This window comes from Juglans microcarpa x Juglans regia, chromosome 5S, assembly GCF_004785595.1.
Source record: "Juglans microcarpa x Juglans regia isolate MS1-56 chromosome 5S, Jm3101_v1.0, whole genome shotgun sequence".
Classification (NCBI taxonomy): Eukaryota; Viridiplantae; Streptophyta; class Magnoliopsida; order Fagales; family Juglandaceae; genus Juglans; species Juglans microcarpa x Juglans regia.
The window spans coordinates 9639198-9711286 of record NC_054603.1 but is presented as its reverse complement, the minus strand read 5'-3'; the positions used below and the strand labels follow the sequence as shown (position 1 = coordinate 9711286).

General features: G+C 34.8%; 3 protein-coding genes and 1 long non-coding RNA gene across 7 annotated transcripts; 2 read left to right on the top strand and 2 right to left on the bottom strand.

Moving 5' to 3' along the window:
* Nucleotides 1-30705: 30705 nt before the first annotated feature.
* LOC121267646 (endoplasmic reticulum oxidoreductin-2-like) lies at nucleotides 30706-39665 on the top strand. 4 transcript variants are annotated; one of them, XM_041171607.1, is made up of 11 exons: nucleotides 30706-30919; nucleotides 32468-32704; nucleotides 33154-33273; nucleotides 35274-35529; nucleotides 36024-36134; nucleotides 36962-37080; nucleotides 37454-37558; nucleotides 37783-37985; nucleotides 38747-38870; nucleotides 39167-39349; nucleotides 39444-39665. In XM_041171607.1, the coding sequence occupies exons 2-10, from the start codon at nucleotides 32543-32545 to the stop codon at nucleotides 39326-39328; spliced, it is 1362 nt and encodes a 453-aa protein (XP_041027541.1). In that variant the 5' UTR covers nucleotides 30706-30919; nucleotides 32468-32542; the 3' UTR covers nucleotides 39329-39349; nucleotides 39444-39665. The 4 variants fall into 4 exon arrangements, with proteins under 4 accessions (XP_041027541.1, XP_041027540.1, XP_041027542.1 ...); XM_041171606.1 differs by having other exon boundaries at nucleotides 30708-30919; nucleotides 32475-32704; XM_041171608.1 differs by lacking the exon at nucleotides 30706-30919 and adding an exon at nucleotides 31359-31449.
* A 1360-nt stretch (nucleotides 39666-41025) lies between these two features.
* Nucleotides 41026-44362, bottom strand: LOC121267648. Its single transcript, XR_005941055.1, has 4 exons — nucleotides 44040-44362; nucleotides 42816-42928; nucleotides 41577-41671; nucleotides 41026-41423 (listed from the first exon to the last, which is right to left on the bottom strand). It is a non-coding gene; the product is annotated as an uncharacterized LOC121267648 (long non-coding RNA).
* Nucleotides 44363-46090: 1728 nt separating this feature from the next.
* On the top strand, nucleotides 46091-51129 carry LOC121267647 (p21-activated protein kinase-interacting protein 1-like). Its single transcript, XM_041171610.1, has 3 exons — nucleotides 46091-46887; nucleotides 50420-50717; nucleotides 50795-51129. Exons 1-3 carry the CDS (start codon nucleotides 46237-46239, stop codon nucleotides 50866-50868), a joined length of 1023 nt encoding a protein of 340 aa, XP_041027544.1. The 5' UTR covers nucleotides 46091-46236; the 3' UTR covers nucleotides 50869-51129.
* A 5849-nt stretch (nucleotides 51130-56978) lies between these two features.
* LOC121267645 (pentatricopeptide repeat-containing protein At1g11290, chloroplastic-like) lies at nucleotides 56979-61028 on the bottom strand. The gene is made up of 2 exons (XM_041171605.1): nucleotides 58452-61028; nucleotides 56979-57139 (listed from the first exon to the last, which is right to left on the bottom strand). Exon 1 carries the CDS (start codon nucleotides 60954-60956, stop codon nucleotides 58797-58799), a length of 2160 nt encoding a protein of 719 aa, XP_041027539.1. The 5' UTR covers nucleotides 60957-61028; the 3' UTR covers nucleotides 56979-57139; nucleotides 58452-58796.
* Nucleotides 61029-72089: the final 11061 nt, after the last annotated feature.

Here is a 72089-nt window from a genome sequence, read left to right as displayed (position 1 = left end):
AATTTCAAATCGGGTCTAATCATACAAAAAACCTATCATTTTTGAAGTATACAAAAAAGCTCACAATGTATATTTTAGGCCCATTAATATAAAATAAGCCTACAATGTTTATAGTTTTGAATAATACAACTATTTAACTTTATTTGCACATTTTTTTTCTTAAAAATAGACTAAAAAATGTTATTTAGATGATCAAAATTGATAATTATATATTAGTTAATTGATATTAGTTAATTAATAATTATATATTTAACATTTTATATTGTCAAGAGTCAAATGCTAGATAAAAATTACATAATTAATTTATATATCTACTATATAAAATAATATATATAATTTATAAGAATATATTTAAAACTATATATTTGTAGTTTGGTCAGTCTGGTCAAGTCCGGGGCTAAAAAAACCCCACCTTGGGATCGGACCGAATCCCAGTTGGTCCCACAAATGGAGGACTAAAACTGATAAAACAAGTTTTTGGTTTCGTCCGGTCCAGCCGGTTTTTCCAGTCCGGACCGAAATTTTAAACCCCTAGTTGAAACAGGGCCTCAGTGATAGTGTTTTGCGATGGCTCCACTTGTGGGTTAAGGTTGGGCTACGGTGGTGGCATTAAGAGGCGTAGTGGCTCAACTGTGGCTGTTTAACCTTAAGGGGTCAAGGGGTTACTGGTTTCCCATTGGATGTGGGAGGTGGTTTCTACGGTTTCTACTTCCATCAAAAGGTGGTGGTGGCGGCAGCTTGCTGGTGTGGAGTGGAGGGCTACAGTGGTTGGCAACAAGTGGTGTTGTAGGGATGGTGGCAGTGAGATTTTACGCTAGAGAGGGGATGCTACATGTTGTGGTTAATGGCTGCAGTGCAGTGTTTGTTGTGCTTGTCTTCAAGTTTCAGCTTTGTCTAAGGGAGGCCTCGGCAGCATGAGGTGGTGTCGAGCATGACCACAGCAAGAGTCCTCCATGGCCTGACCATGCGAGGGCTGGGTGGTGCGAGGCCTTGAGAAAAAAAAAAAAAAAACTTGTCGTATGTGGGACTTCAACGTGATTGAATTGTGAGGAGGTGGAAACTTATGGCAAAATAGAGAAAGAGAGTTTGTGAGGAAGTGAGGCACGACAAAGGCAGAAACAGTTGTGGAGAGGAGAACTGTACTGAAGTGGAATGACATGTATGGGGATTAAAAGGGGAGAGGAAAAATAGGGAGAAGAGAACAGAAAAGGAGGAGAATATCTTACCAAACGACGACGTTGGGCTGGCCTCTATGTGGGCCTCTGTCAAGATTGGGCCTCAATATTATACTGTTTACATAGCCTTAAATTATGTCCATTTGGCATTTGCTAATGGCTGTTCGAGAAGCACAAAACTCGAAGTATCATGCCACCAAAGCGCATGTATCAAAGCGCATATATATTTATATGTACTGAGTTGACTGTATCAAAGCGCATATATATATATATATATGTGTGTATATATATAGACAATGACAGTCTCACGTTATATAATGATGAAATAGTTTAATCCAACAGCCAAGAAAAATAATGAGAAAGGGAGAGAAGCATGTACTTAAATTCTAAAAAAAAAAAGAATAGAAAAAAAAAAGGAGAATTTGTAGTTGTACTAGTACACATGATTCTCATTCCAAATCCTAGTGATATATGTCTCCCTCCCCAATTACCAGCCAACATATGTCACCGAGAGAGGCGTGTGCTCGCGCGCGCGCCATCCCATGCATGCTCAAATCACTTGCCGGTTAAAAAGAAGCCAACATTAAACTAATCCCCATCCCCCCACAAAAAGAACCACTTTGTTTACTCCATCAGAGGTTCAAAAAATGAATAAATAAATAAGAGCCCATGGATGTACTACATGTGCAGATCTAGCTAGCTAGCATTCTATACATGAGGACTGTCGTCACGAGGAAACCAACCAAAAGAAGTTAAAGATGGGAGTTTGAAAAATAAAAGTAGTTCTGTTTGAGCTGTTCAATGCAGGCCAGAGAGAGACAGAGAAAGGGCAAGTTGCTGGGTGGCAGTGTTTGCGACACGCTCGAGAGAGAGAGAAAAGAGAGGCAAGGGCACGTGTCGTGGTCTAAAAGAGAAGAGGGGGCGTGTACTATGTAGTGCATCAATGAGTTGGGTGAGTTCTCGATGAGTACTAGATGATGTCGATGACCCCAGAAGACCAGACCACGTGTTGCGCTCTTCCTTATGCTGCTCCATCCTACTCCTCTTCTTTGCTGTCTGTACCTCTCCCTTCTTTATAAGCTACCTTTACATCCTCGGCATCTTTTGGGTTTTTACTTTTGAGCACTGTGCATGAATACTTGATCTGGTTTATAATTACTCCCTCCATCCAAAGTCAAACTTCCAGCTTGTTTCTTAATATTCAGTACTGTCCTCTTACCGCTGGGCATACATACTGTTTAGTAATTTTTTTTAATATTTTTTAAATATATTTAAATATTTTTAAAAAATATAAAAAAATACATCAATATACTTAAAATTACTTCCTTAATTACTAAGTAAAAAAAAAAAAAATTTGACCAGCAGTTAAATGGAGCAATCAAAATGGAGAGACAAAATAGTTTTATTCCTTAATATTTAGTGATCAAATGGGTGTTTTACATAACTTTAGTGTTTGCTTCAATTTCTTACATACTTCTGTTATTTATGACTGATTTGAATAGTGAGTTGAGATTAGTTAAAAATTTAAAATTGAATAAAATATTATTTTTATTTTAAAATTTGAAAAAAAATTGAATTATTTATTATATTTTATATAAAAGTTTAAAAAAATTATAATAATTAGATGAAATATGTTGAGATAGTTTCACTATCCAAACCATGCTTGAGGGACAAGCTGCAATGATCTTTTATCCAATGATATTGTAGAAAATAATTAGTATTGAATGCTATATAAGACTTTAATAATGTCTCGTTTGTTTTCACAACTATTCTTATCTCATTTAATCTAATATAATTATTACAACTTTTTAAAATTTTCACACAATAAAATAATAAAAAATTCAACTTTTTCAAATGAATCTCCAAACAAAAATAATATTAAAAAATATATTCTATTAATATTTTACACAACTTTCAACTTTTATTTTAACTTATCTCATCTCATTTGTAAAAACAAACTAGGCTAAGTGGTACGTTTCTTCAATTAAGCATGATGGATTGAACAAGGCTAAGTGACACGTTTCTTAACACGAATTAGTTTTGTGTAGACTGGCAATATATACTAATTTTAACAAATAATATTAAAGTCGGAGATCTAATTTTTTTTATGTGGATTGGCAACTCATGGTCCGGCAAATTAGATAGTAGCTGGAAACAAAGTATTCGTGCAATTAACAGCTGCTTAGTAAGAAACTAGACAATACACGGAAATATTTCTCCACCTTTTGGAATAAAGTACGTGTAAGATAAAGTTTTTTTTCTTTTTTTTAACAAGTTAAAGTGTAAGATGTTTTCAAAGTTTATGGTAAAAAATTGTATATTTACCATGGCATGACCCGATCGAAAATCAGTAATTCTTTGCTCCAGGTTGTCTCTAGTTGGCATGCATGCATGCATCCACCATCAATAAAGATGTCTGACTGACTTGCTAAAAGCCATGCCTAGCTCGTGTTGAATTGAGGGTAGGGGGGGCTCATCATCCAATTCAAAGCCTCATGAAGACGCTTTTCTCGGACATCATGCATGTGGTGTGCACCTTTGATAGATCTGGCAAATATGATAGCAGATGATCTGGCACCTATTCTCAATGATCTTATCCCATATTATTGATAACTTTTATAATTGCTGGAGGATTGTAGATGATAATGTGTGGGAAAACTGCATGCATTCATGTCTAATTCTCAGATATAATTTATTTTTTTAACATTGTAAGCTTGATTCAAGGAGCCTAAAGCCATGCACCAATGGGCTCTAAGCATGTAGGGACTGTTGGGCTAGTTATTAAATAAGGGTTCCCTAAATAAAATGAGAGAGAGAGAGAGAGAGAGTATTGAAAGTGTGTTCAATTTCTTGATGGAGCATTGATATTTTATATATGTCACAGTTGTGAGCATTAACATCAGTACCAAGCATCAGCTTCTTGTTGAAAGATGAAGTTCAAGTTAATTTATCTTCTCAGCGTGTGCTTGATCAAACCCTGCAATCACCAAACAGTATTAATAATAAAACACATAAGTATTAACAGAAAAGAAAAAGAGGTTTCTAGTTCGAGACAGATGGCCGCCAGGAACAAGACAAACAAGAAGCTATGTCTGATCTCTTTCTCCCCCGCCATTACCAGATTTAGTATCAGTTTTGTCTGTTTGGTAAAGATCCGTCATTGTTTCACTCCAATACGTAAATTAAAAGTGGGTATAAGTTGACTCTCCCATAAATTATCAGGTTTGGCCGTGTATTGTCGAAATTGCATTAATATCATGCATGCAAGGTGACCTTTCAAAATTTCATTAATTATATTGACAGGTCAATGAAAGTAGTAGAGGCGAAAACCATCACAAATTGCGCATTCCATCCATAGATAACTAGCGTGAAGGTTAAACATTCCCTGAGGGTCCAAACTCAGTTGTGCAAAGCAATTCTGCTGGGGGCAGTCGGCCCCTGCAAGCGGTGTGCAGTCGGCCCGACGTGGCAATGCCACGTCAATTAAAAAAAAAAAAAGAAAGAAAAACCAGAACAAGAAATGCGGGAAAATGTTACTGGCTTCTTTTTCAAGTTTCATTTTCTTCCGTTCTTCCGAGAAGCTCTGGGTTATGTTGGAAAAAATTTCGTTGTTGTTGCTTGGATTGTTGAAAGAAAGTGGAAAAAAAAAAACTAGGAAAAAGGCTGAGTAGTCACGTGGGGGGTAAGCGTCATCTGCGTTTGGTCTTCGGCGTCATCATCTGTAAACAAACTGGTAAGAAATCACGGTGGGTCTTCGTCTTCTTCTTTACAGTGCTCTACCGTGTGGGTCTTCGTCTACTTCTTCACCGTGTGGTAAGAAATCACAGTTTGGGTTGTGCTTTGAATGTATTGGATGAATTTGCTATGTTTTGAATCTATTGTCTAAAGCTCTGTTTTGAAGCTTTTTTTTTTTTCAATTGAAAGTGAGGCTTTTTTTTTTCAATGGTTAAAGAAATTCTCTAAAAATGGGTTTCGGTTTCTCACAATTGTTTGGTGATGAATGTGGGTGTTGTTCTTATGTTGTAAGATTAGGAAATAAGTCGACAACCCACGAGTTTCTTTTCCCATTCACAGACCCCTTGCAACTGTGGACTTTATGTTCATCCCTCTCACATTGTTGGCTTATTGTAGCAGTGCACCCTAGAAAGTATGTTGGCTTGACCGGAAACCATTCCTATTGCAGCTGAAAAAATGATGCATTCATTTTTTTTATAGCTATCAATATAATTTTTTAGAGAAAATTACACTTTTTATAACCTCGATTTTTCAAGTTGAAAATTACACTTTTTATAACCTCGATTTTAATGTTCAAAGGGTTACACTTGAAGATGAAAGCTTTTGGCCTTGTAAGGAATAAGTGCACAAAGAGTTGAATTCCTTTAGTTCTGCTGCTGCAAGTTCAGCTAATTTAGATATAGATCTTGAAATAGAATTCAAGGAAATGCAAAGAATTCTAGGGGATGATGTTTTTCTAGTTCTGAAACAGACCTTGATTTAGAATGCTTGGTGTTAACTAGGAAATTCTTTTGTAACTGATTCTTTCGGAAGCTAGAATTTGCAATTCACAAGTTGAAAATTATTATTACTATTCTATCATGTTCTTGCTCAGATGAAATTGAAAGGGTACGGTCTCATAAATGCCAAAAAAAAAAAGAAGAAGAGTACAGATGCTACAACAAACTTCGAACTCCAAGCTTTTCATTTCCAGGTTTTTTAAATTCACACTTTGAAATTGTAGCCCATTGACAATTTCCCTTATCATGCAGTCTTGGATGATGTCTTGTGTGTATATTTATATCGGCTGAAGAATGTTAATTGCTGACAGCATTTTGTGTTGGATGCAGTTTGTCAGCATGGGAAAAGGGGAAGCTGCAATGATATGGTTGAATTTTAATTTCTGCAAATTGTTTTTGAAACTTTATGGATTTAGATGAATTTTAATAACTGTAGGAGTATTGTCTGTGGAGGCTGTGCTGCTTAGGGCATGTTGAATCTACAATGGAGAGTAGCTGCAATGGAGAATAGCCACACTTTGAGCAAATGCATTTATGTTAAATTGTATAATGTAATTTAGCTTCATTCCCAAACTGGCCAGAATAGAAGTGCGAGAACAAATGCATTTATGTTTAATTGTATAATGTAATTTAACTAGTATGTACAAGTCTGTGGGTGTTTCATTTAATTGAAAAGTTTGTAAATTTGGGAGAACAGATTGCAATAGAAAGTAGAAACTACAAATATGAGAATTATCTTATGGCATTTGTCTGGATTTTTGTATATTAGTGCGGTAGATTTCATTTGTATGTCAAATCTAGGGGCCATTCAATTACAAGTTGCAACAAGCAGCACGGCAAAGTTGCATTCTAGCTAATTAAGTGATTCACTTGTCTAACTCGAGCACCTTTCAGAAGCTCAAATTTCTTACAATCATCATGGAGAAAGAAAATCCATCCTCTAGGAAAAGTAGTGAAATCTGAAATAATATAATATAAAGAGTTCCAGACATTTTAATATTAAAACAAATAATCTAAATATTTAAACTCTACAAACATTTTAATTATACAAATATAATTGCAAGCTAAAAAGATTAACAAACCTCAAATCCAACTATTACATTGCACTCACTAAACAGCTAGATAACTTCTAACACTTAAACTACACATTCAGACTAAGCTGTAACATAAAACCACTACCAAGTCACTAAGTAACAACAAACAATAACTACAAAAGCCCAATACTCCCGGAGTAGCATGCGTGAACGCCTTATTTCAGCTTCTTGCTCAAGAAGCACCGACTCCTTCTTCAGAACCTCCTCATTTCTACTTGAAATACTTTCAGTATGGTAATCCCTGATCATTTTATACATAAGGGTTAATGTTAGATTTATAGCAAATGGTTGACCCAAAGTACGTATAGCAAAGGATGAAGAAGGCAGTGATGATGACAACATTCTGACATGAACCATAATCACAATGGAAAGACACACGTATCAAAAGACACACATATTCAACAAAAATATCATAATCTCAATGTGGAAAATTAAATCTTAGTGAAACATACTCAGACCATAACTCATAATAATTTTCAAGAAGGATTTTAAAATTATTAGAAAAATTAGAAACTAGTGGTAAGACTTTCCATGATGGTAATTATACCTAACTGGTATAAGGAGTAGAAGCTAAACATTGAGCTTAAGATGCATTCCAACAAATGGCAAGCTGAAACACTCTCCTCATTGGTGTTCGCTTATTTTTTAAATCACCTCAACATTGCCTATGGTTTTAAGATGATATGCAATTGTGATACCAAGCTCTACTTAAAACTTTTCTTGTTTAAGTTTGATATAAAGGTCTTTAAGCTCAATTAGTGATATCAGACTTTTTTTTTTTTTTTTTTAAGTGTTAGCGATATCAGACTTCTTCCAAATAATGATATAGAATTGTAAAATCTTCAGAACTCCTAAGCAGCTTGTTGATTATCAGTGCCAATATAAAGTTATAAACCTCTTACCACAAAGCCTAATCAACCCCGTAATTAAGGCTCAGTAAACTCTAGATACAAATATTGAAATGGGGGCTTTGGATCATTCTATTTGATTAATGAATAAGCCCAAAAAGGATTCTAACTGAGCAATCACAAGTTCCCTTGCCTAGAGGTAACCTTCAACCATTCCAATATGGACTCTCCTAGATTCTAGTCCAGTTATTAGACCCCAAACAGACGCACAAACAGAGAAGAAACAATAAGATACTATAATTTACACAAAGATAAGTGCCAAGAGTTTAGGAACAAAATAAATAAAGAAGAATTTTGTGTCTCTCAGATTCGACAAGGCATATCGAAAACCAAAACCTTAATTGACAAACCCAGAAGCCAGAGGGGCCAGGGGCTAAGCCACTTTGTACTTCCCAGTCTAGACTCAAAATCTGTAATATGGATAACAAAAATTAATATACACAAGAACTTGAATGAATACTTCAATAATGTCCTGCTCATGTAATAAAATAAAAAAAAACAAATTACATCATAGTCGAAGAAATGCTATTACCTAACAATTACCAAACAAAAAAAATGCTATTACCTAAAAATTACCAAACAAAGAAATGCAAGATATATGGAAACTCATACTTTTCACTTTGAAGAAATGCTTGCCTTCGATTACCAGAGTCCTTGATCACTTTCTTCTAGGGTTAGGGTTTGGGATCTATACCTGAAGAAGGGTTAACGGCGATGACGAAGGGAGACTTCGTGGGAAGAAGAAGATGAAGACAAAGTGAGGATGACGAAGGGAGGGAGGCTATGAGGGAGACGAAACTGAGAGAATGAGGTTTCGAAGGCGGCTCCATGTGGGTTGTCTCAGACTTTCATCCCGACACTGAGGGAGGGAGGGCGGCGGCTTCGAACTACAGAGGCTTCGAGGGACGCTTCGAGAGAGGGAGGCTTCGATGGAAGGAAATGGAAACTCAAAGAGGTTTCTCAAAAAAAAAAAAAAAGAAACTCAGAGAGGGAGGGAGGGAGGGGACTACGGGTTTGAGGGAGGATTCGAAATGGAAACGTAGAGAGGAAATGAAAATTGTTCAAAACGGTGCGTTTTTATTTTATTTTGACACATAATTAGCGGCGCTTACTCGACGCTTACACCATGCGACTGCGTCTAGAGTTTTTCTTTCACATATTCTACTTTGTCACATGCATAATCTTGATTTGAATGGGACATGAGTTCCCACCTTTTAATTCCCTAGCTAAATGCACCACCTAACGTTTTTCATGTTAAAATTTGCTTTCAGCTCCCTCTTTTGGACTCTAAGCTTGGGAGACACTCTGTTTAGATGTTGAGTTGATTTTAGTTCTTTACAATTAATAGTGAGTTGAGATGGTGGAGCGATTTTTGTGAAGCTCACCTAAAATGAGTATTTTAGATGTGTTTGGATGTTAAAATGAGTTTAGATGTATTTATGGGAAGTTGAAAAAAGTTGTAAGTCCCTTGTATAAAAATGTGTCGAGTTTAAAAAAGTTGTGGATCACACGTGTAAAGAGGTTTTGAGATGAGATCATGAGTTTAGTAATTTAAGAGTTGTGTATTTAGTTATTAGACTCAGCTTAAAATTAGACTGAATTGAGTTTAGTCCAAATTCTAAACGAGACCTAATCTTCTCAATTCAGTCCAAGTTTCAAACGGGACCTAATCGGCCTTTCTTCTCATTGTCTCAATCAATGAATGTTCATCCAAATGTCAATTTTACCGTGCAAAGAAGTATATGGTGCACCTATGAGATTCTTGGGGGTGGAATAATTTGAGGTCAACCCGTTTCGCGATGTTGCGTATAACTGCATATATTTATCCAATTTCGTACGTACGTAGTTTTCATGCACCTACGTTAAAAGATTATACAATGTACGTATTTTCATTCTGTTTTTATTTTATTGTATATTGACGCGACATTATCCATCCTTTTGAATTTCTAACTTTTAAAACAAATGCCACATCAGCCAGAGTCATGATACTTGGATTGTGTATTTATTGTGTGTGTATATATATATATATATATATATATATATATATATATATATATATGTATATGTGTGTGTGTGTTACACCCTGTAGGCCATGCACCGGCTTAATGATGAATTAATGTATTCAAGACTGAATCAATGAAATTCAACTCCACTGAGAACAACAGCAGATGCTGTAAGAGATCACATTTCATGGAAGTAGCAGCTAGCTAGCTCCATTTATTCAGTGGATGCAGCAGTTCTGTACAGTGAGACAGCAAGATCCCATTGACCCACTTGAGTAATAAAATTTAATCCCCTTGATCTGGCCCCCAACTCCAACGTTTGTCAGTCGGTTTGTTGTGTTCTCTGAATATGATATCTAATTTTTTTTTATGGAAATAAAGCCATTGGTTTCATTCCTGTTCTTTCATTCACATAGCAGTGAATCTTGAATTACCCACCACAAAACCAAAGTCCCTGTAAAGCATTTCTTCAAACAGCTTCGGTGTAAGTACTTGAAGTTTGAACCATACGCGCGGGTGAAATTAACCGCATAATACGCTGGATCGTCGGCGTCGAAAGAAAAGAATTGGGCTCGAGAACAACAATAAATGGATTGGGCCTAAGTGATTGAGCCCATAGGAGCAGCCCAAATAAATAAATTTAGGTTATTCAAATACTAATGGCTAGTGCCTCACCCAAACAAGACCTATGTACGATTTATTTTCTTAGTTTCCGAGGTCTTTTAGGAAATTTTTAAAGATGGGTTTTATGGGATTTTTGTGAGATTAGTGGGATTTATGAAAATTATTTGGATCGATTTTTTTTTAAATGTTTTATTAGAGTTTGAAAAAATAATAGGATCTATTGAAAAATAAAAATAAAAAGAAGATTTTTATTGGGGTTTTGAGGTGGCCAGTTCTCAACCGCCACCGGTAGCATGGTCCTGACTATGGCCCCCATGGTAGCTGGCGTGACACGTATAACATGTATGTATAGTTTTAAAAAAATAGTGAGGTAATGTAATTAAATATGCAAAACTCAATAGACCTTGATTAGTGAACCCTTGGAAACTTCAAATGTCAAATACCCTAGATTCCTTATATATAAATGTCAATCTAATCAACATGCTACAAAAAATGTGACTTTTTGCAATGAACATTTTTCGCTGCGAAGTCTTTCATGGCCCAAAAATTTTGCCGCACTTTAATCTAAAACACTTCGCCACAAAAGATTATTTGCAGTGAAATTTGAATTTTGTCAAAATTGTTCACGTTTTGCGATTGAAAGATTCAATAGGACATAGTCAACTCAGCCATAAACTGATCAACTCATAACCCTTAGCATCAAGTGACTAAAGACATATTGAAATTAATTGAATCAAGTTGTTTGCAAATTCAACGACCGTCAAAACATGTGTAGAAAAGATAGGCGACACCTCAAACAATTGCAGCTTGTGCGCAGTCCTCGAATTGGAGGGAAGGTGGCCTTCAACTTGTAAGGTTTACTTTAGTGGTTTCTTAGACTTAATGGATAACCTTCAAAATAGGAGTGACAACCCCTCACGATAAGCCCTACACGGCAAACTACATCCAACAAAGGGAATTAGGGCATGGATCGAAGAAATCGAGAGAGAGAATTAGGGTATGGATCGAGAGTGGAAGAAACAGACGAAAAGAGATAAAGAGGAGAGGGAAAGAGCTTACTACAATGGAGATCGAGCGGAGGAGATGCCCGTTGACCTTGGGTCTCGGCGACGCGATTGTGGGGTAGCCTAATCTAGGATGGAGAGAGAGAGAGAGTTATAGCAAGAGAGAGAGTGAGAGAGAGCTACATGCAGATGAAGAGAGACAAAGGATTGAGACACTCATGACTGACTTCCCTCAGTGAGCGACAGCATGGCAACAGGCACATCTTGGGAAGGGCAACAAAAAACTCGAGAGAATGGAGAGAGTATTAGATTGTGGAAGAAATAAATAAGGGAGAAATGAATGAGTGCTTATAAATTGACTATTGCAGTGATTTTTTCTCTCTGCAAAATCAAATAAGTTGTGATTTTCGTCCATTTTACGGAGAATTTATTTGCTGTGGCAAAAAATGGCCTAAAAAAGTAGGCAAATTTCTTTGTCACCAAAAAGAAAACGCAGCTATAGTAAATAAATCCCTTTTGTGGCCAAATTTTAGTCACTAGAAATAAACTTAGGCACAAAAACCACTTTATCTTGTAGTACGTATATATAAAATTAGTTCTTACTTGCTTTCAAGCAGTTGGTTTCATGTCATTTTTGTTAGTGCTTTTCTCCCATAACCTTAAGTGCAAAGTAGGCTCCAACATCTTCTCCACCTGATCCTCAATTGGAAGCTCTTTTGTTTCTAGTACGTACGTAGTTCATGACAAAGAAAAGGGTTACAATAGAAATGACCCTGAATATGAGGAATGTCCAGGATGTCCAAATTGCATGCGTCAATGTCAAGAAAGACTATGCAACAATGAGATTTGAGATCCAGTTTGTTGTTGCAGCAATTCCTCCATAGATGTCTTGATACCTTAGAAGGTATATTTTAGAGTTTACAATCTATGGGATGGTTCCCAATTCAGGAGAGAAGAATATGATGTAAGTATATGCCAGGCTAGCAAGTGCAAGTCATCCCATTTTGCTTGGACATCCCTTGGTGTACCATAGCCTCATGTCTTCTCCATAGCACAAAAGCTTCTTTGTGTCATTTGAGATCCAACACTCTCCTGGCCATAGCTACAAAAAAGTTACAAAATAATAAAAACTACGAGGATAAGCTTGCTGACAGTGAGTAGAACATGAATGAGAAATTAAATAGCAGTAAGGAATTATCTATGTAACTTGTTAACATAAAAATATTATGTTGTCATGTTCTTATGACAAAACTTAGTCCAATTGAATTGTAAATATGTTTGGTAGAGTCTAGGTTGTAGTTGGAATAAAAAGTGCAAAGACTGCATATTCACAAGAGTGTGATTTGGTGATCTTGGTGGCATAAATTCTCTAATGAGATGGTATAATATAGCACTTGTGTATTAATATGTTATGTATGCATACACACACACATACATACATACATACATACATACATACATATGTACATACGTATACACATACATATATATACACATGTGGCCTTGATTAAAAGGGTCAAAAGACACTGATGAGTATGTCATAGAATTGTAATGATTTTTTTAATGTCCATTTGGTATTAATTTGGATCACCTACATGCTTTCTAAGCAAGAGTTTTATCTTATTGAGCCACGACATCTATTTTGTATTAAATGAGCATTAATTTAAATAATTTAAAAGTACTTGAAATTTTAAAGGTTAGGAACACTATGCTTCTTTCATTCAGAACATTTCATCATATCGTTGATCGTGTTGGTGCAAAAGTGGTTAGTTTCAATGTGAATTACCTACATGTTTTACTCTCTAATACCATCAAAAGATCATAAAACTATCTTTTGCACTCCAATGCCTTTGAAAAAATCAAAAGAAAAATGCAGTTTATTATAAAATCAGTGAGGGAGGACTCTCTCAGTGGGCAATAGCAAGGATGTTTCGAAAACCTGTCTTGTTTTTTTTATTTACTAGTTTTCTTTCCATTAATGGTTTTGTTTGTTTAGTACATTACTATGTGATGGATGACTCTTTTACTAAATGATGGAAGAAGTTCTCACTTTCTGATATTGTAATGAAGAGGTGGTTATTCAGGAACCGTTTGAGGATTTCACTGAACTTCATTATGAAAATTGTCTTCTCTTCAAGTTTTATACCATTGTTTTTTAACAATGAAGATTTCGAGCCAATGATGCGAATTCTATGGAGTCCGACTAAAGGGGTTAAATTCTTTGAGTTGGGAGATAGTATTTTCTTAGCACAGTTCTTTGGAAAAATTGATAGAGACTGGGTGTTTTGAAATGGTTATTGATCTTTCGATACATGTTTTGTTCCGTTGCAGGAATACAATGACAACTTTTAGTCCTCTACGATAGTGATGAATTTGGCTTCTTTTTGGATTCATCTCTATGATCTTCCTCTGAAGGGTTTGAATGGTCGAGTTGTTTGTATGATAGGGGAATCTCTTAGTGAAGTTGAACATATTGATGTCCCTCTAGGAATCACCTAGCTAGGATGAATATTCCAGCGTGAGAATTTACTTGAATATTAGTAATCCTCTACCTCATTTTAAATGTATTTCTTTAGGAAACATAAAATCGTTGTTGGTTCGCTTGATGTATGAGAAGCTCCCTAATTATTGCTATTGTTGTGGTTGTTTGGGGCACTATGATTAGAACTGTGATATATGGTTAACATAAAGGGATTTACTTGAGAATGAAGGCTTCCTGTATGGTGCATGGTTCCATATTGATGGTGGTTTTGGTTGTAATTGGAGCACTGTGAATGGAAGATATGCTCAGCAGTAGTCTGGATCGGATGAACCCAAAGGTCGAAATTCTAACTTGGTCGGTGCTACTTCGTCACCGGGAACCTCTCCGCCTGTGTTGGATGAACGATTACTCGACTATAAAAGTATGCTTCCGAAATCTACTGTAGAAGTTCAAACTGTAGGAGTTGAGAGTTGTGATTCAAATTTGAAAAGTCCAAGCCTAGACTGAATTGGGCCTATGTGTTCTTTATCTAATAATAGGCCAATCTCTTTTTTGGTTCACAAAAGGCCAAACACGATGTTATCCTTTTAAGCAGCAAGACTAATGGCTTGTTCAGAAAAAGTTTCCATGCCAAAATTCTCATCTCATTTCATTTCATCTCTTTCACAAGCATCACTCAAATACAAATACTTTCAAACTAATCGTTACAACTTTTTCAAGCTAATCAACTTTCCCAAACTTTCAAATAAAAAATAAAAAATAATTCAACATTTTCAAATCTCCAAACAAATATAATATTAAAAAACTATATTCTAACAATATTTTAACTTTATAATATTTTTTATTTAACTTTTTCTCTCTATTTTTCCAAAACCCTATAAAACATTAACTCAAATTATCTCAATATTATTCACTAACTATCTTACTACTATTCATAAAACTCTCATATCATCTCGCTCCTCAAGATTGTTCTAAGTCTTCACAGCTGGGCCATGGGTGATGTAAAGGAGTAAAACTTTCTCGGTCGGAAAAATGTATTTTTCTTACAGTGCTCCCATCTAAGAGAGATTTAGGTGAGTCTTCCTCTTCTATTTCTCTCCTTGATGCTGATCCAAAGTGATTGAAACCATCGGTTAATGATGGTTTGGTGGAAGATGAAATTTTATCAGCAAAGGTTGACATTTAGCCCCGCCAAACACCATGAAACTCTTGAGTTGGAACTCCTATGGACTTGGGGACCTACAGGGAATTCGTGTCCTCCGCGCTTTAGTTCGAAGGGAAGATCCCGATTTGATTTTCATTATGAAAACCAAATCCCTAGTTTGTTGTATCGAAAATTTGAAATTTTTATTTTGTTTTAATAGTTGTCTTGTGGTAGACTGTGAGGGAAGAAGTGGGAGGGAATTGTTATTTTTTGGCTTGGTTTTTTTTAATTTACATATTATATCCTATTCTAAGCTTCATTTTGATGCTTGGGTTACTGATATTGATCGAGGTTGCAAATGGTCAATAACATTTGTTTACAGTCATCCTGAAGTAAGGTAACATAATGACATCTGTTATTCATCAAGGAGGAAGTTAGGGATGCTTTGTTTCAAATGAAACCCATGAAAGCATTAGGTTTTGATAGTATGCCTCATGCTTCCTTCCAAAAATATTGGCATATTGTGGGAGATTTAGTCACTAAAATAATTCTTTATTATTTGACTCGTGGTACTGTTTCTCATGAATTAAATGAGACTTTTCTAGTTCTTATTTCAAAAAAAAGGCAACCCAAGAGGAAAACTAAATATTGAACCATAAGTTTATGTAATGTAGTTCATAAGATTATTGCTAAAGTCATTGCTAATAAACTTAAATCCATTATGCCACATGTGATCTCTGATACTCAATGTGCTTTCATTTCATGGAAACTCATTAATGATAATGTACTTGTTGCTTTGAGATCTGATTACGCACAAACTAGTACGTGGTGTTATAGTATAGTTCAGGGTATCGATCCACAAGGAGTCGGAAGAAATATAACAAGATGCAAATTTAAAAGAAAAGATCAAATTATAATATGATAAGAATATGAAAATTCTACCTGAAGCACGTAATTAAAATGAGATTAGGGCACGGATAAGAATGCAATTAAAGCTTTGGGCTTCCATTAATCGGATCCAATACTCTGACTTTTTCAATCCAAACGATATACACAATTAAGAATTATAGCACCAAATTCCTAATTGGAATATATGACATTATATTCATCTACTTTATCAAATTTAATTCTAGAATTTATTCTTCTTTTACAAACCATGGTTTTCATATATAAAAATAAATATCAGATCTAAAGACGACTATATGTTCATAAACAATAGCGCATTAGAAGATCACATCAATGGTATGAAAAGCTTGTTTAAGTCACAATCATATATTCATAATCCTATAGCTCAACAAAATCAAACCCTAGCAAGATTTAATATAATTGTCTCAAACTTATAATATCCAAAACAAATGAAGAATTGAATCCTAGAATTTTAAACAATAAAACTTAATATAAGAATTAAAATAAAGTTAAAGTATTTTCACCAATAAATTTCTAGCCTAGGCTTTACCCAAGATTTAGTTCTCCATGGAAGAACTAAAAATAAATAAAAATAGTATTTTTTTCTTCTCTAGATCTGTGTCTCCTCCCTTTCAAAACTTTCCAATTTCGTGCTAATGATATACTTATATAAGGTAGGAAAGAAACCCTAATGTTTTCATGATTCCCGTACAAAAAAATGACGTAAATTTTAGGACTCATCTTGGTAGTCACGCATGTGCTTCAAGAGTTCGAATTTAGAAATACTTATTAGAGACATATTTGTAGCCCTTTAAGATAGCTTTCCAATGCATCTAGAATTGTATAAATCCGATATGTGAGTGGAAAGTCACGATCAAATACTAAAATATATCCAGGCTGTCTTTTAGTGCGATTTGAACTCTGACTTTTTCTCTTGATCTGAATTTCTCTCAAACACCATCATTATCCTTATTTGAAGAGTCCTACACTCGTTGAAAGTTCTTAGGTTGTTTCAACATTTTTCCCACTTAAAAGTTATTTGAATTTGATTAGGCTTTAACTTGCTCTTTTATAGACCCTGAAATTAAATATAAAAATCTGCTTAGGAGTATCCTAAAGTAAATAGAGACTCAATTCAAGAATATACATTAATTCCTATAATTTCTATTCATATTTTAACATTATAGTCCAATAACAGAGTATTTGGAGTACACTTCCGTACACTCATCAAGACCATTAATACTATTAGGAAGAAAATGATCGGTCGGCAATGTGTAATGTCGGTGGAGTTTGATATGAGTAAAGTCTATAACAGAGTGAAATGGGATTTTCTTCAAAAAATTATGCTAAAATTAGGAGACTTCCGTGAGCAAACACATAAATATGATCATGTCCTCCATAGTAACAAAACGATAGTCTAATAAATATTCCACCCACCCATTACATAATTGTTTGGATCTTATTCAATGGCCTCAGCTACTTCAATCTTAGACTGTGTTTATGTAAACAGAAATAAACATGATAGACTATTAATTAAGTGTCAGTGTGCATCTATAGCTAGTACGAAGTCAAGGGAAGTTCTATAATTTATTGCATTATGGAGTTCGGTGACCTAACTGCACTTTAATACAATTCAATTCATGCCAACAACTTAAAACAATGAAGTAAAGAGGCATACCTTGATGCTTTTATAAAGACGCGTGAGCTGCATCCATGCCAACAATACTTCCCAAATTTCAAAACATAAGTTTTTTGCTTGAGGGGAAAAATGAGAGGAAAAATCCTCATAACGCAGCTGATCATCACAGCAACACACCGAGAACAAGAAAGCAAGCAACGAAGAGAGCACCACCATCACAGTCTCTCTCTCTCTCTCATTGTGACATTGAAAGAGGTTCAAATCTTCGACGGGATTGACGTCTTTCTTAAAAAATAATGGTTCTTTCTTGAGTCTACATTATGCAATTTCTTAGCTACAACTCGATTAATCGTTTCACTTTTTATAAATATGTTGAGATGAGATCTCCAAGAATATTATTGCTCTTTTTTTTTTTTTTTTTTTTTGTTATCAAGTGAAACTGATCATAATAATTCGAGTAAATTTAAATCCCAACCAATATACAGTACGTTTATACTAATAGGAAACCAGTGGCAATATGTAGAATGGCAAGCTTCTACAAATAGCATAAAAGCAAGGGCTTTATGGGGTGGTTTTGATAATCATGGGAATACAAGTGAATGCCTCATGTTTAATTTTTCTTCTCATTAGCATTAAATAATATTTTGAAAGCCTGTCCATAATTATTATTTACGCGTAAGTGTTGACTAATATAATTGACCGATATAAGCTAACTATAATTGATAATATTTTGTTTATATTCATTGTTATAACCAATAAATGAGTTTATATGTCCTACTCATGCAAATGGAGGAATGTACTTGGATTATTTATTTTTCAAACTGTAGAATGGACGAAGGAAGTGGGTCAGACAGGAATGAGTACCAGATGAATGATGGCAATGAGTCAGATGATGAGCCCCAAACGAAGGCAAACAACGCCTTCGATGATGGTGCATCAAGTAGCAACCATTATCCAACGTGGGAGGAATACCAACAATGACAGATGCTTAATCCCTTAGATATAAATAACCTTGCTATTCTTAATGCCGCAGCAGAACAACAATCCTTTGTGCCAACGGTTGAGCAAATACCGTAGCATAATATAGGCATGCGCGGACGAGATTATATCACCGCAATTCTCAATGGACACCTGGGGAATTGTGTGGACATGTTTCGGATGGAAGTATATGCATTTCAAGCGTTATGTAAAACGTTATGTGCGGATATCATTCTCGAATTGACTCAAGGGGTTTCCATTGAGGAAGCCGTTAGTATATTTGCATACACCGTTGCACATGGCTCAGCTCAAAGGGTCACAGGCGACCGATTTCAACATTCGATTGAAACTGTTAATCGACATGTGTACAGGGTCATGCGAGCACTATGTTGCCTAACTCCTCAAGTGATTGTCAATACACAAGGTGATGGAGTGTCGCCTTATATTCTCGACAATCCCAAACATTATCCATGATTCGAGGTAACAAATTCTTTCTCGAAATTAATATTATTCTAGATATGTGGTTGACACTATCATAGTGTGCTCTCACTCATTGACTATACATGCAGAAATAACATTGAGTTATATATGTGTAGAAATGTTATGATGCAATTGACGGGACTTTAATCGATGCAGAGGTGCCCGCGCAGGTATCTAACGCGTATATAACTCGACATCATTGAGTTAGCCATAATGTCCTCGCAGCGTGTGATTTCAATATGATGTTTACGTTCGTATACTCTGGGTGGGAGGGTAGTGCCCACGATGCTCGAGTAATTATGGATGCGTTGAGTCGTGCAAACACAGTATGTTTCCCATGACCTTCTGAGGGTAAGTATTTGTACATAATTAATTTTCTGACAAGCAGTGATTTGTAATCTTTGAACAAAATATTATTAATAGAATGTTTATATTTTTTAGGTGGATATTACTTAGTAGATTCCGCCTTCTCATGTATTCAAGGATTTATGCCGCCGTATCCGAGGGTGCGATATCACAGGTCTGGACGTTGTTCATTCCAAAGATACAAAGACCATTTCAATTATCGGCATTCTTCCCTACGGAATGTTATTGAGAGGACATCCGGGTTCTAAAGAAACGCTTTAAGATATTGCGGTACATGAATGGGTACAAGCTAACAAGGCAGAGGTATATTATCATTGGATGTAGTGTCATGCATAATATTATTCCCAGCACTACACGAAATGATAAATATTTGCGTAAATTTGTGAATCTGGATCGCTATCAAGGGCAGAGCGTTACAGATCATTTGGAGTATTTGTTGCGTGTTCCTGATATGTCATTTGCGTCTGCACAGGCTATGGTAGCCACAAGAGAGTTAATCACACTTAGCATGTGGGGAAATAGGAGTGGGAGTTGATTTTTGTATTAAATTCGATAGTAATATTTATGATTCTAATTGGCTAAAGCCAGATGTTTTGCAAAAAAAATATTAACTTTATGTCATCACACAAGAAGATTTTTTATTCGTGAACATGTTTCGTGTTTTATTGAACTGATGTTGAAGTTAGGTGGAAATAGATGTAGAAGAAGGAAATTAACTTTTATTAATGCTTATATGAGCACACTAGTAATAAAAAAATTAATTACATTGCGGGGGGCATGAGGATCTTGTGTTAAAAAAAAAATAAGAAATTTGATTAACATGTTTGGAATTAAGTAATTTCAATATTCTCAAATAATTTTGGACGAAACAAACAGTTGTTTTTATTTTCTAATTCTGTATATATTATTTTTCAATCTTTTTTCATTACTATTCACAAATATTCTCACTCAAACATTTCAAATACTATCCAAACGTAATATTAAATAGGCGGAAAAATATTGTGGGAGAATACTATCCAAACAGGCGGGAAAATATTGTGGAAAAATACTATCCAAACGTATCAAACTCTGAAAAGTCATCAGCAGGAAAATAATCCCAACTTGGCGTGGTGGGAAAGTAATTCATGATATCAATCACATTAGAAAATTATTTTCTAAGGCTACAAACCCATTCACTTACGCTTACGCTCGAGTACTTGTTTTATTATGCTAAAGGGCAAATAAGATAAAGGGCAAATGTGTAATTCATGATATCAATCGCATCATAAGATTATTTTTGAAGGTTACAAACCCATGATTCTCTACTTACACCATTTGCCATTTATTGTTGTAAATTGTAAATATGGTAAAGGGCAAATGTGTATTTGAGCGTTAATTATTTTTGAAGGCTACAAACTCATTCAATCACATGACGTCATTTGTTTTTTATTGTGGTAAAGGGCAAATCATGTGGGGCGGGAACCCAGGCTTTTCATTCGTATCTATATCAAACACGGTGGATCTTGTCAACATCCATTTTTCTATTTCCAGTTGAACTGATCAAGAATACGTAAAGAAGAAGCTGGAAAGTGTGGTGTGGACTTGGCCTTCGTACCTCAAGCGACGTACATGATCTCCTTTCAGAATCTTATATCTCTCCAAATCGAAAAATGACTTTCATTACTATATATGGAGTCCTCCGATTCCTCACCCCCATTTTTGTCCATGTTTGTATGAGAAAGTTCAAGATTTCCACCACTACTTTTTGGGTGTAGAAAGGCTAAACCACCAAAAGTTGGGTCCCAAAACCCTTTTTTTTTTTTTTTTTACTTAGTTATTAAAGAAGTATTTTTTAACGATATTGTGAATTTTTTATTTTTCTTTAAAATGTTTATGGTGATTAAAAAAATACATGCAAAAAAAGAAAAGAAAAGCAAAAAAAAAAATGCACTGTTCGGGACATTTCTTCGGTGGCTGTAGATGAGCTCTTGTTAGTTTATTATCAAGATTAGTAGTAAATAGAAAATTCTTAGCCATGATTGGTTTGTATATATGGTTCAGGCAAATTCATTAGGTTTAATTACTATGCTGTTGCTAATATCCCTTTATGCAATGTTTTATCGATCTACATTAATTTGTCCCATGCTTTTTTTTATTGGAATTGCTGGTATGTAGATCCTAGTTGTTGTCTTTGTATCACAAAAATTTATCAGTATTATGATAGTACTAAATGGTGGCTTTCTATTTTCCTGGTTTGAAGGATAAAATTTTTGGGACCTTATTACATGCTGTCATGCTTATCATCACAAAATAATCACTCTGAGTGAGAACAGGTCTTAATTTACTCACTTTTTCATGTTAATGTCTAATTTTATCCATGGTGGAAAAATTGTTGGCCACTTATTCAAGCATGTCAGACTCATGCTTCAAGTATATTTTTTAACATAAACATTATAGTATAGAATTCTCTGCAGTGATATAGATGTAATGATTTTATGACTGCAGCAAATTACAGTATCACACTACTGGTTTCTCTGCCAAGATAGATTTGGTGCGAAGTATAAGAAGAGGAGTACATGGACGAGGGGGAGGATTTAGGGGGAATTTAGTGTACAGGCAAATTGTACAAGATGCAAAATTACCACCAAGTAATGTCCTGACACTGAGAGACGATAATGACTCATCAGATGACTCAACCCAACCACCCGATGTGGTATTTGAAACTGAGTTTCCAGAACAACTGGGTTGTACAGGTAGATGAAGCTTTTGTAAAACTTGCATATTTTACTAAGGTCTTATAGCAGATCATTATTTTCCTAGATACATTTGTTAATAATATGGTGTGGTCCATAGGTACTTGGTTTTTATAATTATATAGTATTGACAATTTGTAACTTGATTTTGGTCATTTTAGTGTCTGTGAGTAAGAAACAAGGCTGTGGACTGATAAAGATGACCAAATTTGACATGCTACGAAAAATAGGACCAATCCTGTTGCTGATCAAGGATGGGGACACTAAGGTGTCATGCCAGAATGCAAGCATATTCAGTGGACGGGTCACATGGATCATCAAGCATTATGCCGACATGGGTTACCAATGTTGAAATGAAGTGCCAAAATCTGAACAGGAAGAGTTGTGTAGTCGTGTCCGAGTAAGGAAGATTGAGTATCACGCAGTGTGGCTGTAACTTGTTTTATTTTATATACTTACCTGATATATTAATGTTTTTATGTGTAAATGTTTAGGCTGACTCTATCGTAGAATGGAAAAAACATAACCATCGGAAGACGGTTACCGAGCAATTACGAATGAGGTTTAATTCTTTTCACTGCGACTTACACAAAATCTACATCGGGTATGGGAGTCATAAAGTAGCTCTAGCAAGAGGGACCGATTTGGTGGATCAAGCGGTGTGGAGAAAATTATGCATGCGCTAGGGTAGCAAGGAGTTCAAGGTAAAAACATCATGTGCTCCTCGTATGTTTGGAATTAATTTTTTAAGGGGTAATCTGGCTGCTTTAGTTGAAAACAGATAAGGATCAGATGACAATTGTATGTAATATTTGTGAAAAATATGTCTTTCAATAATTATTAGTTTAACCTTAGTTACATGACTTTTCTGGACTAGCTAGGCCTTGTCACTGCAAAACAAGGCGAATAGAGAAAAACAGCAAACCAACCACACCGCTGGCAGGAAAAGCTTTGTTCAAATACTGGAATAGCAGGTAATTATTATGTGCTGATAAGTATGAAAATTAATTTAAATAATAATCAAAAGTACATATCTCTCAAATATGATTATATAACTTAGGTGGTACGGTTGACAATATTTGAATTGCATGTTTTAGCGTGAGGGTGTTACTAATTTGGTGGAATTTTTTAAAGAGACTTGATAGTCAAAAAAGAAGAACGGGTTTGTGACCAATATGACTGAAGAGTTGTATGTGAGTTACATGACTACTTGGGGGAAGTACCTATGATGCCATAATTTTTTCTGTTGTAATTAACATAATATCTATGTTTCTTGGGTACTTTTCAGTAGTGTTCATGAGTAAAACTAAACATACTGATTTATTTTTATTTTTGAAAGGACAAAATGGTGGAGAAGCTAAATGAAATGCAACCGGAAGAACGCATTAAGGAGGCAGCAACTACAGTGTTCAGGGAGGTCCTAGGGAGGAGATCAGGATATGAGAGAGGGTTGGACGAGAAGCTGATTCCCGTAACATCAGGGACAACACAAAGTGGCAACAATGGAGGTGTACTATCAGCGGATGCGCAATATTACAAGGCACAGTTTGAGGCACTAAAGGCAAATGTTAAGGAGATCTTGGTAATGCAAGCGAAGTTTCATAAATTTATGACTTACACTCGATCACAGCAGCTGTTGCAGGGAGAGTCTCCAAGGGAGACTCCGGGAGCTGTCTAAATTGTTTGGAAATGACTTTTTGACTTTTTGAGAGGCAACAAGACATGGTAAAGTACTTGTGTTGGTTGACGATATGTATTTTGTGAGTCTATTTCTGGAGTTATCATGGATGGGTGGTTGCCGAGAGTTGCAAAGATTCTAGTTTCACCAAACTTCTGTGTAATAAGAGGTGCAGTGGCCTGTCTTTATTAACAGTAGTGTTGTCAATGAAAAGAACACAAACACTGCAGTATTTTGGAATGAGTACTATGGAACACTGTTGTAGCCAGCATGGCAAGTGAAGAGGGACAACCCATGACACTTGTGGTTAGATACGTGCAAATATCTTGTTGTGGAGGCAAAGAAATACTAGCTTCAAGTATGTAGTGTTAGTTTGCAACCACTAGTAGCCTTCAGACTTGTTGTACGTAGCCATGGCCAGTGAAGAGGGACAGCCCGATAAAAAGGTACTTAATTTTCAAAAACTACAAGCATCAAGTATGGTAGTGTTGGAAGATGCAATTTATATAGGATCTATGATGTTGGCTACTTTGTTGTATGTACTTTGCAATTTGATGATTATAATAATGCATGGTTATGAATATATTTTAATTAGTCTATAACTAGGCTTAATTCTGATCAGAATGGGTAGGCCTGAATATATGTTATTAGTTAGATTTGATGTTTTAGTTAATATGATTGAAGATTGTTAGTGCTTTAGTCATTATATGGATTGGTTATGCAGCTTGGAGGGAGTTAGCAGCAAAATTTTACAATGGTTTCTAAGTGGCTAGTATGTTTAGGTAATTTCACTTGTGATGGTCTAGATTCTCCTCAAAATCTGTGAACTTCAGATTGATGGAATGAACTGTATAAGACTCAGTAATGAAATTGCTACAATTTCATGAGGTCCTAATGAAGTTAGTGTTAGGATTAAAATTGATCAATGGAATTGATTTCCATAAATCAAAAAGTTGGTACATAGCACCAACTGCACTTTCTTCTAAGCAAAAATGCTTTGGGTTCCATAAATTCATTGAACAAATATTTTAACATTTCACAATTTGTGTAGTAATGAAATTATATGCATGTCAAAGCCCCTTCATGTATGTTTTATATCAAAACTGCAACTGTCCATTACAGTACATGTGTGAAGGTATATATAACCTAGATTTAAACATATACATGCCATTAAATGAGCCATTGGTAGTTTAGTTAAACAACCATGCATGTCCATTACATGTAGTTTCATTTCTAGTTATATTATATAACTTGGATTATTTAATTGTAAGAATTATTGGATTCATGATGCAGAGAAATGTATATCAGATATTTGGTGGGTGATTGGTGATTGCTCAATAGATGGGGTCAATAGATGGAGCAAATTCCCATCATGGTTCCATCACAGAAAGGACTCAAATGTTGTCTGCCACATCACATAGTGCATGTGCATAACACATATTATAGTTGCCTTGTATTAAATGTCCAAAAAATATTGCTTCAACTAAGAAGTTGCTCTACTTGATATTGTTGTTTTGATACGTGTATTATATGTATAGAGTGATTCGTACATGATCACATACTCACGTGGATGAACAAATACATTCAGTACATGCAGGATCAACATGAGCTTTCTGTGCATATTGGTCTATTGTTGTTATATAAATGATAGTAGACTATTTTTAGTCCAAATGCATGCCTATTTCTGTTATCATTAACGAATAGCAAGTATTCTGTTGTTACTCATCATCATGTTTTAACTATTTTAACTCAAACAAATTAGTTAATGATTTGAAACCCAGGTTTTTACTCAAACAAATACCCCAAAGTTTTAGTCAGGATTATGCATGAATGGCCATGATAAATGATCAGTTAATTAGCAATTTCTAAACTTTAAATTGCTAGTTAATTATCTAGGTATTTATGCAAAATATGTATATTTGACAGGTTCGTAACGGGGAAAAATTAATATTGATGATCATGATCAAATATTTCGTGAAACATTAGAGGTTAGTTATGGGACAGTGTTGGAACCTTAGAGTGCAATCATGAATTAATTACTAGCTAGAGTGCGAAAAAATTACCACTTGCATGTTGGCCATCATATATATAAACAATTTACGACCCAGTTTTTGTGACCTTCTCAATTCTATAGGTAATAACAGCTAGTTTAAGTTTTTGTGACAGTTTTTTGTCATTTGCATCAAACGTACATCCAACACGCACGTACGATTACATGATTTGCGTCGACTAAAAACAATTTGCGTGTATGAAATATTATCGTCGTTAATGCTTTGCGAGACATGCAATTGTGTATGTACATACAAATCTTTTCATGCGTTTAATCTAACCTTTTTGCGACACAGTAGACCGCTAAAAAAGTGATCTATTTGCGACTCCTTTTTATTTTTCGCAATGAAAGAATTGCACCAGAAGAGATTACCTAATGGCCGCGATTTAGATGTATTTGCGGCGAAATATTATGCCGGAAGAGATCAACTTTTAGCCGCGATATAGACTATTTTGCGGCGGAAGGTTTGTGCCAAAAATTAAAAATTTCTTGCGGCAATGTTGTTACTTTCCGGAGAAAGGAATATTACGCTAGAAGTGATGAAATTTTAGCGGCGATTATTTATTTATTTATTTGGTTGTGTGAGTCTTGTGCCACATAAGAAAAATTCTTAGCGGCGATATTGCCTATTTGCGGTGAAAGGTTTGTGCCAGAATTAAAACCATTTTCACAGCGATTTTTTTTATTTGCAGAGAAAGGATTGCGCCACAAGGAAGCAATTTTCGCGGTGATTATTTCTTTTTACGGTGAGAGTCTTGCGCCACATAAGAAAATTTATTAGCGGTGATTTTGTCTGTTTGCTGTGAAAGGATTGCGCCAGAAGTAAAAAACTTTTAGTGGCAATTTTTCTATTTTGCGGTGAAAGGATTGTGCCAGAAGTGATAGACATTTAGCGGCGATTTTTTTTATTTGCGGCTGAAAAACGTGGCTGTAAATATTCTATATTCCCTACCAGTCGAAAGTTATTGCGACGCCTTATATATATTTATTGCGGCGACCTAAACAGACGGAAGCAAAATTTTTTTTGCGATGTTGAGTGCGTGCGCTTTTAATAACTTTTTAAGACGGATTTGTATCGACCATATAGCGGCAAAATTCTTCGAATGAGAATAATAATTAGCGGCAAATTAAGTGGTTATTGCGACAAATTATTTCGCCGCTAAATGACACATCTGTTGTAGTATAATTTGATCAAAAGTGGTGGTGCTGGTTTTGTCTTGTTTAAATTCAGTTACATATAAGGTGCTTTTTAATGAGATTCATACTTCATCATTTGTACATCCAAAGCCTTGAGACAAGGTAATCTTTTTCACCTTATTTGTTTATTTTATGTGCTGAGGTTATCAACTCTTCTTCAACATGTTGAACACTGTCGATTGATTAGGGGTGTCAAAGTGTGTAATGGAGCTCCTCCTGTGATATAATTTAATTTTTTGTCAAGCAATATATGCCGCAAATGAATGTCTTAAACACTCACATTAGATTTAAGAGTCTGCTTCTAGGCATAAAACTAATTTAGAGAAGACTGAGTTGGTATTAAGTAAAAATGTTGGGGAGCAAGTGGTTAATGATATTAAGGCTAATTGACATGTTCATTCTTTACAACATCATGATCGATATTTGAGACTTCCTTTTTTTATTAGTAAATCCAGAAATAGTACTTCTAAGGAGCTCAAAGAACGAATTTGGAGAAAAGTGCAAGGCTGGAAGGAAAAATTGTTATCCTAGGCTGGTAGAGAGATTTTGATAAAAGCAATTGTTCAGGCTTTGCCAACATATACTATGAATTGTTTTAAATTACCTAAATCCTTTTGTAAGGATCTTGAAGGGATGTTTGCAAGGTTTTCATGGGGTCAACATAATGCTGAACGTAAGGTGCATTGGATGAGTTGGCATAAACTGTGTACTTCAAAGTTTCATAGTAGGATGAGTTTAAAGGATATGGAGCTATTGAATATAGATTTACTTGCTAAACAGAGCTAGAGGTTATTACATGACACTCATTCCTTATTCTATTTATTTTTTTTTTGAAATGAAACTTCCATTCATAAATCAAAGAATACAAGATGATTTATCAAGAATAACAAACAGAGTAACCTCAGCAGGTTCCTCCTCTAACCACACTTGTTCAGAATTTAACTTTAATCCTAACTTTGTAGCAGCATTCGCTACTCGATTTCTATGTCTGTTCACATGCATAACAGACCAGTACTGAAAATCCATCAAAACGCCTTTTATATCCTCAATGAGTTGACCATACCAAGAACAATCAACAGAGATCCTATTAACAGCATCGACAACCAATTTTGCATCACCCTCAAATTGGACACACCTTAAACCGAGTTCGTGGCACAAGGTCACAGCTCTAAGTAGAGCCCAACATTCTGCTATAACAGCAGATGGGATACCACTTCTAGAGGTAGCGAGAACTGCATGTACTTCACCACAATGATCTCTCACAACAACCCCAATACCCATTCTCTCAGTTTCTCGGACATAAGCAGCATCAACATTAACTTTAAAGTAACCAATATCTGGTGGGATCTAACCTTGTGCAGTATTATTCACTGCTGACACTTCCAACAAGTCTTCATTCGTGACCTGTAAACTTTGAATGGCAGGCACTACAACATCCTGAATGGCCAGCTGAAATAGAATAGAAGGGCTTTTAAACACGTTTCTAAACACAAACTCATTCCTCCTCTTCCAAATGCCATGAAAAACAATAGCCACTATATTCATAATATCATCATCTGATTTTGAAACCAGATCACCCCATAAGGATTTAAAATCAGCATAACTCTGTTTCCACTTCTGTAAAGGGCTAATCAACTCCTCCCAAACATCCATAGACGCAGGATATAGGCACATAACATGTAACACAGATTCCTCAGCCAGTTGACAAATCGGGCATAATGAAGTTTCCACTATCCTTCTTTTGAACAGAGATTCTTTTGTGGGTAAAATATTGTTTAAAGCCTTCCACAGTAACTGCTTTACCTTCCCTGTGCAGTCCAAAGTCCACACCTTCTTCCATATCTTAGAATCATGCAAAGATGTAGAAGCCTGACCGATACTCTGATTCTTCATTCCAAAATCAGTAAAGTAGGCGGATTTTACTGTGAATAAACCCTTTGCTGTTAAACCCCATATAACCTTGTCCTCCATACCTCGATAGCTAATGGGTAATCTATAAATACAATCTGTCTCCTCCCTTCTAAAAATTGAATATACCACATCTCATTTCCATGTCTTTGTGTCTTCATCTATAAGTTCATCCACAGTAGCTTCAGCATTCAAATGACAAATTGGGGTTTGAATTTGGAAAGTAGATGGGATGGGGATCCATTTATCTTTCCAAATCTTAATTTGCTTTCCATTTCCAACTCGCCAAACATACCCCCTTTTAACCAAGTCCAAGTTCATTCCTTATTCTATTGAGTGTTTAAGGCGAAGTACTTTTCTAAGACATTTTATTTTAGATCAAGTTTAGGGCTTTACCCTTCATATGTGTGTAGAAGTATATTTGTAACAAAACATGTTTTGGCCCATGGGTGTAGATGGCACATAGGACGGGGTGATAAAATTAGCATTTGGCAAGATAACTAGTTCCCATTTTCTTCGTTGAATCATATTCTACCTTGTCACCAATTATTACCTTCTAATGCTACTATTAGCTTATTGTTGAACTAGCATTCAAGAGCTCGGAATCAAGCCTAAATGCATGAAGTTTTTTCTCCTTTTGAAGTTGATCAGATTTTTACTGTTCTTTTATTTCCACATGTTCACGTGGATCACTTGCTTTGGAAAGATAACAAAAATGACATCTATTCTATTAGGGCTAGATATAATTTATTGTTGAATTTTATAGTTGTGGGTGTTTTTGTTGAAAGTTCTAATTCACTGCGGAGGTTTACTTTTTGAAGGAAACTTTGGAATTTGAAGTTATCTAATAAAGTGAAGAATGTTGCATGGAGGGCTTGTCATGATAACTTGCCTACTATGATGAATTTATTGAAAAAAGGCATCATCCCTTCAGATTTATGTGACCAGTGTGTCATGAAACCAGTAGTCATGCTCTTTATCAATGTCTAGCTTTACGTTAAGTTTGGGTTGCATGTTGCCCTAAGGTTATGATATTGTTGGATGCAGTTTTTGATTTTGCTACTTTGGTTTGAGACTTGATGGTAACTTATTTGGGTAGTATTCAATGCTAGAATGATAGATGATCCTGTATAATAGTGGCATCAATGTCCAAATTTTCTTCTTTGAGTCTTGTTAGATGCTACTATGTAATCGTGTCTATTTATGTGTATACTTTTCATTATAACTGAAGTATGCGATGTTATCGAAAGAGGGAAAAAAAAAAAAAAAAATCAATGAGGGAAACTAAATTAAAATGGTTAATTAGTCAGTTCATTAATTAAATTAAGTTAAAATGTCATATGTTTAATCAAATTTACTAAAATATAAATAGAAAATAAATCACCATTCAATTTGGACAAAAAAAAATGTCCTTTTAACACAAGTTCCATCATCATTGTAAAGAACTCAATTACACCAATTAATTTTTTATATTTTAATCATTTTAATAATTGATATAAAAAACCCATCAAATAAAAAATTAAAATATTTTTAAATTTCAAATTTTAATTATTAATGCATACTTAGAATATGAATAATTGTTATAAGTAATGTTAAATATAATTTTAGAATGTATTAATCTCACGCCTTCTTTTTAAAATAGAATAGAAGATACAATTAAAAAATAATTTTTTTTATTTAAATTCCAAATAGAGTTATTTTTTTAAAAAGAATACGAGATTTGAATTTTACATAACGGAAATATAATTTCTCAAAACAACAGTTTAAAGGGCAGCATTACTGTCAAATTATAAAGGCAACTCGTTTATCTATTTTGATTTGGCAGTCGGCACCGACGAAAGTCTGCAAAACCTCCCAACTTGAAATTAATTCCACCGCCATGACACAATCCACACAATCCGTCCCTTCGCCCTCCTCTAGTAGTCCTCCCTCCCTCTCAGCCGGGAAAACCAATCGATCCCCAAACACAGATCGCCCACATATTTTCGCACCGTCGTCTCTCCCTTCGATCTTTCTCCGAATCCCTAAGTCCAGTCGGTACGTTTGTCTTCAACCATTGTTCTCCATTATCGTGCTTCTTTGTTGTTCGCCAAATACCCGATTCTTAGGCGGTTTGAAAGCGCCGTTCTTTTCTCCCTTTTTTATGCTTTTTTTCAGACCGATGGAGAAGTTTCGTTTATAAGTTGCAATATACTGAGGATTCCTACGGAAACTTGATGCAATTACGCAATGCTTTTTTGATTCCTTTCTTGTCTGTGATCTGAGTGAAGCTTTATTTTTAATCGTCTGCTCTTTGGGTTCACCATTTGCTTTCTTAAAGTTCTGCCTTTTTTTGAAAATAACTTTTGGGCATTTCGGTGCTGATTGAAGTAGCAATAAATTGTACGAATTATATTTTTTACTTCTATTCTTTCGAAGATAATTCTCTAACTTTTGCTATATTGTTTTTAAATATCGGTGTCTGTTAAAAAAAAAAATGTATACTATTCGGTGTCGATTTTGAAGTTTCGGTTCCATTTATTGAACGCTTTGTGCTTTATTGACTTCTTGGCTTTTTATCACTGAATGTATGTTTTAAATTCTTTCATGACATCCTTTGATGCATAGTTATGGTTATCTTTAGCTGCCTCTTTGACGATTAGTAATTGTGTTAGTTGTTCTTTTTTAAGTTTCATTTCGTTTATTGTTTGTATTGTTAGGTAATTTGACTAAGAGTGAGAAGTTATTAAACCAAGTTATTTTTGTAACTTTTGGGAACCGTAAGTGCATACTCTTTACTCCTGCAATTTGGTACGACTTTTTCTTGCATCTATATCTGGAGCCATGTGATCGTTGTAGTTTTGGATCAGGCACTCCCAAGCGAGTTACTTAGCCTTTTGCATGGTGGCGTATGATTTAGAAATAATTACATTAGGGATAACCTAAATTTGAGATTTAGGTATCGTTTGGATTCAAAGATGAGTTGAGATGAGTTGAGATGGGTTGTAAATAGTAGTGAGATGAGTTGTGAATAGTAGTGAGATTTGTGAGTTAAAGTTGATGAATAATAATGAATAGTAGTGAGATGAGTTGAGATGAGTTAAGATGACTTGCGAATACAAACCGGGCCTTAATCTTCGATCATATGTAGCACTAAAACATGGTGAACACAATATTTAAATCATTATTAGTGAATTCTGATTGTATTTTTCATTTATACATATTGTTCTTCCATGCATGCTTGTTTTGTTTGACTTATAAACTCTTTTTCTTTTCTTTTTTTCTTTTTTTGAACTTCGGATGGGCTATGATTGAGTGCTCGATATACCATGAAAATGCTATTGCAATGGTGATTATTCCAATTGTTAGTATTATTTCTTGTAGGCCTCAAGTTTTACTTGGTTCAATTAATGTTATAGATTCTTACTCTCATTCAAGAGATTTTCTGCGCTCGTATACATTTTAATTAATACACTTTTAGACTACTTTTAGTTATGTCTATTATTTTTTTTAGTGTTTTTTCTTTAAAAATTAATGCCACCAAGACCACCTATAGTTGTAATTATCTTTTATTATATTCCTGAGAATTTCCTTCCTTTCCGGAAGCAAACAGAGTGCTGGATTCTGGGAATCTTTAGGGTTTCTTCAGGACTCTCTGGAATTGTATGATTGAGGCTGGTGATGGTGAAAGCGGAGGCTGAGAGCAAGGGCGCTAGTAAGCGATGGAGTGGGTTGGTGGTTGGAGCTCTTATTGTCATCTTTATCGCCATGGCTATGTCTTTGGGAATCTCTTCGTATTTGTCGCTTTTTGGACGGACTAGCATGCCTTGCCAATGTTCTAAGGTAAATTCTACTCTCTCTCTCTCTCTCTGCTCTGTTTTTTTTTTTTTTTATTCCTCCTTTTAGAAGATTCGTTTATTCATGTAAGAGTGAAAATGGAAAAGATATGGAAGGAATGGGAATTTGTGATTGTTATGCTTTATGTTGTTCTTTATTTGGGGAAAATCGAAGAATCTGGTTCAGTTGAGCTAAATCGTCCTGCATTAGGCTTGATGGAGTAAAGCGGGTTTTTAGGGCTCCAAAAGTATTTGATAATTTTAGGTTTTATTGATGTCTTTGCGTGCAATTACATTTGAATTCTTGGAACATGTATTGGATATAACCTATTTTTTTAATTGCCCTATTTTATCCTTTTTTTAGATCTGATTGCAGCAGTAGACAAATTTGATTCAAATGTAGTTTGTTATGACATTAGACTCCTAATTGGTGTTTGGATTTTACAAATTTTGCAGTATAGTGGCATTGTTGAGGATTGTTGTTGTGATTATGAGACGGTGGACCGACTTAATGAGGAAGTGTTGCACCCATCACTCCAAGAGCTTGTAAAAACTGCATTCTTCCGATATTTCAAGGTATGCTAGTTTTGACGATTGGCTTTAAGTAGGCTGATTTTATGAGAAACTGACATGTCAGATTTTTGTATTGTACATTATTTTGATAGTATTTACTGTGAATATCAACAAAATGCTTACCACGAGTTTGACATGGTGAAGCTTTACTAATAATTTTTCTTGTCAGAATAACTAAAAAAAATGGTTTTTACCTATCATCATACCTATAATAGGCTAGCTGTTTAAAGAGCTAATGAACTAAATAACTCTTATTTGTGGATTGACATGAGAGGTGCCCAGTCATATTATTTACAATTGATTTTTTGGAAAAACAATTTTTATATTAATATATAATACTTCATATATGCACAAAGTGAGCACTACCACGCATATGCACATTATAGTTTGTATTTGTACATATTTAATTTATCTGGATTAGGTATACATGTAGTCATAGATCTAGGAAATGAGAAGCATTCATTTACCTTTCCTTTTAATACTTTTAACGGTTTCCTTGTTTTATATGAAGTTCTTCTGTTTCTTTCTCATAAAGTTTTAGGAATCAAGGATTTAGTTGTATTTTAGTGCATTAGAATAATTTGTAGATTGTTAGGTAGGCATTTGTTTTATGTTATATGACAATATAATCCTTGCAAGAAATTGACCCAATATCTTTAGCTATTTGAAATTTGAAAAAAAAAAAAAAAAATATGAACAGTTTGAGCAGACATCTTTGTGCTTCATAACAGTAAGTAATAACCTTGAAAATTTGCATTATTTTCAGTTAATCTTGTATATGGCAAGTTTTTGTGATATGGTTGTACTTAGGGGTGTAAACCGGTCGGTCCGGTCCGGTCCGGTGATGGACCGAATATTTTCGGTCCATCACCGGACCGGACCGAACACCCCATAGGGACCGGACCGGACTGGTAGTTATCGGTCCGGTCCGGTCCGGTCGGTCCATTCAGTCCGGCCTTTTTTTTTTTTTAAATCAATTAATAAAAAAATTTATTTAAAATACTAAATTAAATTAAGTGACTTATTAATGTGGATTATGTAACAAATTCAATAAAAAAATATTTTATATGGTCAATGATAATAAATTAAATGAAAATTACATTATTAATTTGTATAATTACAATATAATTAACTAATTGATATTATATATTAGTTAATTCATAGAATATTAACAAGTGTTAATAACATATTTAAAATTTTATATTGTTAATAGTGATAGGTTAGATGAAAATATATATAGAATATTGTTAATTTATAGAATATTAACAAGTATTAATAACATATTTAAAATTTTATATTGTTAATTGTACAATTATTATATAAATAATATATATAATTTTTTTTTTTTTTTTAATTCGGTTCGGTCCGGTCCGAGAAATCTCCACCCGGGACCGGACCGAAGACCGAAATTTATGTAGTGTTTGGACCGAAACTGACCATGCATTTGGTCGGTCCGGTCCGGTCTGGACCGAACCGGTCGGTCTGGTCGGTTTCTCCTGTCCGGACCGACTGGTTTACACCCTAATTGTACTGCTTTTATTTATTGTTTTACTGGTAATTATTAATGCTCACAACAACCTGTATTAGATAACAAACAAATCGATATAATGAAAAGATACATAGTTCCAACTAGTTAATGCACACAACACCACTCCTAGATTCTTGTGTTGATCATTTATTAAGTAAACATTTCAACAATGTTAATATTTATTTTAGAATGGGACCAAATTATAGCCCAAGGAACGAGGTGGGGGATCTTTTTACAAATGTTTAAAAGTTTACCTTGTCCTGATATACCAAATCAACCTATCTGGTCGATTACATATGTAATACTCATTAGTGTAATTTACAAGCTCAATTAGGTGTTTTTTTCTCAGGTGTAAAGTTGATCAACATGAATGCTATTTCTTTTTAACTTCTTCTTGAGACTTGTTAGTTCCTTGTCTTCCTTGGAATTATTGTTGTTCTTAGCTTAATGGCCTTTCGAATCTAATTAATGATAGGTTAAGTTGTGGTGTGACTGTCCTTTCTGGCCTGATGACGGTATGTGCCGCCTGCGGGATTGCAGTGTTTGTGAATGCCCAGAAAGTGAGTTTCCTGAACCATTTCGGAGGCCCCATTCTGGCCTCTCACAAGATGATCCAATCTGTCAAGAGGGAAAGCCACAGGCCGCTGTGGACCGTACAATAGATAGTAAAGCTTTCAGAGGCTGGATGGTAACAGATAATCCCTGGACAAATGATGATGAAACTGACAATTGTTCGTATCATATAATTCCAGCACATTTTCTAATGGTTTTTGTTGTTATACATGTGAAAATATTTGCGCAAGTTTATTGCTTTTGTAGTTTTGAGAGATGAATTTTAAGCATTGATGTAAAGGTCTAGTGTTAATACTGCACTTGTGGAAAACATCTATTATTGGGAAAAGTACCATTTACACCCTCAAACTATTAGGGGTTGCAATTTGTACACCAAACTACCAAAATTGACACATTGCTTCTTCCAACCCTCAAGAACTTACACTTTGCACCCTCATCCAACTCTAGCCATTAAAATGGATGAAAAGTAGATGATATGGCCCAATCTTGACTGTCTAATCTCAATGAAGGGTGCAATGTGTGTTACTTTGGTAGTTTGGGGAGTGAGGTACAAAGATCCTTGGTAGTTTGAGGGTGCAAAGTATATTTATCCTTTTAATGTATGAACATTTTCATCTTTACTGATATTTCTAATTGCCATTTATGTTTGCAGCTGAGATGACATATGTCAATCTTCAACTGAATCCTGAACGCTACACTGGCTACACTGGCCCATCTGCTAGAAGGATATGGGATGCTGTCTACAGTGAGAACTGCCCCAAATGTTAGTTGTTTATTGTTTCTATTCTATGCCAAATAATCGTGGATACATTTTGCGTTATTTCAAAGGGAATATTTGACTGTTCCTTTTTTATTATTGCCATCGTTATTGTTATTCCTTATCAATATATATATCTATATATACTCGTGTGTGTTGGAATATTATATTGGCACCTCTCATGGAATTAAAAAAGTAAGTTTTTTTTCAAATTATTTGACTTTTCTCTTCTTTTCTTGTTCTTAATTTATTTATTTTATATGACTTGGATGAGTTTTGGTTATCGTTTTCACACAAGCTTGCCTAAACCCTTACTGTTGAACAGTGTGAGTACCCTTCCATCAAATTTGACGGGAAGAGCTTGAATGTTGCTATAAATTTGATGAGTAACATGCCTGCTTTATCTGTGTTGGGTTCCCAATGCATTCTTTGTTTTTTTTTTAAGTGTCCATTGAGCTCCTACAATTGGTTTCATCTTTGATGTTGGACATAGGATATACCATCTTTACTTGTGTTGAGGTTTTAAATCAATAAAAGCTGTTTATTTTTCTTTTCTTTCATAATGAGACTTTGAAACCTGTATTTTATTTAATATTCAGAGCTATTGTTGAAATACTTGGTGTCATTATGGCTGGTTAATTGCTACATGTTTAGACATAATCATCTAGGGGCACATTGTAATTGTTAGAATTCGATTCTTATTATTGATTGAAAACTCATCCATTTTCTATATATTGATGGCAGTAATAATGTGAGTTCCCTTGTATCGAATGAGTAACAGATCCTTTTCTACTTTTATACAAGAACATTGTGTTGATTTCCAACTTCTGCAGATCCATCTGAAGAGTCATGCCAAGAGGAAAAGATATTGTACAAATTGATATCTGGTCTTCACTCTTCGATCTCAATCCATATAGCTGGTGATTTTCTACTTGATGAAGCTAGAAACTTGGTACAAATTCTAATATATCTCGTTGTTATACACTGTTTGTTTTATTCTTTGACAACAGATAGCACACATGGTGCTTGCAAACTTACATATATTACCTGTTTGGCCAGTATATCAAGTTAAAAATATAACAAAACAAAAACAAAAACAAACACAACATTTAAATTGTATGTGATTATCCATTAATGTTCAAAGTTTTAGTTAGCAAATGTTACCTCATGTACATGAGCTAGGCTGCAACTTGCTTTCTAGAACAGTTGCATTAGAGGCACGTAATTTCAGGCTAAAGTATAACCTTCCTTAATACTTCTAGTGAAATGAGTAATACTGTATTAACAGATGTTCTTTGTTTTTGCCTATTATTATTTTGTCTCAGTGGGGTCAAAATCTCTCATTGATGTATGACCGGGTCCTACAATACCCAGATCGTGTCAGAAACTTGTACTTCACATTTCTCTTTGTTCTCCGAGCTGTGACAAAGGTTAGTGTTAACCCTTTGAGTCCTTGAAGACTACATTTTGTGCTATTGTAAGGTATATCATATTATGTAAGAAATGTTTTAAAAATGATGGAAATTCTATTATGTATTATTGTATAAACTGTACCTATTAAAAGGTGTTGTTAGACAAACAGTTTATCCCTATGTGATTATAGTAATGAATCAAAATTCATGCTGTTGGCAATCACTGGCTGATTGCATTTTAGGCAGCAGATTTTTTGGAATATGCCGAGTATGATACTGGTAACCTGACTGAGGACCTGAGGACTATGTCCTTGATGAGACAGCTACTTTCCAATCCTAAACTAAAAGCTGCATGCCCAATCCCATATGACGAAGCTAAATTGTGGAGAGGTCAACGTGGACCTGAACTAAAGCAGAAAATCCAACAGCAATTCAGAAACATAAGGTTCTTCTCATAAACCATTTGATCCTTGATTGTTTTTATTTACAGAGAAACCAAAAGAAAAATAAATTTTTGATTAGTTCTGGGGGAAATGGAATGGAAACAAAAAGGGCAAAGGAAGGGTGAAGGATGGAAAAGGAAAGGGAAGTTGCTTCTCTTGTGAGTTGTGTGGTTGGAATTGTTGGATAGAGAGAGCAAGGAGAAAAATAAAAGGGGAATAGAATGTTTTTGAAGTAAATGGTTTCATGCATTGTTTGATTAATCTTATAATGAAATTGGTCCTTGAAAATTCTAATTATTTTTCAATTTTTTGTTTGTTTGGTTGCCGACTTTGTAGTTTAGGAAGAGAAAGTTGTGTTTATGGTTTAGGATTTTTTTCCCTGTTGTGAAGTGGACTCCAACAATAAAGTTCAACTCCACTTTGACTCCAAGAAGGCAGGTCCTTCTCTGTTTAGAATGAATTTCTCAATTGTTTCTCCCCTCTACACTTTAATAAGATTGATTTATTTCTTTATAAAAAAAAAAAAGGTTCTTAATCCTTGTCTGATGCTAAGTGTGGAAATCTATAAATTCAATATTTTTGCCATTTTCTTGGAAGGAGGACGTGTTTGGAATCCTGAACAAGTGTTACCATTTTTGGTGCTGAAAACTACTGTCACCACTGGAGAAACTGATGAATTTTCTCTTCCACTGACCTCACACTACTCATTTTATCTTGCTCATCCCTGCGGTAGTAATATATATAATTTCACTTGGGATTGCAGTGCATTGATGGACTGTGTAGGATGTGAGAAATGTCGTCTGTGGGGAAAGCTTCAGGTCCTTGGTCTTGGTACTGCATTGAAAATCCTTTTTTCTGTCGATGGTCAGGAACAGTTGGGTCAGACTGTAAGTATCTCCTTAGTTAACTTGAAATTTCAATTTCCAGTTCTCTTTTAAGTTGGGTTGCCACCTTTTAATTCATGTATTGAAATATTATTCCTACAGTTGTATCTATATCTTTATCTGAAAGAAAAGTAACTTATAAGCGTCTCAATTTTTTCTCCAAAATAATGACTTTTAATGCAGTAACATGAATACAAAATATGGTGCCAAAAACAATAAAAAAGGAATATAATGTGCCACCTTGGTCTGCATGAGCAAACATTGTTTTTGACACTAAAGCATATTGCATTGGCCTTCAGATGTATCTACAACGGAATGAAGTCATTGCCCTAATGAACCTACTGACTCGACTGTCAGAGTCTCTAAAAATTGTCCATGAAATGGGGCCTTCTGTTGAAAAAATCATGGAAGGTCAGATGTCTTCACCCAGTGCTCCAAAGAGCTCATGGCAATGGATATGAGTATCCATAGTCAAAACCAAGGTATACCCCACGCTCTGTGGCATCATTTAGTTTGGCGCTTTGCTTCTTGATCTAAGCAGTTTGTGTTGTGTGCTTTTATTCACGTTCCTTGCAGGTAAGTAGAAATCACTGAACCCAATTTGAGACAGGTATACGTTACTTCTGAAAAATAGGATATCAAGAAATTGCAGTGTGGGTTTCAGAAATAATGGTCCCATGGAAAGGATAGAATAGATGTTGTATAAGAACCATTTCAAGACAGGCGAATGCGGTACATATTGCTGGTTTTAAAAATTTTGAAATCGTGATAGTGAACATTCTGCACTTTTATTTTTCATTATTTCTTTTTCGCTTTTCACAATAGATCTGTTACATCATGCGTGGGAAATTTGATAGTAGAATTCGCAGCAGTATCTTTCCTCTTGCTAGCTGAGTTTTTTAGGGATATCTTTTATTTTTCATTTCAGTGTTGTTATGTTTTTAAGGGGGAAGGGGAGTTCCTTGAGCTGGGTATTTCAGGTCTTTGCCAGACTTGTTTCTTTTGAAAATGGAGTTTGCCCGACTTTTTAATTTCAGAAACTCAATACCCATGAAAAAGAATAAAGCAGGAAAAAAAATGAAAAGGAGAGAACATCTAGGGAATCATCCATAGGCTAGGTACCATAGATAGCATCTCCTTGTCGCCAGCTCTGGCTTTGTCAATTTTCTGTAAGTTGATATACTAAGGTTGCTGGAACTGGAGGGCTGTAGCTGCTCAAAATTGGAAATACGAAAGGCCATGTTTGGTTTGCAGATTTTGGAGAAAATTTAGAGAATTTGAGAAATTATTGACATGTATTGTTTATGGGTCTGTAAAAGGGGGAGAAAATTTTCAATAAAATTTTTTGATACATGTTTTGTATCGGGATTTGTGAAAGAGAATGGTACAATTTTGTTCGAATATAATTTTTTTTAAATAAGATTTTTTTTTTATTTCTAGATTTTTTTTTTATATTTGAAAATGTTTGATTTGGTTTTTATTTTTTTTTTATTTAAAAAAAAAAAAAAAAAAAAAACTGAAAAACCAAACATTTTTGTTCCCAACGTGGTTAACAGACAGGCTCACATTGATAAAAGTTACTGGTATGATATCCAATCCAATCTTAAGTTCCAAACCACATTGATAAAAACTGGTATGATACCCAATCCATGGCCATGCAATTTTGTTTTTAATTTTTCTTAGCAATAGGGCAGGGGAGTAGCCATAATAGCATCTTTTATTTATTTAGGAGCTTATAAGAAGGGGTGTAGACGGGGGTGAACCTAATCTCAAAACCATCAAAAGCATAGCTTTATAAAGTCAGAATGCATTAATAATAAACACTAGTCTCATCTAATTCGTGTTGTGCTTGTTGACACCAGAATCCATACATTAGCCAAGGATTACAAGTTTTATATCGTACACCTCAAATTGTCAGTTTTTTTTTTTTTTTTAATCATTAAGTCAATCAAAAATAAAATATATGAAACAACTTTGCTGGTCAGATTGTAATATATGGTGCAAACACCACAAAATATTTATTTGGAGTGTAAATTATCAGTTTTGAAAGTTTAAAGTGCAAATTACAAACACTGGTAGTAATTTGGGAACATAAAATGTATTTTTCAAACAATAATAATAATAACAAAAAGCATGCTTTACATTTCGGGAATCGGGATAATATCAAACCATATTGGAATTGTATTCCATTGACCAAGTATGATATGTACAATACAGTGCACCAGCGTACAAATTCTCAATGAACCACAGATTTTACATTTCTAATCCCAGTCTCTTCCGACTTCTCAGTATCAAGATTCGGAAAAGTAACTCATATAATGAAGCAGGGAATCCATGCAACACTGGTTGCATCAGAGCATCTGTAAACAGAAACTTCAAACATAGATAGATGTGACTTCCTGAATGGTGCAGCAGCTGAAGCACTGAACACAAATCTAGCGGGCTGCTAGTTATGCAAAAATAATGAATGACAAACACAGGGTACTGAGAGAGGGTACACAGTCCAAAAATTGCGGAGATACCTTCGTTTTCTGATTGAAGATTAATGTTTGTACCCTGTCATGGTCCAAGAAAACCGTAAAATCAGGAACATAACCTATACAAATCAGAATTTCCTAATGCAAAACCATTAATCTTCAAAAAGGTATGTAAAAAATTAAACAAACCAAGAGAATTTGCTAATTCAGAATCATCAGATGCAACTCTTACATTAATCTCAACGCCTAGCGGGATTTTTTTACACGTTTGGAAGGCCGAATTGTATCTTTCTTTGAATCCTCTGGAATCTTCAAGTCAACAAATGGCTGCAAGCATATTTAAAATCGGACTGAAGTGAGAAATCATTATGATATAAAACAATTCATTATATTGTCAAATCTAGACCCTTCTTTTTCTCTCAAGAAAATAAAAAGAAGGCAGAAAACGTATCAATGAAGTTTCTTCAGTTGAAAATTAGCTCTAAGATGGGTTTTACTAGAAACAATTGTCCGATGTCAAAAAGTTAGACAACTTAAGAAAAATGTAAGATTAAGCACCAAGGGAAAACGATCATAATGCAAATATCAAGAAATTAAATGGGAGTTAACCAACCCATGCTAGCCATATAGGTACCATAAAGTTTACAGGCAAGTGGCTCCAACATTATATCTATATGTCACTAGCCTATAATTTTTTATTTGCAAGCCTCTTTATTGATATACCAGCCACACCAATGATTTAGAAGCTTGCCACATTAGCTTATATAAAAAAGTATTGGGACTTTTGACTCATTTTATAAATATAATGGGTCCCACAGTAAGTGGTGTGTTATACACCAAGCTTGTAAATAACATAACTCATTGCTTAATTTGTCATGATCCATTCTCAGCTGTGAAAAGGAATTGCACAACTTGTCAAGGTCCATCCTAAGTTATAAAGAGGAAATTCTCCCTATTAGTGTCTGTTTAATTTTCTTGTGCCACAGATTGAATGCGCTGTGTTATAATAAGTAACTGCAAGCATCTTTGTTCATTCTGTTGGACCATGATCATCTGTTCAAGAAAAATCTAATAAATTATCAAAATTATTTCAAGCTATCGTAGGAAAATTCGGTTCTAAGTCTAATGTGTTTTAGCTTTCACTCACTTTCAATAGACCCATTTTGCTGAATCTTCTTTTTGTTTTTCCTATGAGTAGTTCAAGAGTAATAAGTATCAAAGAAAACCATAAGAGGTTACAAATGCCTGACACAGGTGTCCTGGTAAATTTGATACATGGACAGACTGAAGTAGGAAACGTGGAAGGACACTAATAACCATCTTGATGGGTGATTCTATAATCAATTTTCAAAAAGAAACTTTATGCACTGATGACTATCTGAATAAATCAAGATAACAGAACATAACAGCAAACAAATGAGTGAAAATATGGTAATATATAAATCGCAAGTAGAAGGGCATTATTTCTAACCTCTTCCCAATTTCTTTGAAGTTCCAAAAGCTCTTGACAATATGAAAGGCACTCCGCATGGTATACAGCAGCTAACTCTTTTATCAAGGCCTTCCTTTTAATAATGCCAATCACTTCAACGAAAAATATGGCAAATGTGAGGTATAGAGCAGGATGATTGTCAGTCATTTTCTATAGCTAGCAGAAACTAGACAGCCAAATTATTAATGAACAAATATTGATGCTTTCCTTCAGTTAAACATTATATCTGAAATATCCTGCCTGTTGATCTCATATCAATAACCAAGTTCTTTAAATAAAGATCGACCAAGCATTTCATTTAGCCACAAGAAGTCACTGGCATGAAAAGCATGCATAGGTCCAAACCTGTGAGACATCATGTTCACAAAACTTAAATGAAATATGGAGTGGTTGAAGTGCATACATAAGTGGGAAGAAACAACTCCATAACTACAACAATAACTTCTAATTTTCATGAGTGACAAAGATTGGATTTTGAATTTATTGATTTCATTGTTGGTAGAGGATTTTTTTTTTAGAGTGACCAATCCCAGGCAGTTCAAGCCGCATACAAATAGAATTGTGAAAAGCTAGCTAAATTGTGACATAACATTCCCGTTTCACTACACAAAAACAGACATTGCAGTGCAAAGTTGTTTGTTTGTGAGTCCGAATCACTTTATGGCATCATTTTGTAGAATCGGACAGCAACTGGGCTTGGTCACATAGCTAGGGTGGTAGGAAGACCGATGTATAGAGATAATATGACATCTACAAGATGCAGAGTCAGCTATGCTAGCGTTTGGGTGGAGGTAAACGTGTCAAAGGATCTAGCAAAATAGCTCGACTTGATGGGTGAGAATGGGGATTGGTGGATTACTTAATGTGGAGCATGACTAGATTCCTGAAATTGCAAATCCTGTAAGGTATTTGGGTATTCCAGAAAAGCTAACGCAAACAATAACATTACCCTATCTTTGCCAAGAGAATAATCTGAGAATGCTATATTCTACATAAAGAACTAAACACACAAGATCCCAATTAAACCCTAAAGATTGTCGATTAAAAAAAAAAAAAAGATAAATATCCCATGAATTCCCATGAGAATCAAGTAAAACTAAACCGAACATATACTATTACATTATTCCTATCATACATAGAGGAATCAAAAACCCTAAAACACAAAACAGAGAGAGAGAGAGAGAGAGAGAGAGAGAGAGATACTCCGACTAGGATCGAACGGTGGCGGTGGTGGCTGAGGAGGATGGGTATCGGCTTGAATTGGAGGCTGAAGAGGCGGCGCCGGAGGAATCGGTTGTTCCGGGTCTAGGACCATGTTGTGTTGGGGATTCTTGGAATAATGCGTCGCAGGTTGTGGTAGACGGGAGACATTACGGGACGGAACGAAAAAGGTTTTATTTTTGTTAAGAGCTGAGCATCACTAGAATAAGAGAACTGCCACGTCATAAAAATATATTTCAAGATTTTGCTACTAATCTCATCTGCCCGATTACGTCAGACCACTTTCCCCGCAAAATGCTCTTCATCTCAAAGCCATAATTATAAACACTCTCACCACGCGCCTACATATCTTCATATGGTCGTTTGTTATTTTTTTATTTTAAGGAAAATAATTTTTACACAATATTTTTTATAATATTTTATATAATTTTATTTTATTTTTTATAAAATATTTTATAAAAATAATATCATTTTATAAAAAAATTCTCATTTTATAGTATTATTATATAATATATTGTATAATGTATTGCATGTATTTTATTATTATTATTTTTTTTTTAATAAATATAGATAGAAATTACTGTTGAGAACAACTATTTTACACACATGATGTGACATCATTTAGACCACACATCTCTCAAATTTAAAATAAAAAAAATAAAAAATTAAAAACAATTATATAATGAATAGAAAGTATAGACTACTGCAATAACTTCTCTCTAACATTAGTCAAAAAATTCGATATATCCTTTTTTCAGACAAAGATTAGACTGAATCGTTAGTGACTGGTCTGATCAATCCATTGGTCCACTTCTGTCAAGGGCCAGTATAAAATGTATACAGTAACACAACGTACAAAAATTTCGAAATCGCTTTTAATGTATATTTTAAAGTCCACAATGTTTACGCTTTTTAATAAAAACTATTTAACTTTAATTACACATTAATTGTGCTCTTTAATTTGAATTATGTAATTAACTCATTACAAAATAATTAATTATAATTATATATATAATGTTAATAGTTACTAAGCAAGTACTCAATAGTATGTAAATTATATTATGATTTTAATGTATAACGGCTTATATTAAAATTTTAACATTTTATATATAATCAATGAATAATTGTCATTGACCATAGATATTTCATACTTACTATTAACTTAGTATGTTACAAAAAATTTACTTAATTACTTTAATTAGATGTAGATACTAGAATATGTATCATTGCATATAATATTATGATTTATCATGATTCATATAATATATTAGTTAATTGATAGCATATTAATAATTGTATATTTAACATTTTATATTGTCAATGGTGATAGGTTAGATGAAAATTATATAATTAATTTACACAAGTATTATACAAAATAAAAATATATATAATTATATTCGGTCGGTCTGGGGTGAAAAAATCTTATCCTGGGATCGGATCAAAAACTCAAATTTCCCATCTATTATGATCGAAACCGACCAGTTTCACTATCAGTCCGGTCCGGACCAACTAGAGCTGTTCAGTCCGGTCGAATTTTTCAATCTGAACAAAAAATTTTACACTCCTACTCTAAATCAAAGATTGTGAGTAAGAGAAAGTGAAAGTCTCTTTCAATCAATCCAGACAAGCAAAATACAAAACAAAACAATCCATTTTGGTTTTAAATTTAGATTACATCAAAACTGCTTCAAACTGCTCCCCTTATAAGAAATGGGTAGGGTCAAGTTATTGGTTCCAGATCTCTCTTTCTTTTTTTTTTCTTCTTTTTTGGTATCGGTTGATTTGGGATGATTGTTAGAGGTTCCCACCCTTTTAAATTTTGTATTGTGTGACTGATTATAATATATATAAATAAATGATATTTTATCATTTTTACATCATGTATCAATATATAATTTATTATTTATTATATTTATATTTAAACGAGTATATTTATAGATCAATTCGTGTGTTTAAATAGAATGAAAACGTATGTTATAAAAAATATTAAGGAGAATTTTGTATATATATAATATGCTTGGTTAAAACAAAACAGAAGAAAAGAAAGACAGCAGAGAAAACTTGTTTTTTTCCGTCTCTTTTTCTCCCCTAAACCCTACTTACTAAAACCTCGTCTTCGTCCAGCTTAGATTCTTACTTGCACACCGAGAGAGAGTTAGGAGAGACAGAGGAAGCAAGGATGAGTCTGATAGCAGGCTCATACGAAAAATACATATGGGGCTTCAAACTCAAACCCCATGAAACCCCACACCTGATCCTGACTCCACTTTTCTCCTACCCATCCCACCAATCCTCCATCACCACCGTCGCCTCCTGCGGCCACTATGCTGCCTCCGGCGGCTCCGACGACATTATCCACCTCTATGACCTCCCTTCTGCCTCCTACCTCGGCTCCCTCCACGACCACTCCTCCTCCCTCACCTCCCTCTCCTTCGTCTCCCCTCCCAACCTCTCCTTCCCTCGCAACCTCATCTCCTCTGCCGCCGACGGCTCCGTCTCCATCTTCGACGCCGACCCTTTCGTCCTTCTAAAGTCCTTCCGCCCCCACAGGAAGGCCGTCAACGATCTCTCCGTCCACCCCTCTGGAAAGCTGGCTTTGACAGTTGGCCGCGATGAATGCTTGGCCATGCTCAACTTGGTGAGGGGGAGGAGGAGCTTTTGTTGCAGGCTGGGGAGGGAAGCGAGCATGGTGAAGTTCGATTTGGGTGGGGACAGGTTTTTCATGGTTGTGGAGGACAAGATTGGAGTGCACGAGGCGGAGGATGCCAAATTGCTATGTGAGTTAGAGAACCCCAAACAAAAGCGCGTTCTTTGCGTCACGCCCGGCGAGGTTAGTTTCTATTGGGCTTTCTGTGGTTTTGGGTGCTTGGTTTTGGGTTTTAATTTAGTTTTTTTAAATTGGGTTGGGGCTATTGCTGTTTGCTGAATTGTTGTCCAATTTAGTGGTGTATGTTGAATGTTGATCACATTCCGAAAGGTAAATTGAGGTTCTGTTGTTGATAAGATTTTTTTTTGGGTTGGGGGGGGGGGGGGGGGGGGGGGGGGGGGGGGGGGGGGGGGGGGGGGGGGGTGAAATGACATTTTGAGATTTAGATACTTTGTTGCTGAGACGGCTTTTAATCTTTGAGCAGTTTCCTATGAACTCTGGCAATATATGGTGCATACATGCGTTGTATTACTATTTAAGTTATTAGATCTTATACAATGATGTCGCATCGTGTATGATCCCTTATATGTAGATACAGTTTCAGAGTTCGTATGGCATGAGCCGTGTCATTCAATTTGATACTTTAATGACACGCTCTGTTTTTAATACGTCAATTTGCATCAACTCATGCTTATGCATGAGTGAATGCCATGTATAGGCTCCTTGGTTCTTATCCGGTGCAATTCCTATGCTACTTCTTGTTTCACAAGCTCTCTGGTGGTTCAACTAAGCAAATACTTCTTTGATATCCACTACAATTTAATGTTCTTTTTCTTTATCTATTTGTGTAGATATTTTTCATTAGTGAGGGTAGGCAAATTTCTCAGCAATCTTTGCACCAATGTTAAGATTGAATTTGAAGTTAGTTTTATACCCACATGGTCAAGCTTCTATGATAGGTGGAGACAAAATGGATGAATTCCAACGCCAACCAGACCGTAATGGAGTCTCTCTCTTCTTCTTCTTTCTTCTTCTTCTTCTTCCATCATTGAGTGATGGAATGATGGAGATAATGATGAACTTGGGTAGGCTAAGTGTTTAGAGAGGGCAAACCAATGTGGGCGGCTAGGGACTTGTCCTTGAGTGTGGCGCCAAGATGATGGGCTAGGGTTGGATGAGTGAGGTGAGGTTAGGGTTTTGGATGATCCAAGTGATGATTATGAGTGTTTGATGCAATGTGGACGGCTTGAAGGGTGCCCTTTATGTTTGGGCCACTTGGATGGTAATTAAGGTTGGTATATTGAAGTGTAGCTAGGGTTTTATGAGGTGGCTAGGGTTGATTTCGAGATTGGGAAGAGTTGGCTTAGGGTTGGAGTTTAGGATGATGCTAGGGTTTAGGAATGAGGTGGAAGAGTGAGGTTAGGGTTTGGAGGCTAGGGTTGTTGTGGCTAAGGATGAGGGAGGGATTAGGGTTTTGGATGTTGGATGGCTAGGGTTGCCGAAATGGATATGGTGAGATTAGGGTTGGCGAGTTGGAGGGAGTTGGCTAGGGTTGGATGATTTGAAATGGATATGGAAAGATTCTAAGATAGATGAATCTTTTAGGATAGGTGGATGATTTGGGTTTGGCTAGGATGACAAGTCAATGGTTGACTAGAGAGATTTTAGGAAGAGTGATTTAAGGAATTGAAGAGGATTTGCAATTCCTTAAATTAAGGGATTTGAAATGAGATTTGAAATTGAATGTGAGGAAGTCAAGACTCCTAAAAGGAAAGATTTACTTTATAGGAACTTTGAGGTGGACGGCTAGGGTTTGATGGAGGATAGACTTATGGTGGCCGAATATGGTAAGTGAAGGAATGGAAAGTTGGGAGGCAATTAGGGTTTTGGTTAAGTCAAGGTTTGGGAAGGATGAAGGGCAATTATGGAAATGGTTCACTTATGGAAAGTAGGGCAACACTAGTGGTCGAGAATGATAAGTGGGAAATACGGCTAGGGTTTTATGGATATGGAAACAAGTGTTTCGGCTAGGGCAAGTTGGATGATGGGAAGAATTTATGGAAAGTGGCAAACACTTTAGTGGTCGAGAATGAGGGTATGGAAGGATCAAATGAGCAATGAAAGAATGAACACCAAGAACAAAATGATGAACACTCAAGAACAAAGTAAAATACTTAAGAACTTGAATGAACAAAAGGTAACAAATCAACAAATGATTCACGGATTGCGCATAGTTGAAATAAACCTCATGAATTGATAACTTGATAAAAACAAGGATAACAACAACTTGGATTCATGAATTGCACCAAGTTGCAAGAACAAGATAAATGAATCACACCTATTCACGAATTGCAAGGTGTGATCCTCTCTTTGCGATTCACAAATTGCACCCAAAAAGCCCAAGTGCCTAGCACCGATTATTGATCTTCTAAACAAAAAAATTCTCCTCTAGGGAATTTGCCAAAAGATCCCAATGCAAAGACTAAGGGTCCTATTTATAAGGATTACAATTTGGAAACCTCCAATAAGTCCATTGGAAAATAAATAATTAAATTAAAATAAACAATAAGCAATAACATAGTTGGCATAGGCCAAATTGACCCATGGCATGCAAGAGCCCATGCGTGGGCTAGGCTGGCCCAAGGCATGGGCCATGGGCATGGCTGACATTGTTGGCAAGGCTGCTGGCATGTGGCTGACATGGCTAGTGGCTTGGCCATGGGCCACAAAACAAGGGGTCCTACCACTCCCACTTAAATTGCAGTTTGATTCCAAAGGGAATCGAACCTATGACATGGGGCTCATGCATACAAGCTCACCCTTAGCACTTGGGCTACCCACGGGTGGTTATCCTTGTTCACAGCGTGCCATTTCTAATAATATGGTTCTTAGTCCATACACGATGCAAAGTCGGTTTGCCTTTTTCCATTTTTTTATCAAGTTGCCTTTTTTCCACTCTTCAAAGTGAAGTTGGGTGAGGTTTAGTTTTTCCCATACCGAAGAAAAAATTTTGATAATTTTTTTTTTTTTGATAATTACTTATCAAAAAAAAAAAATTTTGATAATTATCAAAATTTTAACAATTTTTTCTTTCCATACCAAAGAAAAAATTGTTAAAGAAGTTTATGGTCTCAGTTAAATAACATAACCATAATTGATCATAATGAGCCTCTAAAACTGGCAAAAGAAGGTATATTATGCTTTTTATTGCAGATTGCTTATTTTGATTCAAATTGATATGGTCAAACCATAATTCAACCTTCCACTTATCCCATGAAGAATAACCATGAAATAGAAAAATATAAGGAAAAGGGATGTTCCCCTTGGCCATCATGATATTAGTGTTAAAACATGTATGAGTGTGTGGAGGTAATTAGTTGGATTTTGTTTTTGTAATTGAGATAGACATGTGAGGTTGCAAAGTATCACCATTTTTAGGCTTACACGTGATGTAAACTTCAAATTCTTGACAATTCAGGGACAGAATTCTTGTGGGACACAAAAAAGATCTTTCATTTTTATGAGATTGTATTTTCTTCTGTCCTTGGAATTTTCAAAACGAATCCTACTTTCTGGAGTTAGAAAAGCAACTGAATGGAATAAAGTGGATACTATTTCCTAGTTATGGGTTTAAGTTCCATTGAACAACCATCTCGGATCTTCCTGACAATTTCTTGTCTCATTTTAATTACTTAAATTTGTCCAATATTGACAGAATGGAGTTCTATATACTGGCGGTGAGGACCGGAATATTACAGCATGGGACACAAAAAGCGGGAAGGTTGCATATTGCATTGAAGATGCTCATTCTTCTCGTTTGAAAGGTGTTGTTGTGCTCACAAGGAATGATGGTACTGCTTCTGTTGATGATCCGTATTTAGTTGCATCTGCATCGTCGGATGGTGTTATACGCGTCTGGGATGTTCGCATGGTCATTAAGGAAAAGCCAAATCCGTTGGCCGAAGCTAATACAAAGTCTAGGCTAACTTGTCTTGCTGGATCATCTCTCAAATGTGAGTGACAAGTTCCCCGCCTGTATCATGTTCTTGTAAGTTTGTGAATCATTAATATGTTCTTGCTTCTCTTTCAGCTTTCAAACAACCAGGACCTGGAAGCAAGAGTATTCAGAAAGAAGAGTTGGATGCAGAGATGGAAGGTTCATAGCATTAATAACACGATGATGAAACTGCCTGGTTGAATTGCTTTTGGGTTCTCGTTATGAAATTTATTGTGTTCTGTCAACCCAAATGATGGGCTCAACCGGTCCAACTGATAAGTTTTGACATTTGCGATACCTGCTTATATTAATTTAATTCAAATTAATCCAAGTTATTGAATGGAAAGTAATATATGTAATTGCTTAACATTTTTGGATTGTACTTTGGGCATCTGCTATTGTGTACTTCATGGGGCCTGTTTTTATGATTTTCTAGTTCCTAACTTGTAATTAGGTATTCTCTCTTTTATGCTCTCTATATTTGGACTATGTCTAATTACTTGGTTTAATAAATTTATTTTTACTTATAAAAAAAGAGAAATGATAGTTGCAGTTATGAGTGGACAAGTCTCGTGCAATCATTTAAAAAAATGAATAAATATAAAATTTACAAAAAAAAATAAATATTTTAATAGTGGTATATATTTTATTTTTAAAATGACTATACGATATTTGTAAATTTTACAACTGTATGTAGCATTACTCGTAAAAAAACATGTTTAATCATTACGTGAAACGTTTGGTAAGATGCTATTCAAAATGCGGAGAAGATATTCTAAAAAGAGAGAAATCAAGATGAAGCTGATGTGGATGAACGGTGGTAAATATTAGCTTATAAAGAAGTCAAATACTAGTTAGCTTCTTGTATACAGATAGAGCCACGTGTATTTTACACTTTACCGCATATAAATACTTACACATGTACACATGTTAATAATCTATATACAGTTACAAATTACGATTCTCACTCTTTTTCTAATTCCTAAATTCTCTCTCTGTTTTCCCTTCACCAAGCTTTCGCTGTGTCTTCAATTTCTTGGATTAGTTGCTATGCAATCCAAGTTTTGTCATAGTATCAGACGGTACCTTTCGCTTTTGATACAGAACTTGAGATTGGTTATGCTTGGAAGGTAAGATAAAATGAGAATTTCTTAAATTTTTGTGAATACTGTTAAGATTTATGAGTTGAGAATTTGAGATGGTTTTAGAAAAGCTTGTGGGTCCCATAATCAAATTTTCAAGATTAAAGATTTTCAAGATTTCTTCAAGAATCAATGGGTTTTCTCATTGTTCCAAATGTGTGTAATGATGCATCGAGCCCATACTTCTTCATCATGGAGAGAATCTAAGAATTGTACTGGTTACACAGCTGCTTAATCGAGATAATTTTTATATGAAATTTACTATGCATCAATCACTATTCACTCACACACCTTATACCTATAGCTTTTTCATAAGGTGTGAGAGTATTTTTCATAAGGTATGTGGGTGTTTTTCATAGGGTGAATAGTGTGGTATAGTGAATAGTGACTGATGAGAAGAATTTTTCTTTTCATATATGGAAGAGTTCAATGTCTATGGCAATTAGTGCCAAGAACAAGATTGTATTCGTGAATGGAAGTTTGCCCAAGCCCACTGAAAATGATCCCCTGTTTCCTTCTTGGTTAAGGTGTAATGATATGGTAATATCTTGGGTCATTAATTCAATTTCCAAAGATATAGCTTTTACTATCTTGTTCATGGACTGTAAAAACATGGAAGATCTGCATAATAGATTTGCACACAATAATCACCCTAGAATCTTTCAGCTTAGGAAAGATATTTCAACCATAGCACAACGGCATAATTCTGTGAATATCTTTTATTCTCAATTAAAAGGTCTTTGTGATAAATTGTTAACACTTAAACCTATACCAATATGTGGCTATGAACCAGTTCGTACCTGTAGTTCTAGCAAGCTTTTAATAGAAAATCAAGAAGAGAAAGTTTCACAATTCTTGATGGGTTTTAATGACTCATATTCTCAATTCAGAGAGCTGATTATGTTGATGGAACCATTCCCTTCCATTAGCAAAATTCTTTCTTTACCTTTACAAGAAGAGAAACAAAGAGGGATTCTGATTAGTAATGCATAGAATGTTGATACCTCCACTATAACAACAAAAATCAGTCTTAGTTCTTCAATAGTAAAGAGTAATGGTAGATCACAATTAAGTTTCTGGTAAACCACAATAGTTTTCTTCTAGGAAAGACAAGGTGGTATGCAGTCACTATGGCTATAATGGTCACATTGTAGACAAATGTTATAAAATTTAAGGTTATCCTCCTGGATGGAAATCTACAAAAGGCAAAAATGTTTTGTCCAATGTTGTGAATCAAGTAACCAATGTTGATGAATCTTCCCAAGTTACAGCTATTCAAGACCGGTGTAGGCAACTACTTACTTTACTTCAAACTACTACATATACAAAATCTGCAGTAGATCAATTTGGATTGCTGCAATCTGCAGTGAATCAGGTTGGGCTGTTACCAACACCCATTTCAGACAATAATGCACTTACAAATCTGTCAGGTAAAATTCATACGTTGTCTTTAATTCTTATTTTCATAAACCTTATTCCCATGAATATAAACAATGGATCAAAGATAGTGGAGTTACTGACCATATGGTCAATTCCACTTCTTATCTTAATTCAATATCTTCGACTATCGATCATACAATAAAACCTCCAAACGGAGCCACTGCACATGTAACTTGCAGCTTTTCATTGTGTTCCTAGCTTAAAAAATGTTCACTATCTTGAACAATGTTCTTTGTGTTCCTAGCTTTTCATTCAATCTTATTTCAGTAAGTAAATTTTATGTGGATCTGAATTGTTGCCTGATATTTCTAGCCAATATTTGTTTTATCCAGGATTTGCATTCTTGGATGATGATTGAGATGAGTGAGCAGTGAGCAGTGAGCTGGTCTATACTATCTATTGCAGGATTCTGCAGCAAGCTCCAAGATTGTCACAGTTCTTCCTCATTTTACACATAATGTTTCTTCTAGCCATTGTCCTTTTGACTTGTGGCATTATAAGTTAGATCATCTTTTTTTACCCCAAATGGTTAGTTCTCAATAAACTTGTACACGATATCAAAGTTTCAAACACGATTCTTTGTACAATTTGCCCTTTGGCTAAACAACATAGACTTTCATTTCCCTTGAGTTATAGTGTATCTCATTCTCCTTTTGAAATAATACATTGTGACATTTGTGACCTTTCTCAATATCTTCTCTTGATGGCTCCAAGTATTCCTTACAATAGTTGATTATTGTTCTAAGTGTACTTGGCTTTATCTCATGCATGACTAGAGGTGTAACCGGTTCGGTTCAGTTCGGTTTTGAACATTTTTAGAACCTAACCGGCATACACTGATTTTGAAAACTTAAGAATTGATACCGGACTGATTCACCACCAAAATTGGGACTTTTAGTTTTTCTGGTTTCAGTCTGGTCAGGTTCGATTATTTTGATTTTACGGATAAACAAAATCATACTCCAACAAAACCTTAGCAAGTGATTGACCCATATCCCTCATTTTATGTAAAATGTTTGATTAATATTATATTAATTTTATGTTATAAAATTAAAATTTATATGTTATATCAAAATTCAAATGTTATATTAGTTTTATGTTATAAGATTAATAGACATGAATAATAAGATTTTAAGATTTCATGTTATATTAATTATCAATTCAACATATAATATATAGTATAATATAAAAAATCATATAAGAATATTTATATATAATAAAAAAATATATATATATATATATTTACCGGTCCGGTTCGGTTCGAACCAGTGTTCTAAAATCAAAACTTAACCAGACAAGACTGGTTTAGAACCGTAATAACCCACTAGTCCGGTTCAGTTTGGTTCACCGATTTTTCAATTGTTTTATAGTCCTATGTATGACAAGGGTCAAAGCCAACAATTAGTTCAATCCTTTTTTACATTAGCTTGAAACTCAATTCCACATAAAAAAAAAGGTTGTCAGATTTGATAATGGCAATGAATTTCATATGCGTGATTTCTATGCCTCTATAGGAACCATTCACTAAAAGACTTGTATTGAAACACTACAACATAATGGAGTGGTTGAAAGAAAACTCCAACACCTATTGAATGTTGCTCTTCCCTAAGATTCCAAGCTCACCTCCCATTGAGATTTTGGGAAGAATGCATCTTAACAACAGCCTACCTAATCAATAAAACCCCTAGTCCTCTCTTATCCAACAAATCACCATATAACATCATTTTCTCTAAAGTTCCTGCCTATTCTCATCTAAGAGTTTTTTGATGTTTATGTTTTGCTTCTACCCTCTCCAGAAAATAGACACAAATTTGACCCTTGTACAAGGAGATGTTTATTTCTTGGATATCCATTTGGAATAAAAAGGTTACAAGGTTTTTTTACCTCGATAATCAAACTCTTTTTGTTTCTCAGGATGTAGTTTCCTTTGAAACTACTTTTCCTTTTCAGTCACCTTCTCCTCTCACTTCTATTCCATCGGCTTCTTTTGTTCCATCTAATTCTATTGTTCTTCCTCGTCCAATTTCTGACACTATTGCTTCTTTTCCTATGTCTTCTCCTTCTATTGTTGTGTCATCTCCTTCTATTCCAATTTCTACTTCTTCCCTTGAAACTTCTAACCCTCCTACTCAGGTTGTCCTCTAGAGCTCCCAAAGTATCAACTTACTTGCAAGATTACCATTGGAAGTTAGCCATTGCCCATACTATCTCGGCACCTAGATAAAGACACCGGTAAGTCCATTGTTCCTTATTCCATTTCTTCATTCCCTTCTTACCAAAAACTGTCTCCTTGTTGTAAGTCTTTAGGTCTTTCTGTTCTACCAATTTTGAGTCTAGAACCTTCAAACAATCGATTTAATATCCTCATTGGCATGAAGCCATGGCTGTTGAAATAAAACCATTAGAACTTAATCATACCTAGACTCTCACCACCTTATCCAATGGAAAAAAACCTATAGGTTGCAAATGGATATATAAGATCAAGTATAAATTTGATAGCAGTATTGAACAATATAAAGCAAGGTTAGTTGCTAAGGGTTACACTCAAATTGAAGGTTTTGATTTTCAGAAAACTCTCTCTTGTAGCTAAACTTGTGACAGTCAAATACTTTCTAGTAGTAACTGCTTCTCGAAATTGGTTTTTTGACCAGTTAGATGTTAACAATGCATTTCTTCATGTTGACTTAGATACCTCTATTGACATCCCACTTGGTTTTTCTAGTAAGGAGGAGCATGATGTATGTAAGCTAAACAAATCTTTATATGGTCTTAAACAAGCCTCTCGACAATGGTTCTCTAAATTGTCTTCAGCTATTACTTCATATGGTTTTGTTCCGTCCCAAGCTGATCACTCATTGTTTACTTTACATACCTCAGATCACTTTATTGTACTTTTGGAATATGTGGATGATATAATAGTGGTTGGAAATAATCTTCAATCCATTTTGAATTTGAAGTCTTTTCTTGATCAAAAAAGCTTAAAATTAAAGATCTTGGAGATTTGAGATTTTTTCCTAGTTTAGAGATGGCTTGGTCTGCTAAAGGAATTGTTCTCTACCAGGGCAAATATGCACTTGTATTCTTGAAGAATCTGGTTTTCTTGGTTTGAAACCTCAAACTTCCTAAGCAACAGAATTTGAGGCTTAGCAAAGTTGGTTCTCTCTTACAAGATGGTTCTCTTTATCGCATACTTATTGGCTGCTTTATATACTTGACTATCACTAGGTTTGACTTTGTTTATTCAGTTCAAATACTTAGACAATTCATGTATAAGCCTCGACAGCCACATCTAGATGTTGTTCATCGCATTTTTAGGTATCTAAAATCAACCCCTGTTAGGGATCATTGTTTCCAGCAGCTGGTGATTTGCATCTCAAGGCATTAACAAATATAGATTAGGCTGGTTGCCCCAATTATGGTAGATCTAAGACAGGTTGTTTGGTGTTCTTAGGCGATGTTCTTATTTCTTGGAAATCCAAGAAACAACAAACAGTATCTCACTCCTCAATAGAGGCTGAGTATCGGGCCATGGCCTCAGCCACATGTGAAATTACTTGGCCCATTTCTGTCCTTCAAGCTTTACATATTCCTCATCCCAAGCCTGCTCTTTTGTTTTGTGATAACCAAGCAGCTTTTCACATTGCTGGAAATCCAATATTTCACAAAAGGACCAAGCACATTAAGATCAATTGTCACCTTATTAGAGAAAAGTTACAAGCTGGAGTCATAAAGACTCTTCATGTTTCTAGCCCTCATCAGCTTAGTGATATTTTGACCAACCCCTTGGTGCATCCCAATTTCATCTCTTTCTACGCAAGATGGGTGTCATAGACTTGTACACTCCGAGCGTATTAGCCTATAAAGAAGAAGTCAAATACTAGTTACCTTTTTGTATACAAATATAGCCACCTGTAGTTTACACTTTACTGCATATAAATACTTACACATGTACACAGGTTAATAATCGATATATAGATACGAATTATGATTCTCTCTCTCTTTCTAATCTCTAAATCCTCTCTCTCTACTTTCCCTTCACCAAGCTTTCGTTGTGTCTTTGATTTCTTGGATTAGTTGCTATCGCAATCCAAAATTTTGTTAGTAAAAGCTCATATTTAAGGCTTATGTTCCCAAAATTACATATTTTTATAATTACGAAGAATGAGAAAAATACTAGTTTTTCTTTTCCTATATCTTCTACATTATATACATTTTACATTCGAAAATGATGAGAGAAGAATTGTATTCTTATCTTCCTTTTCCCCTTAAGCGTAACAAATGCCTTAATGGCGCTCAAATGGGTTATGAACATCCCATATTCTCATGGACTTGAATGAAGTAAGGTAATTTTTGCAAATAATGCTAGATACAATCATGAGTTGTATAAGTATTGCGTACTCATTTTGAAAAAGAGTGAGACCCACAATTAAAAAATTAATTTTTTCATATAGATCCTCTATTTACTCACTTCTTTCAAAAGGATCAAAAGGAGTGTGGTGTTTGCGCATTTTATGACTCAAAATATTGTTTCTCATTTTTTGCTCTTACACTTGGGTCCACTATATCTACGTCTCAAGAGTACATCCAAATATAACCTTTATGCGTCAGTATTCGGGTCAAAACCTTACCCACATCAGTGAATTTATATTCTTTAGTCTGATAAAAGAACACACCAGAATTGCAGTTTGACCTTATTTTACAAAGCAACTTCACCAGGAAAAATTAACTTCACCAGGAAAAATTAACTAACTAAAATTAAGAAACAAAACAAGAAAATAAATATTATCAAACAAGAATGAGTAATTTTTTCTTTCTTTTATATATGTATCTTTATCTATATCTTGGGCTGGCTGCATCAGAGATTCAGATGTATGGGTTAGTATATTGAGCTGTGAATGTAAAATGGAGCCTGATCGAGTGAAGTGGGTAAGAACAGATAAAAACAAATAATCAGAAGCTATTGGCCATTCCCTGATGGGATTGGAAATAAGACACTTCGGTTGTTTTTTATGTAGACTAACCAAATGTGTGATTATTCGGTATAGTTTTGCAGAGGATGAACAGGAAAAGAATTCTTTGCACTGTATAAAAGAAAGGAACGCAGGAAAAAGGGAAAAAAGAAACGGTAGAGGGAACAAAGGTTACTCACGGAGTTATGAAATAAGTACCTTTGAAACACTGTAAAAGGTCGTATCTTTTCGGCTAGTGTGAGAACAAGCCACAGTAGCTCTAGCCCAACTTGTTCACTTCTTCGCCTAGAAAAGAAAAACCAGTTTGCTTCTTCCTGCCTTGATTCTATTTCGCATCTGACTCCTGTAAGAGTTAGTCCATCAAAAAGCTCGTAGCTCTAGTCCATCAACATAAAAAATTTAACTTCTTTGCGAGAATCCTTCCCATGATATATACCCCTTTTGACATCAATTCAAATGCATCCATCTCTGCGCAACTCGACTAATGGCTGCCACATGTGCTTTACGTTTCCAAAAACTTTTCCAAAGAACAAAACTGAAGTTTTAAGACCGTGTTTCTGAACTCTTGTTTCTAGCCGTGATTTCAACCTCTATGTTTCTTAAAAGGGTATAGATATCATCCGACCTAGGATGGGATTTATCAGCAACACGAAACTCGTGTACATGTCCATTTACTTCTAGCCAGCTAGAGCCCGGGGTTTTCTTCAATCCTCTATCTCTAAGAAAGCTCCTCATTTTAGCAACCCCATCCCACTTTCCGGCTGCAGCATAAATATTTGAGAGCAATATGTAATTGCCAGCATTTTTTGGTTCCATGATAATAAGCTTCTCTGCGGCAAACTCTGCAAGCTTGGTGTCTGAGTGCATCTTACAGGCACTTAATAATGGGCCCCACACTCGAGCATCTGGTTTGAAGGGCATAGTTTTTACAAGTTCTCTGGCTTCAGTCATTTTCCCAGCACGCCCTAATAAATCAACCATGCAAGCATAGTGTTCTTGGGTTGGTTGGAAACCATAGTTTTCCATCTCCTTGAAACACTCCTGGCCTTCTTTAATGAGGCCAGAATTTACACAGGCTGTCAATAGCCCAAGAAAGGTTACTTGATCCGGTTTCAAATTTGAATGCTTCATTTGGTTGTACAAATCAAAACATTTAGGCGAGTCTCCATGCTTAGCATATGCACCGATCATAGAGTTCCACATGATTATATCTTTACCATCGATTTTCTCTTCATCAAAAATCTTCCGAGCCATTTCTATATATCCACATTTTGCATAGCTGACAAGAAGTGCGGTATTAACGGAGGAAAGTATGTTGAGGCCTAATTTCAATGAGTACCCATGAAGGTATTTTACATTTTCTAATGCCCCAATATTCACACAGACAGGCAAAATGTTGATAACTGTCACAAAATCGACTCTCACTCCTTCCGCTTTCATCTTGCCAAAGAGAGACAAAGCACCAATGCACTGATCATTGGTCACATATCCTTTAATGATTGCACTCCATGAAACCACAGTCTTGTTTATCAATGAATCGAAGATCTTCCTAGCTGAACTTAAATGGGCACACTCACAGTACATGTCAATAAGAGAATTATGAACTGATACTTGATAGTCTGAACCATTTCTTATTACATAACCATGCAATTGCTTGCCCCACCCAATAGACTTCAACTGTGTGATTGAAGAAATCACAGGAAGTGCTGTGAACAAATCAGCTCTAACCCCTGTTCTTACCATACACTGCAATATTTCAATGGATTTCTGGGGGTACCAATTTTTAGAATATGCTCTAATCAATATATTCCAAACAACACAGTCCTTCTCGGGCATTTCCTCGAATAGCAATCTTGCATATTCCAGACTACACAACTTACAATACATGGATAATATTGCTGTATTCACCGATAATTCCTCGCACAAGTTGCTCACAACAACCAAACTATGAATGGCCTTTCCCGCCCGTAACAAGTTCAAATCAACGCTTGACCTTAACAAATTAATTATAGTATCTGAATCCGGCTCAACTCTCTTATTTCTCATTCTCTTGAAAAGTCTAAAACTCTCCTCGGAATCCCCATTTTGAGAAGCCTCAAAAATCAAAGAATTCCAATCATACAAATCACAATTAGACTTTCTTTCAACCAGCTGTTGCTCATTCTCAAAATTACCGCAGCTCCTATACATCTCTACCAAAGCAGTACCCACCAAATAAAATGAATCAAACCCGAGCTTCACCACTTGCCCATGAACCTTTTTCCCATATCCAGCATCTGGCAAACAAAAACACGACCTCAGAACAAAAGGGTAGGTATCTTCATCTGGATACATGGAATTCATGACCATTTCTTGGTACACCAAAAGGGTTCTCTCAAACTCACCAAACTTAAACAAATTTCTCAAATTCGAGCTGTAAAGAACTGAACTTGGGTTACTAATGGAGTTGAATACTTGTTGGGAAAGATGGAGGAGGCCAAGTTTGCCATAGCAGTCCATGAGTTGGGAAGAGAGCGCTGGGTTTTGGTGTAGGCCATGGAGGGTGAACCTGGCATGGACTTGTCGAAGCTGTCGGGGTTCGGTACAGAGATCCAATAGGGAAGAGAGCGTGCTGAAAGGTCTTGTTTGGGTGGCGGGAAAGTGTGAGAATTTGAGTAGTAGAGGATCGTGGAGGAGATGTCTTAACCGTCGAATCCGAGGCATGTTATAATTAGCATTTCGGTGACTTCCGATTGCTGACTATTTTACTCGGATTTAAGGGTTTCTAGGATGAGCAGTGCTGCAGAGAAGCCCGCATCTGCTTTATCAAATTCATCTTTAAAATTTAGTTAATATTATACTTCTTTACATTTACCGATTCTATTTAAATATAATTCATATATTAAATTATTCATTTACTTTCTATATAATAATAAAATATTATTATTTTAATATTTTTTTATTTAATTTATTTTTATCTCTATAAATTAAGTGTTAATAATAATTATATTCTAATTAAATTAATATTAAAAAATTATATTTTCAAAAATCATTTAATGCTAATAACAAAAAATATTTGATTAAATTCATCTAAATTTCTATCTAAATTTCTTAATTACAAACTAAATAATACTTTTGTTTGGAGTGAAAAACTAATATTTTAATATTTGTTTAGAGTACGAAACTAGTATTTTAATATTTGATGAACCTACAATAATCTTCTATCTTTGGTCAAGTACTATAGTTAAAATCTAAATTATTTTAAATATGTCCAACCCAATGTAGAGTTTTTTTATACAAATTATCTAAATTTTAACTAAGATTTCTCATTTGACCAAATCAATAAAATAATAGCTCACGAAATGTACATGTGGATAAGTGGAGTTCAAAAAAAATTAAAACTGTAAAACACAGCTCTCTGCATTCCCTTCCCGCTGCTCTCCTCCCTGACGAATCACTTTCTTTTCCTGAGAAACCTATTGCCCAAAGAAATCGTGTATCACCCATTCGCGCTGCCCTCTTTCCGTTGTACTAAGAAGCCCATTGCTCAAAGGGAAGATAATCACCACTCTCTCTCTCTCTCTCTCTCTCTCACAAATTGACAAAACCATTTCAAACCCAAAAATATTAGATGGACACAGTTCAACAAATTATAGGAAATACTTTGCAAAAAATATAACTTTTGAAAAATTGAAAAAACGAATAAGAATTCTAAAACCATCTATATGCTTATGAAATCAAACAACTCCTAAAAACTGAAAACAGTTAAAACAGAAAGGGAACAAATCCTGATACTGGCATTTACGAAGCAAGGTGTCCAAAAATTGCCATTGTTGACTCTGTAAAATTAAAATAATTTGTTATCATGTGATTATTTTCATGTTCGATGTTAGTTGTAATTTTGTAACACACCCCACATTCCATATGTTTGATAAAAATACTCAAAAGACTTACTCACTTCGAAGGAAGCACCTCCAGTGGGCCAAAGGGCAGTACGATTAAGATAAAAGGAAATAACTTAAGCATAATAGGCTAATAAAGTAAGAGCTGGGCCATAGCCCCACCCCGCTGACCCATGCACTACCCAAGCCGACTAGAGCTTCAGCCCCTACTGTCATTGTAATTACAAGCGTGGCAAATTTGTAATTGATAGGAGGTAGGTCTCGCATGAGTTGAAAAGGCACCATGCTTCCAGACTCTTGCGCAAAAAAAAAAAAAAAAACAAAAAATAAAAAACAAAAAAAAAAAAGTTTAGTAACATAAGTGGGAAACCTGGGGAGATTCTGGAAGGATATCGTTTTGCGTTGAACTGGAATTTGCCCACAAGAATTTATTTCAGGAAAGAGCAGGTCTATTAAAAAGAAAAAGGAAAAGGGAGATATCGCCATTTCACAACTTTTCTTTCTTCTTCTTCTTCTTTTTCTTCTTCTTCTTTCTTTCTTTTTTCCTTTTTTTTAATTATTATTATTTTATTATTTTACTGAATTAATAAAAAAGTAGTTTTTATTTTTTCAGATTTTTTTAAAAGTTTCTTAAATGAAAATACCGTTTTATTTAACAAAATCTATCTTGTTTACTTGGTTTTTCATCTTCTTCCTCACTTTTACACATTTTCTTCTACTTTCTATCTTCCATTTTGATCGGAAGTTTACTTGCGTCTGATCAGTGAATTGAGAAGGGATAAAAGTTAAAAGTTAAATAAAATATTATTAAAATATTATTTTTAATAATATTATTATTTTGAGGTTTGAAAAATTCAAATTATTTATTATATTTTATGTAAAAATTTAAAAAAATTATAATGATAAAGTGAAATGAGATAAAATATATCCAAACCGAACGTAGGCTTGTTTAGAGAGTGAGATGAGATAAAAATTTTGTGAATAGTAATAAGATAGTTTGTAAATAGTAGTAAGATAGTTTGAGTTGAATATTCTTTGAATTTTGGAAAGGGACAGAGAAAAAAGTTGAATAAAAATATTATAAAGTTCAAAATATTATAAGAATATGGCTTTATAATATTATTTTTGTTTGGAGATTTGAAAAAGTTAAAATTATTTTTTATTTGAAAGTTTGAAAAAGTTATAATAATTAATTTAAAAAAATTGTAATGACTAGTTTGGAAATTTTATATTAAATTATATTTAAAAATACAATAAAATGAGATAAAAGAAGATGAAAATTTTGTCTCTCATCTTAATTCCCAAACAAGCCAAATTTCCTACACCGCGCACTTAGATTACGTGGCAAACAGGGTCTAAAGAGAAATTCATAAACCGGACAAAAGAGAATAGGGACAAAAGGGACTAGGTTTGCCTATTCTTTCCTTCTATAAATCTTGAAACAATCCTGCTTCTAAGTGGTCAGATTGTTTTTTTGAAATATAGCAGCCCTCCTTTACATTGCTGCCATGTCAGAAATTATACAAAAGCATCAATAGTCTCAACCACATACAATAGAAGAGAGACGTTTCCCCTACGAGCCCCTCCCTTTCATCTTTTCTGTCAGAAATTCATCTGCTCCACGACCACCATCTCAGTCCGACACCGACCGACCGTTCGTTGCCTACCTTGGTGTTTCCCACCACCGTCGCCCACATGAATTTCACTCCATCGTTACCCCTTCGCATCCCTGTTGCACAGCTACCTTTTTGCATCCCTAGGGCACGACTAGATCTGTCGAGAGAGACGAGGCGAAATCCCGTAGCATACTAGCAATACAATACACCTGTGATTTTCTCTTCTACATTTTAGCAAACACCTTGTATGCACATCGTGCTCTCTATCACAGCTGCTCTTTTGCGTTTCCATCATCCTTTTCATTGATACAAAAAGTCAACTTTCAGGTTCTCAACGCTGGACTGGAATTGATGGGCCGCATGCACAGCACCGAGCACCCTGGAGACAGCGACGAAGGAGATTTAACTGCAGTCAGAGATGGAGCAGCCGCCTGAGGAGAAGGAGCAAAAACTAGAAGAGTCACTGCCGGAGAGGTGGGAGACGAGACCAGTGGAGATGTCTTCTGGGACGAGGTGGGAGGCGAGCTTTTCTATAAAGGAAGAAATGAGTGCAAAGGGAGAAACAAGTGGAGGTTGAGATGCACAACATCTCCATGATAATTGTGGTCAGATGCTTACATGTCACTTAATTATTGGTTAGACTGGTGCTAAGGTTTTCTCATCTTGAAAATGAATCTCATTCTTGATTGTCTGCAGTCTTGAAAAAAAACCAAAAAAATATGTACACAAAATAAATGAACCAAAACAATATACACACAGAATAAAAACGAAATTCTACGTTCTCTCTCGCTTTGTCTTCTCTGCAAATTTATATACACACACAAAACAAATTACATTCGCGCAAAGGCTGGAAACGGATACACACAGAACAAATACATTCCCAAATTATTTAATATTTTAGGTTGAATATCTCTTTTTGTGGAAAAGAATACGGCTGGGTTAATTGGAAATGGGAGAAAAGAGTTTCTTCAAGTTGAGGAAAATGATTTTTTATGTTCTTGGAAAAAGGAGAAAAGGATTGGGTACTTTGTCTCGGGCGGGAGATTTGGAAAGAGGCACAAGAGGTTATTCCCATGTTTATTAAAAAAAATACAAATGCAACAGCCGAGTTCTTTAGTTGCAGACCCAAATATCTTCTTATAGTTTGTGAGAGTATGGCCTTGTGTCTTTCTCCTCCATGTACTTGGCTATGGCGTATGGGCTGGACCCACTTTTCTCATTCAGAGCCAACAGAGCATCCTTGATCATATGAAAGTATATATGGAGTATGAGCAGCATGTTTTGGTTGTTTCAACTTCTTCTCCTTGGAGACCTCGGCTTTCTCTCCTTCGGGTTTGGAAGACCACAAAGTGGAAGAAGATGAAAGCGGAATAAGATAAATTAAGTTAAATTGAAAGATGCGTGGGACCCATTGTCCTAGTATGCAGTGTAGGCACACGATTAGAACAATCCTGAGAGAATTGTCATTAGATTGGTGATTCCAATCTTTAAAGTTGGAAGAATACGTAACTTTAACTTTTAACTAATCACTTAATATTTAAAATTTAAATTGGATTAATTATTACATTCTCAATAATAAAAAATTATTATTATTTTTTATTATTTATATTTCTTTAATTATTTTTTATTTCATTAATTTATTTTATTTTATTTTCATAATCTTCAATAACGTTCAACAATCATATTCATTTTTATTTTTACAATAAACTCTCGATATGGTGGATGAGTAAACCCTTGCCTTGACCATCACTAGTTGTTGATGTTGTAGTACCTGTTAAATATTTTAACATGAACATTAATAATTGGATTTTCGATTTTCTATGATCTACAATAACAAAATAATAATAGTTAGAAAATGTACCTCCTTCTATCCAGTTTGATAAAGAATCTGATCTGACTATGAGAAAATGATCACCCTAACAACTTTACCTCTGAGTGTCTCCCGCTGGCTAGAGGCACAATGATGTTGTAGGTGAGAACCCTTTAACCCCTCAGCCCTATTTATAGACTTCTGACCATCAAGAAATCTAAAACTTTGTATTTGACTGTGATTAGAGATATAGAGTTAATCTTATTTTTTAGGAGTTTTCTTATCTCATTATAACTCATTTATTAACTGATAAGTTTTGAACTATTCCAAACTCTATCAAGATGGGTGTGTGAAACATAGAGTTTAAATAAAACTTTTACATTCTCCCAAATGACCCATACGCCCATAATATTTTCTGTTCATGGGTTTATTACAGGAAATTAACCATACGGCGCAAATTCATTTCTAGAAAACTTTCATAGTTCATAATACATTACATGTGTTCCGTAATATCAATGTCAAACCAGCTACCAATGCGAGTCATAGCGGTCCTTTGTTATATGACCAACAAATTCTCTTTCATGTACTACAACACTAACTTAATTCAACACGATCTTTAATTGGGACAATTAAAGCTAATACTGTAATGCCTTGGGTTTCAATTCATATCTATTGTAGACATTATCTTGTCATCATTCATCTATACCATTTAATGTACATATAAAGTGGGAAATACAAGAAAACATAAACAACTATAATAGATATCTTTCAATGTCCAATAACAAAATACTCAGCATCTCAATTATTTCTTTAACATGTTCACATCATTAGTATAAGCATATGACTCATCTTTTCAACATGTCATTTAAGTATAATCATCATTAATACACTATTGTTATGGACATATTTGTTTTTGTACTTTCTCATTAACACTTAGGTATTTAAAATTTCATTAAATACTTATCATTCAAAGAAAAATATTCTGAGGAATTCTTGCAATAATTTCTTAGCAACTTGGTTATAAGTCGACAATTCCAAATCCTAAAATAAATTTCCTCAGTCAGATACCATACATTGTGGCCTCAAGGCATACCACAAATTCAGTCTCTGTTGCACATGAAGCAGTAAGAGATTTGCCTCATACTTTCCTATAAAATAACTCTACTAGATAACAAAATACATAACCATAACTATATTTTCTATCATTAGAGTAATCCCACAAAATAGAGTCTGAATATCCAGTTATCTTAAGAGTATCATTTCTTCTTAAGGCAATAATATAGTCTTTAATTTTTTTCAAATAACCTTCCACTCTTTTCACAGCTTTTGGGTCGAACATCCTTGAGTTACTTTGACAACAACCAAGAATGCCAACTGAAAAAAACTGATATTCAACCTTATACAAGTTTGTGTAATCATCATATTTATTATAACAATCATATACATAATTTTCTTAACAATCTAGTCAATTCGAGGATATTATAAAATACTAAACATGTCACATTTTATTTTTTAAAGTATCTATTGAACAATAATTCTTCATATAAAATCTTCCAAAACTCTATGCAACTATACTGAGACAATCCTAACAATCATCGTCTTGGTATTAAAATTCAATTTCAATTACAAATGATGTCTCATTCATAAATTTTATTTATAAAGTTATTTAGAAACATAACTTTAATGTCATACTACAAACCACAGCTCATACTGGCTAAAAGTCTTATACATGCATGGCCATAAATACAAATATGCTCCCACTGATCTTAAGATATATACATTAACAATAAATATTTTTCTTAAATCCAAAAACAATATTGGTATTATCAAATTTTAGATACCAATTTTCAAAAAATATGTTACATTTTATAAGTAATTGTTTTAGTCGTTTTTTGTAGACTTCAGACATTCACTCTACAATTATTTTCATATCCATTTGATGTAACTCTAGACCATAATGAACTACTAATACATTCTTAATGAGTTCTTCCAGATTTATTAGAAATATCTTTCTAATCAATACTCATTTATGAGTGAAATCATTAATTATAAGTCTGACTTTATATCGTTCAACATTACCTTTAAAGTCAAGGTTTTGTCTTCAACACCCATTTACTCCAATTGATTTTGCGAACCATAAGGAATCTAACATTTCTATTTCCTCAAAATTCAAACTATGAATAGAGACAATACAACCTAAATCATTTGGATCTCCCTGAGTAATCAATAATGTACTCATTAACTATTATACGATCAAACTTTCTTTCATTTGGATTGTAAAGTTTTACTTTAAATTGACTATTCATACATGTATATACCTTAAATCAAGTATTCATATATGTATATGTCTTAAATCAAGTATCCTATCACTCCACAACTCAAAGTAAGTCTCTAAGACTACTTACTAGGAACACAATTTAAAATATATATTATTGTCTTTAATAATTTTATTACACATATTTTCAAGAAATTAACAAAATAAGTTAGGGCTATAATCTGACTCATAATTCTTTTCATGACACTCACTACTTCAATCCAAATCGATGATTTTCACCTTTCTACCTATATGCATTTCCTCCCTATGAGAAGTACATTAAGAATTACTAATGGCTTGAGACTTCTCATGTAACAGATAAATATATCCATATCATGAAAACCATCTATGAAAGTAATGAAATACTTATATCTATCAAACATTATATAGAAAAGATTTATATGTGTCTATATGCGTTCTTTCAAGAAACTCTATTTCTAGTACCATCTTTTCTTGATACGTTTCATTTATATAAAAGCTTTCTTTTTATATAAATCAACACACATCTTGAGATTAGAAAATCTAAATGCAGAAAATAATTGTATTGGTGTATTAATATTTTATGGTGTATGGTTGCATTAATACAATAATAATACAACAATAAAACACTAAGAGCATCAATACAACAATAAACATTAACACAACCATAAACTTTAATACAACTATAAAGTATTACGCAACACTATATTATTGCCATAAGTGCTCGATGAGGTCTGCTTGGAGTTGACAATGGATTTTCTTTATCTCTAAGAGCATGATGACGTTGAATGAACTTGCTAAATTTAGGTGTAGGGCCTGTTCACATTGGATCATGTATACTTTCTGCCAACTGTTCATATTCGAACTCTTCTTCTCCGTTGTCAGCCCGTTCATCTTCAATGATCATATTATGTAAAATTACACATGACATCATAATATCATTAAGTGTTTCAATGTAAAAAAATCGTGCAAGTCCACAAATTATAGCAAATCGTGCTTGAAGTATGCCAAAAACACGCTTCACATTCTTCCTTACGGACATTTGGGTTGCAGCAAAGTGTTTTTTCTTGTTTCTTTGGGGAGTTGAGATGGTTTTAACGAATGTTGCTCATTGCAGATAGATGCCATTAGCAAGATAGTACCCCATTACATAGTTATGACCATTAATAGTGTAGGAGTAAGTCAGAGTACGCCCTTTAGCAAGGTTAGAAAATATAAATGATCTATCAAGCACATTTATATCATTATGAGATCTCGGTAATAAAAAAAAAATGCCAAATCCATAGATCGTAAAAAACCACTGCTTCTAAAATAATTGTTAGTTCATGGATATGACCAAAGTACATACCATTCCAAGCAGTTAGACATTTCTTTTACTTTCAATGCATACAAGCGATGCTCCCTAATATACCTGAAAATCCACGTTTCTCACCAATTGCAAGCAATCTAACAATGCATTAATGTTGGGTTTCCTTAAGTACTCTTTAGAAAAAATCAAAACAACTGATTTGACAAAATTTTTTAGGCTTCATATTGTAGTAATCTCTCCAATCTTCAAATATTCATCTGTAAAATCAGCCATGACACCATATGCAAGCATCCTCAAAACAACTATTATTTTTTTTAAGGGAAGAAAAACCAAGCCTTCCGGCTCTATCTCGTATTTGGACAAAGTAAGGTTTATGTGCTTCTACCACAGCTTGGATATGAAGAAATAGATAACAACTCATTCGAAACCTCTTTCGAAAGTCTTTTTTAGGATAGATTGGAGGATTAGTAAAATAGTCACGTAAAAGATTTTGATGGGCTTGCAATCAATGGCGTCTGATGAATCTACGTGATGTTTTAGAAGAACCACGTGAACTTGATCATTATTCTTCCAAAAAAAATTGTCTTGCTATCTCAAATTCTTCGTCAGAATCTGAATCGATAAGTGTCATTTTGTGAAAAAACGAACGATCCATTGAGAGAAAATGAAAATAAAAGATTTAACAGAGACACTTGAGTTGAAGTGAATGAAATTGTTAAGGAAATGTTATGTTTTATAGTGAAAAATATAACCGTTAGAGAAATATAGCCGTTACAAAAATATATCTGTTGGAGAAATATTGCCATTAAAAATATAGCCGTTGGAAAAATTAAGGCAGTAAAAAATATATCCATTAGAAAGATATGACCGTTGAAAAAAATATAATCATTAGAGAAATATAGCTGTTAAAAATATATATCGATTGGAAAAATATGACCATTGAAAAAATATATCAATTGAAATAATATGACTGTTGTAAAAAAAAAAACCGTTAGAAAATTATATCCGTTATGAATATTTGAATGTTAAAAAATTAATATGTACATTTTTAATAACAAATAATTATTCAAATTACAATTAAAATTAAAATAATTGAAAATATCAAAATCAATATTTTAATAGTATAATGATAGGTTTGTTGAGTCTGTTATTTGGTGTTCTTGAAGAGGGACTAGCTAAATTTATAAAAGTAAATTCTCTAGTCAAATTTTGGCCAAATTTTGTCGATTCCACTACTAGTGCTCTAAGGTGCGGTTTGGATAGTGAGATAAGATGAGATAGTTTTAGATAAAAGTTGAAAGTTGAATAAAATATTGTTAAAATATTATTATTGTTTTAGAATTTAAAAAAGTTGAATTGTTTATTATATTTTATGTGAAAATTATAATGGTGAGAAAAGATGAGATGCATTGAGAGTATTTCTTAATCCAAACAGGCTTTAAGATTAATTGTCTTTCATCCCCTTGTCGATGTTAGGTGTCTCGTTGGTCTGTATATGTCGGTTTGCCATCCCCTGTTTGCAGACTAAAATACCAACCAATTTATGAGGCCTATGCGCTGCCAATACTGGAGATATATGGGGGGATTCACGCCATGTAATCCAACAACAATTCTTAAGATTTTGTTTCTCCTACTCCGCGAGAATCTTAAGCCTTTTCTTTCAACTGCATATTGCCCGGCTATTGCTATACATTATGATTTTGGGAAAAGCTTCCAGCCAGATGGGTTTAAAACCCATTTTTGCACTGGCCAATCGCATCGCCACACATAAGCCATCCAGGAAAAGAGAAGCTACACCCGAAAACACCCGATCCCCCTCTCATCTATTTCATTTCTCCACACGTAAACCTCTCTCCCTTCTGTTCTCTCCCTCTCGCTGCACTAAACCTGCACTTGCACCAACCCATCTTGCACGTTTAGAAGCACTCTTCCTTTTCATAGTCTATATTCTCTTGTAGAGTTTTTCTGGTGCTTGTCGACTGTCTTCGATCTCATATCCTTCTCGTTCAGTTTGAACCTGTCCGGCTTGTTTGAGCACTCGTGCAACTCGACAAACGACGGAGAGAGATTCATATCGGCAGTGCCACCAGAGAAGATCGTTGAGAAAGTCGAGGAATTCGCTAAGGCCAACGAGAATAACTCGAGGGTGAGGTGGAAGAAGGAATGGGGCGTGGAGCTGGAAGGAACGATAACGTCGCTATCGGGGTGGATGTTTACCAATTAACGGACGGTCTGGTAGTGGTGGAGGCTAAAAGGAATGGTGGGGACGCAGGTTCCTAACTTCCTACAAAGACATGTGGAAGAACAAGCTCAGGCCTCTGCTAATCAGTGGCCAAACATCTCAACCATGAACTCAAAATTGAAAATTGAAAAACAAAAAAACAAAATTGTAAAAGTGGTTGAAAAAAAACAAAAAATCAGTTGGTGGTGTGCTGTTGTTGTTAAACATAGCTATGAAACCAGAGGAATGCTTATTATTATGGTCTATGTGGTGTTTCTTTCTTGTTTGCTTCTGAATTTGTGCTTTGGAATAAAGATGGCCAAGGGTAAAGGGCGTTTCCTTTATTTAAAATTGTTGGTTTTGCTATCCAGCTTCAACATAAATTGTATCCAAATAGTTCTAGGGTTTTTTGCTTATTCTTCTTCTCCTCCATTTCTATGTTTTTTTTCCCTTTTTGTATATCCTAAGGACGTAAAAAATGGATTCACCACAGAATTCTTAATTCTATGTGTACTTATTATTCAGTTTTACATTCTGAAATTCATTTTTTTTAATCCAAAAACTGGGATTAGCTCCAGGAGAAGAAGGCATGGTGCAGGGTGCTAAAGTCTGTAACAGAAGATAGGCTATGGAGAGAATAAGTGCTTCCAAACGTGCATGATGGGTTGGTGTAAGTGCATATTTGGTGCAGCGAAAGGGAGAGAAC

Excerpts from the sequence above, each read along its gene's own strand:
- LOC121267645 (XM_041171605.1), bottom strand. The coding sequence starts at position 60,956 with ATGCCTCGGATTCGACGGTTAAGACATCTCCTCCACGATCCTCTACTA.
- LOC121267647 (XM_041171610.1), top strand. The coding sequence starts at position 46,237 with ATGAGTCTGATAGCAGGCTCATACGAAAAATACATATGGGGCTTCAAA. Across the intron at positions 46,888-50,419 it reads TTTGCGTCACGCCCGGCGAG|AATGGAGTTCTATATACTGG; the intron begins GTTAGTTTCTAT and ends CAATATTGACAG. Across the intron at positions 50,718-50,794 it reads TGCTGGATCATCTCTCAAAT|CTTTCAAACAACCAGGACCT; the intron begins GTGAGTGACAAG and ends CTTCTCTTTCAG.
- LOC121267646 (XM_041171607.1), top strand. The coding sequence starts at position 32,543 with ATGGTGAAAGCGGAGGCTGAGAGCAAGGGCGCTAGTAAGCGATGGAGT. Across the intron at positions 37,559-37,782 it reads TTCTCCGAGCTGTGACAAAG|GCAGCAGATTTTTTGGAATA; the intron begins GTTAGTGTTAAC and ends ATTGCATTTTAG. Across the intron at positions 37,986-38,746 it reads CAGCAATTCAGAAACATAAG|TGCATTGATGGACTGTGTAG; the intron begins GTTCTTCTCATA and ends TTGGGATTGCAG.